The sequence below is a fragment of the Chiroxiphia lanceolata genome, chromosome 24 (genome assembly GCF_009829145.1).
Source record: "Chiroxiphia lanceolata isolate bChiLan1 chromosome 24, bChiLan1.pri, whole genome shotgun sequence".
In the NCBI taxonomy this organism is placed as follows: Eukaryota; Metazoa; Chordata; class Aves; order Passeriformes; family Pipridae; genus Chiroxiphia; species Chiroxiphia lanceolata.
Window position 1 is genome coordinate 5,502,859 of NC_045660.1, and position 68,033 is coordinate 5,570,891.

General features: G+C 57.1%; 4 protein-coding genes across 7 annotated transcripts in view; all 4 read right to left on the reverse strand.

The window, feature by feature from the left end:
* The window catches only part of TINAGL1 (tubulointerstitial nephritis antigen like 1), a 6,963-nt gene extending 3,300 nt beyond the window's left edge, over positions 1 to 3,663 (reverse strand). Inside the window, exons 1-4 of the mRNA XM_032710265.1 lie at positions 3,335 to 3,663; positions 2,533 to 2,596; positions 636 to 728; positions 427 to 541 (exon numbers count right to left, since the gene is read on the reverse strand). Coding sequence (XP_032566156.1) covers positions 427 to 541; positions 636 to 728; positions 2,533 to 2,596; positions 3,335 to 3,647 — 585 coding nt within the window. The 5' untranslated portion in view covers positions 3,648 to 3,663. The remainder of the gene's footprint in view (positions 1 to 426; positions 542 to 635; positions 729 to 2,532; positions 2,597 to 3,334) is intronic.
* A 4,629-nt stretch (positions 3,664 to 8,292) lies between these two features.
* Positions 8,293 to 25,597, reverse strand: KCNQ4 (potassium voltage-gated channel subfamily Q member 4). Its single transcript, XM_032710316.1, has 16 exons — positions 25,419 to 25,597; positions 24,993 to 25,265; positions 16,678 to 16,768; positions 15,921 to 16,047; positions 14,945 to 15,120; positions 14,740 to 14,865; positions 14,515 to 14,652; positions 14,281 to 14,376; positions 13,960 to 14,048; positions 12,649 to 12,798; positions 11,675 to 11,719; positions 9,914 to 10,131; positions 9,703 to 9,805; positions 9,490 to 9,621; positions 9,191 to 9,326; positions 8,293 to 9,062 (listed from the first exon to the last, which is right to left on the reverse strand). The coding sequence occupies exons 1-16, from the start codon at positions 25,595 to 25,597 to the stop codon at positions 8,844 to 8,846; spliced, it is 2,298 nt and encodes a 765-aa protein (XP_032566207.1). The 3' UTR covers positions 8,293 to 8,843.
* Positions 25,598 to 30,606: 5,009 nt separating this feature from the next.
* Positions 30,607 to 57,329, reverse strand: NFYC (nuclear transcription factor Y subunit gamma). 4 transcript variants are annotated; one of them, XM_032710001.1, is made up of 11 exons: positions 57,241 to 57,329; positions 51,537 to 51,698; positions 46,445 to 46,557; positions 42,851 to 42,922; positions 41,532 to 41,645; positions 40,783 to 40,878; positions 37,511 to 37,684; positions 36,409 to 36,567; positions 32,937 to 33,044; positions 32,185 to 32,244; positions 30,607 to 31,514 (listed from the first exon to the last, which is right to left on the reverse strand). In XM_032710001.1, the coding sequence occupies exons 3-11, from the start codon at positions 46,547 to 46,549 to the stop codon at positions 31,395 to 31,397; spliced, it is 1,008 nt and encodes a 335-aa protein (XP_032565892.1). In that variant the 5' UTR covers positions 46,550 to 46,557; positions 51,537 to 51,698; positions 57,241 to 57,329; the 3' UTR covers positions 30,607 to 31,394. The 4 variants fall into 4 exon arrangements, with proteins under 4 accessions (XP_032565892.1, XP_032565894.1, XP_032565893.1 ...); XM_032710003.1 differs by lacking the exon at positions 51,537 to 51,698 and having other exon boundaries at positions 57,241 to 57,323; XM_032710002.1 differs by lacking the exon at positions 57,241 to 57,329 and having other exon boundaries at positions 51,537 to 51,702.
* A 5,586-nt stretch (positions 57,330 to 62,915) lies between these two features.
* Positions 62,916 to 68,033, reverse strand: part of LOC116798121 — a 9,224-nt gene continuing 4,106 nt past the window's right edge. Inside the window, exons 4-7 of the mRNA XM_032710266.1 lie at positions 66,870 to 66,965; positions 66,403 to 66,479; positions 65,559 to 65,618; positions 62,916 to 63,037 (exon numbers count right to left, since the gene is read on the reverse strand). Of these exons, the coding sequence (XP_032566157.1) occupies positions 62,943 to 63,037; positions 65,559 to 65,618; positions 66,403 to 66,479; positions 66,870 to 66,965 (328 nt within the window). The 3' untranslated portion in view covers positions 62,916 to 62,942. The remainder of the gene's footprint in view (positions 63,038 to 65,558; positions 65,619 to 66,402; positions 66,480 to 66,869; positions 66,966 to 68,033) is intronic.

The window sequence follows — 68,033 nt, forward strand, 5'->3', positions numbered from 1 at the left end:
GCGGTGCTGGGTGTGCACCATGCGTGATGCTCGCTCCTCCAGCACCCCCGGGTGATGCCCACCCCGAGTTCTGGGTGCAGGCAGAGGCACCCCACTGGCAAAGTGCTGGCGCAGCCGGCTCTGCCGACTCAGCAGCTCCAGGGCCGGCTTTCCGATGGGAAACCGGCACGGAGGAGAGGGGTTAAAAACAACACTGGCAGCCCGGGGATTGTCCCGGGGAATTTGCTGAGCTGCTGTCTCCAAACACGAGGGCTGCCCGGGGCACCCACCCGCCACGGCCCCTTCCCTGCCACCCCCCCGGGCGCACAGCCCCTGCCCAGGGGTGGGGATGCTGCGGGGACATCACCAGCCAAGGGGATGGGGAATCACGGGGCCCAGCCGTGGGATGGGCAGGGCTGTGCCTCAGTTTCCCACCCGAGGACTCACGTGCATCTCGTTCATGTTCATGACGGTGGCAGAGGGACGGAAGGTGCCCAGGCGGTGCCGGATCCCGTCCTCCAGGGTCATGCCCCAGAACTGGCTGTAGTTGGTGGCTCTCCAGCTGCGTGGGAGGAGGGGGCACAGGTCAAGGCTATCCCAAAAAGCACCGAGGGGTGGAGCATCCCTTCCCCATCCTCCCGGGGCCGGGTCCTTACCCATAATTGCCCCTGTTGACGGCGTCGATCAGCTCCCCATCCATCAGGCAGGCGTGGTCCTCACACTGCCACTGCCCACCAGGGCCGCAGGTGCTGCAAAGGGACAGCCAGCACGTGAGGGACAGTGTCCCCAGGGTGACCAGGGGGACCCCGGGTGGGTGCTGCCCCTGCCAAGCTGGGGACCCCCTGCCATCGTGGGCAGCCAGCGAGGGGCCAGGGCTAATTCTGCACCAAGGGCTGGGGTCAGCACAGCTTGGCACCTCAGAGCAGGGTGAGACTGGGCCAGGAGGTGTGGGCAGCTCTCTGGGTGACCCTGAGGGCTGTTCTCCACCGCCCCAGCCCCCACTGGAGCCCAGAGGGCAGACAGGGCATGGGACAGAAAATCAGCTGAAAAGCTGCCAGGGCTCCAGACATCAGAGAGGGGCTTGGACGCCAGCCCGGGGAGGGGAGTCAGGGCTGGATGCCCCCCTGAGTGAGACACTGTGGCCAGGTTTGCCCTGTGGCACCCACGGGGAGCCCCGGGATGGGCGGGCTGGGGGGTGTGCCGGGTCCCCTGGGGAGCCCCGGGCTGTGCTCCCCCCGTGCAGTGAGCAATGCTTGGCATGCTCCCTCCTGCCCAGATCCCGGCTCACTCTTCCCTTTTATGGAGCTGTGCGAGGCCGGAGCCCTGTCCCGTCAGACACCCCAATCCCAATCCCGCCTGCAGCACCTGTACCCCAGCTCTGCCTCCATCCCCATCCCCGAGCGCTCCTGGTGCTGGGTGGTGACCCTTGGGAATTCCCACGGGAGCACCTCAAGGTGCCACCAGCTGGGTGCCCACTGCAGCCCCCTCTGCTTCACCCTGGCACGGGGTTTGCCCCCTGCCAGCACCTCCAGACCCCGAGGCAGGGACAGGGGCTGGGGTGAAGTGCTGTAGAAATTCCTGCTCTCCAGGCACCAGCTGCGGGGGAAGAGGGTTTGGAAGAAGATCCTCATTCCCCCTGAGCACTGTTGGGTCAGAGATGCCCCCCCAGCAGCCGGGACCATCCATCCAAGTGCATGGATTGGGGACCACCTTGGCCTTCCCCTGGGGCTCAGGAGGCCCCTCCAGCCCCACGTCCCGCCACGCCACGATCCCAAAGAAACACCAGGCAGCACCGGAGCTTCGGGGAGGGTCGGGCTGGCTTTTCACCTGCAGCCCAGCACACGCCTGCACACACATGCTCACACACGTGCTCCTGCCCTGCACACGCCCCAGACGCAGCCTTTGATTGCCCTTATCTGCCGCATCGCCCCGCCGGGCTCGGGCTCGCTCCCTGTCTCCGGCAGCAGCTCTGCGCCTGCAGGTTCCCCTATCCCCCACCTCCGGATGCCAGTAATTCCAGCGTTCCCAGATAAACCCCCCGCTGCTCAAGCAGCGAGTTCCTGGGGCTCCCGAGAAGGCGGCAGAGACGGACTCTGGCCGCTGGCACGGCAGGGCCGCGGCTGCCGGCGCGTCCCGTCAGGCTTGGGCAAGCCGGGCTCGGACCAGCGTGGCCAAAATCCCCCCCGGCGGCGCGTCAGGAGCCCGCAGCCGGCCCGGCCGTGCGTTATCCCACCGGAGCGGAGCGAGGGCTCCCACGCAGGCATGCGCTGGAACTTGGGAGCGGCTCAAGGCCCTGGGCTCTTGGCTCCGAAAATGCCAGAACAAAGGCATTTGGCACCAGCTCCCACCACCCAGCTCGGGCCCCGCGCTCCGCCGAGCCCCGCTGATTGCAGGACCCCACGGGACCCCAGCGCCTTCCTCCGAGCAGGGAGAGTGCCCATGCCGTGCCAGCGGTACCCACGGGATCCTGGCACCTTCCTCCAGGCAGGTGACACGCCAGTGGCACGCCACAGGTGCCCGCATGGCACGGGGAGCACAGAGCTGCTCACTCACCACAGGTTGCAGTTCTCCCGGTACGTAGCTCCGGTGGGATAGTTGAGTCCGGCACGGGCACAGCCTGGGTGGGAGAGGAGAGAGCCCCAGTGAGTGCCTGGCTGTGCCAGGGGTCGTGCCAGCACCCCCATGTTCCAGGGGGTACGTACCCAGGGGAAAATAAGCGTGGTTCTTGAAGCCAGGTGGGTGCCAGGCAACACCTTGGCACCCCCAAACCTGTGGTAGGGGTCAGCTCGTGCCCCACAGTGCAGGGTGGGAGCAGGGCTGGCTCAGTGCCCGGAGGGTTAACTGTGCACAGCCTGGTGGGACAGGGATAAAGGGGCTGGTTGTACCCGGGAGCTGGCTCTGCTCTGCAGGGACTTCTGAGAGAGCCTTGTGCTGTGTGTGGGGGGGCTGCCTGTGCCCCCTTCTCGCCCCCGGCTGCCCTGCCTGCCCCAGCTGCAGGGAGGGTTAAATCAAGGCCAGCATCCGCCTGCCCCAGACATGACCGGGCAAGCTGGGATAGAGTCCCCCTCACCTCCACGCTCTGCCCCACGGGCACGTCCTGCTGTGGGAACAGGCTGCGGGGTCACAGCCTGCTCCCCGCCCTGTTTTTCTCGGAGCCCATCCCCATCCCGGACACTTTGTGTCAGTTCCTGCAGCTCCGAGGGGTCCGGAGCAGCTTCGCAGCAAGAGCAGGACCATGAGGTGCCGCTTCCATCACTCCACGGAGCACCGGCAGCATCACACAGCACATGGGGCACCCCAGGGCCGCCCCCCGCCCCCCAGAGACCCCTGCCCGGCTGGGCTGGGCGCGCCTCACCTTGAGCTTTGGGGAAGGGGGCTGGGATGCCCAGGCAGTATTCCCAGAAGTCGGGGCAGCAGTCGGAGACGGTGCGGTTGCAGAAGAGGTCGCAGTAGCAGAGGGTGTCGTGGTAGGGCACTGTGCAGCCGTCGTCGCGGCCGCGGCAGCAGACGTCCCCCCGCTGGCAGTAGGACCCCCCGGCGTCGTAGACCCCGTTCTGGTACAAGCCGGGGCCCAGCTCCCGGCGGGTGCGGACCCGGGAGCCCAGGGCTGCCCGGGCCACCAGCCAGAGGCACAGCAGGGCCCGCAGCGGGCGCATGTCCCCGGGCATGTCCCCACGCCGGCACCGCTGCGGAGGGAGGGCACTGAGGGCACGGGGGTCCTGCGCTCTGCGCCCACCCGTCCCGCTGGGTCATACTCCCCCCCCCGAGTCCTCGCCCTGCCCTCCCCCAGGACGCTCAAAACATTCAAGTTTTGTAACTCCCCTTGAGACCACACAGCTCAGGGTTCCCACAACCCCCAAAACACCATCTGCCCTCAGGTGCCCACTCCTGGGCATCTGAGGGGCCCCGTGCACACCCACACCTTAACCACCTGCTCCAAGAGCAAAAATCCCACGGGATGGGGCTCCTCAGGACACCCGGGCGGGGGGGTGCCCGGGTCCCGTTCCCAACCCCAATCCCAGTTCCCATCGCGGGCAGTGCGATGAGCTCCCAGGTCTCAGCGCGCGGGGCCGGGGGGTGGGGGGCGACGAGGACCCTGAAAGTGGAGGGAGGAGGGCAATCTGGCACTGGGAAGGACCCCCCTCCCGCCCGGGCCCGTCCCGTTCCGTCCCCGGGCCGTACCTGCCGCGCCCGACGCGGGGGGTCCCGCGAGAGGGGTGGGGGATCCGATCCGAGGGTCTCGCGCGGATCTTACGGGGCAGGACCCCCCCTCTCCTCTCCCCACCCCTCGCACCCGGGTCCCCAGCGTCCCCTCCCGGTCCGTACCTGCCGCGCCCGCCGCTCCGCTCCGCCGCCGCCGCGGCCCCGCCGCTCCTTATAACCGCGCCCCGGCCGGGGGGGCGCCGGGGGAGGCGCCGGGGCAGCCGCGACCGACCGGGGCGGAGCGCAGCGGGGCGGGGGTCGGGCCCGGGGCTCCCGGCGGGACGGGCGACAGAGACCCGGACTGGTCGCCACCCCGCCCGCGGTCCCCGACGACACCTCTCTGCCCGCGGGGTCGGGGTCTCCCCGGATCCTGATCCTGATCCCCTCCCCGTGCCACCCACTCCCCGCCGGTGCCCTCGCAAATGGGGCGTCCCGGCTGCCCTTCCAGCGCTCCCTGCTCCGTCCAGGGGGTTCCCGGGGATCCATCGTGGGGGATTTCCCCATTCCGGGGCAAGGTGTATGGAGAGAACGGGAAGAGAGAGGAAAGGGTTGCGTGCCTCCCCCTTCCAGCGGGAAGCTGGATACGAGCAAGACAGGGACGCCCCGCCACAGCCCAGGGCACGGAGTCGGTGTCGCTCGGAGCCATCCCCCTGTCCCCGCTGCCAGCACCCAGCCCTGTGCTCGGGGGACCGGGGACGGGGCGTCTTGGCCACTCCCCAGGCTTCGGTTCCCTCTGCAGCACCAGCACCTGCTGCGGGGCTCCAGCCGCCCACGCCGGGGCTCCTGCTGTCCCTGCCCCGCCGGGAGCACCTCCCGGCGCTGCCAAGGGATTCCTCGAAGATGCCTCATGGCAGCCAGGACGGGAGCACCGCGGGGGGAGCGGGGTTCCCTGCGTGGCCGTGGCTGGAGGGCTCCTGGCTGAGCCCTGGGGCGGGTGCTGTGCTCAGGGTGTGCTTCACCTCATGTATCCATGCACGGGGAGCACCAAATCCCACTGGGAACGAGGGCTGCCTGATCCCCGGGACCCCAGGGAGCGCTGGGTGCCCGAACGAGGGTCCTGCGGGAGCCCCATCCACAGGGACATCCCCCCCTCCTCCCTGGCTGCGCGGCCAGAGCTCCTGGAAGGGCCTTTTCCTGTAAATGTGTCCTTGGGCAGCGCTGGGGCTGGAGCGCCGCAGGAAGGAACTGCGTCCAGCCCAGAGTCCGGCTGTCTCCAAGCACACTTGCTCCATGACTGGACAGAGAGGAATCTGCAGTGACTCACAAATTCCCCAAGACCCTCGGGAACAAAGCAGAGCCACTGGCACAAAGGACATCCCAGACCGCCGCTGCCCGTCCTTGTTCCCCCGCCAGCCCCCTGGCACAGCCCGCAGGACGCCGTGGGGTGCTGCGGGAACAGCTGGCCCCTTCCCATCCCCGTGACAGTGCTGCCCCCCCGCCAGCTGATAAGAGCTGGTGTGCGGAGGCGGGAGCGGCGACAAGTCCAAGTGTTTGGAGCACCCCCTCACCCCCTTCCCGGGGCTTTGCTCCGCCTGCCAAGCGTCGCTCCGGCGGGATGCGGCCAGCTGGCACCGCGGGGTCACGGCTCCCCGTGTCCCTCTGACGCTGGCGTCCTCCCTCACGTGTGTCCCCTCTCCGGGGAGTGGCAGCCTCTGGCACACGCGGGGCAGACCCAGTGGAGGGGGACAAAGTCCTGCCGGGGCACCTTGGGCCCATGTGATTGCGGGAGGCAGAGCCGAGTGCCACGGGCTGGCACGCCTGCCTGCCCTGCCTTTGCCACCACCTCCAGCCACGCTGGGGGAGGGAGCAGGTCCCAGGACCCCATCCCCACCCCACAGAGCCGTGGAAAAGCCCCACGCCCAGGTGGGGAGCAGCACAGACACACACAGGCTCTGCTGAGCTGCACCCACTGCCACCCCCGTGGGGTGCAGGGGGAGCACCCAGCGATGCACAGCCCACGGCAGGGTGTTGATCCCACTGTTGGAGGGATGCCTCCCTCCAAACCCACCCGGGAAAGCCACTCAGCTGGCTGGGAATGACGGGAGAGGCCGGTGAAGTGCCACCGTGGTTTTCAGGGTGCTGTCGCATCCTGGATCCCCCTCAAAAGCAAACCCCAAGGACTGTGCCCCACACACGGGGCAGTCCATGGAATCCAGGTATCGGGGTCACCCTGAGACCCCCGTCCCAGCAGGCTGGGGCAGCTCTGGGGGCAGTGGGGCCAGCCTGGTTGGGGCAGGGAGGTGCTTGCCTCTGCAGTGCTCGGCCCACTGCCGTGCTCCAAGACGATCCAGGAGCAAATTTCTTGGCAAGAAGCAGCCAGGAAAGGCTGGGACTGACCTGCAGCCAGCCCCAGCTTCCTCCCCAGCCAGAGGCACGGGAAGGGGCCTCCCCAGCCCCCTGACATTGCAGGCTGGGGGACTTGTTTTCTGTAGGGTGCCAGCACGCAGGGATGGGGCCAAGGCTTCGCTGTCCCCGGATTACTGGGGTCTCCTGGGGAAGGGGGCTCGCACCCTCACCTCCCTGGAATGGCTCTGGGGACATCACAGAGCCCTGTGGTGGGAGGATGCCCTTTGAGGAGGGGGCACACTGTGATACTTCCAAAGAGGCAGATGAGGCACAGCGACTCCACGAGGTGCCAAAAGCAGGGCACGGGCCCCCTCTGCGGTGGCATCAGGCCCGCATCCCCCAGGCACGCGGTGTGACAGAGCTGGATCTGGGCTGATCGAGTGATCGAGCTGGAGTTGGGGCCCCGATCCCAGTGCGGGGGGGCTGCTGCAGCTCACGGGGAGCCCCAGGAGGTCAGGGAGGCGGCCGGATGCCTCTGTTCCCTGGCCGGGCGCCCGTGTCCCCTGGCAGGACGCTCCTGTCCCCTGGCAGGACGCTCCTGTCCCCCGGCCACGGCTCGGCGGCGGGGCTGGAGTGCCACCTCTCGGGAGAGCCGGGAGAGAGTCGGCAGCAGGCAAGGCAGCCTCTACTCCAAATTTTAATGAAACAAATAAGTTAATAAGTTAATCAAGTGAGGTAACTACCGCTGGCTCGGGAGGTCTGCGGGGACCAGCCAGCCCCGGGGGAGGGTCCTACGAGTTAATTCCTGCGTGCGGCTGCGGGCAAAGCTGTCACATGCACCCTCGCCCCGCGGCCGGGCACCCCCCCGGCACCCACCCCCGGCACCCCACCCTCCCCTCGTGTCCCACCCCCGGGGCGAGGGGAGGGGGCCAGGGCGGTGCAGGAGCAAGGTGGGGGGGCTGCAAGCAGCTCTGGCACGGCCCGTGCTGGCCACATGCACTAAGGAGGCCGGAAAACGAGCAGGGTCGGGGGTCCCCACTCTCAGGAGCAGAGGCACAGCCGGGCAAGGATGCAAATCCCACGGTCCGAAGCCCAGGGAGGGGCTGCACCGGCAGCGAGGGGATGGGTGGGATCCTGCCAGCCCAGGGCAGATCCCTCACTGCGGGTGTCACCCCCCAGGACCCCCGGCTGGGCAGGAGCTGCCGTCAGCTCCAGCCTGGCAAACTTTGGCACGACCACAATCGCTTCCAGCCCAGCCAGACTGGAAACCAGCCCCGGGACTGGGACTGGAGCAGCACAGGAGCTGCCGTGGCTCTGCTGCAGGTGACATGCAAGGAGATCCCCCTGTCCCCACCAGGCAGTCACCCCCCCAGGCCCAGCCCATGCTCCCCGGACCACGGAGGGGACAGGGACACGGGGAGGGACAAACTGAGCACCGCAGGACCCTGCAGGGAGGGAATCCCCTAAGCGAGAGCAGGAGAGGGAGGGATGCTCCTTGGGGACAGCGCCTGTGCCTGCATCCCTGCCTCCTCCACAGCCCCTGCCCAGCTTCACAGCTCCAGGGCCACCCTTGGGGGAAGGTTTTTCACCTGGCCCCAAGCCCCCAGGACCTCCAGGGCCCCCACAGGCAGCAGGATCCAGCCCTGTGAGCTGGCAGGGGGGTTGCTTATTGCCTATGTCCCCTCAGGTTGCTCTTCCTGGGGGTGTTGCATATTAAGACATTATTGCATAAATATATATATATATATATCTTCTATATATATATTGCCCTGGGAGCATGCACGGGCAGGCAGAAGGCTCTGCTGTGCTTCTAGAGAAGTGCAGCCCAGTGAGGGGGGGGCAGACCCCCACTCCCCAAACTGGGGGGGGCCCACTGCTGCCCTGACCCCGAGCGATGCAGGTCAAACCACACTGGGCTGTGCCCCCACAGCCCCGCTCGGCACCGGCAGCAGAAGGGAGGTGGGACCTTGCATAGCTGGTGCTGATCCCAGCTCGGTTCCGGGGGGGACCAGGCAGGACCCCACTGGGGAGCTGGACATGTCCTGAGAGCTGGGACTGGGGTACGAGCTAAACCCCAGGAGACTGGGCCAGCTTGGAGCATTCCCCGCCTTGGCTGGGGAGCACTCAGGGCCCCGGGAGCTGGGGGGGGGTGGGTGTCATGCCCCAGGAAGGGCAGGAGCATCCCAGAAGCGTGATCTGGCCATGCCATGGGCTCCCACTGCGCCCCCAGAGCGGGCACCCCACTGCAGCCGTGCCCCCACAGAGGAAGACTTGGCTCAAGTGACACAAGAGACAGGGCTGGGTGGTGCCAGTGGTGCCACAGCATTCCCAGCACCCCATCCCATGTGGGCAGGATCCATCCCGCTGCCTCCCGCTCAGTCCATGTTGGCACTGGCCGACCTGGAGATGTTGAGGGTCTGGGCGGAGGCCGAGATGTCCTCGTGGTCCACGGGGCTGTGGTAGTCGGAGGTGATGTCGGGCTCGCAGGGCGGCACCCGCACGGCTGCCAGGCTGAAGGAGTTCGTGGAGCCCTTGCGGAGGCACTGGGAGTAGAGGCCGAGCAGCAGGTCCAGCTTGTGCTCGATGGATTGCACCTGCAGGGTGGGCAGGGCAGGGCTGAGCCGGTCCCCCCCCGCGGGAGGGGACACGGGAATCCCGGTTCCCCCATCCCGCGGGTGCCAAAGGGACGGGGGCACATTCCCTGGGGGTGTCCCCTCCTGACCTGCCGCTCCACTTTGACCACGCGCCCCATCATGCTGAGCTCGTCCACCAGCTCCATCTCCAGCGCCGGCTTCTCCCCCTTCTCCCTCACCTTCTTGTCCACAGCCAGGGCTCCCCTGCCCATGATCTGGTCCACGCTGGCAGGGAAGGAAGGGACAGAGCCCATCACTCCCCAGGGCGTGCGAGTCCACAGGGGGTGGGAAGAGGGCTCTGGGAACGTGTCCCACCCACAGCGATGGGCCAGCACCTCATCTCGTGGTGGGAGACCCAGGGAACCCCACCAGCTCCAGGGCACCTCACCGTGTCTGCAGGCTCTTGATCCTGCCCAGCATGTCCAGGTGCCCGGCCGAGTACTGCTCGATGACGTCCTTGACGTCGTAGGGACGCAGCGTCTCCTTGAACTTCCTCTTGGCCACCAGGAACTTCAGGATCCTGCAGGGACACCCGGGCTGGCTGCGGAGCACTGGGGAGGGACGGGGGGTGCCCGGAGGGCATGGGAGGGGATGGTCTCACCTGACAGCCCGGATGAGGGTCTTCACCGCTGGCATGATGTCCTCGAAGGTCAGGTCGCAGTGGGAGCCCTTCTCCTCGCCGCTGTCCTCCGGAGGGCAGTCGGCTGCGGGTGCCAAGAGTAGGTGGATGGCAGAGACCCCCCTCTGCCCCCCCAAAACTCCTGCAGCCCCCCCAGCATGTCCCAGACCGTGCCAGCAGTCCCAGGGCTCACCCTCAACTGGGGTCCGTGGTTTGAGCCTCAGGGAGGCGCGGAAGCGGGTGCGGTCGTTGAAGCTCCAGCTCTTCTGCACCTTGGTGGGGCTGGTGGCCTCGGGCACGTCCTCGGTGCTGGGGGAGCGGTGCAGGGGGGGCCCCAGCTGCTGGCGGCCGCGGCTGCCCTGTCGCTGGGAGCTGCTCAGCCAGATCCGCTCCTTGAGCCCCATCTTGTTGCTGTGGGGGGGACAGCGAGGAGGGGGGGGGAGGCAGCGTCACCAGGGGGGTGGGGAAGGGGACAGCGGGCACACGTGGTGCCCACCGTGGTGGGGGTGGCTGTGCTGAGCTCATGGAGAGGCCCCCAGCACGCGACAGGCACGAGCCAGGCCAGGAGCGGGCAGTACCACGGTGGGGGCAGCTCTGGGGTTTAACTCCTCTGAACACCTTTTTTTTTCTTTGTGCCAAGAGCAGAGAAAGGAGGTGACAGACAGACAGGGAGAGTGGGGACAGACAGGTGTGGCAGTGGGGGACGTGTGGCAGAGCCACTGACAGAGCCTGGTGGGAGCAGCCCTGCTCCTGCTCCATCCCCTCTGGCACGGGGCACCCCGGGCACCCTCCTCCTCCTCCAGGCTGCACCACCTAATCCAGGCTCTGCTCCTGCCCTAACATGAGCTCTGCTCCCAAAACCAGCCACTCCACTGGACTGGGGGGAAACACCAGGCATCATTTATGTAGGACCTACACAAAAACACCCCCTGAAGGCTGCCTTTTGCACGATCCGGGACCCCAAGCACAGCTTGAGCCTCGGGAGGCCAAGTGGATGCACGGGGGAGGACTCCAAAGCCAGGGAGGACAAGGAGCAAATCCCACCCACGCTGCAGAACAGGATCCATGGAACCCCAGCATCTGGGGAGACTCCTGGATTTCCTGGGCCAAGAGTCACAGGGCAAGGCAGGGGTACAGGCAGGGTGGAGGCAGGGGTAGAGCCCTTCCCCATGCAGGCTGCTGGGGGTGGGAATGGCTGTGTCCTGAGAGACCAGGCTGCAGGACAGGGGTGGGATGGGGTCAATCCGGGTGCATCAGTTGGTTGGATTTGGCATCCCCATCCATGATGCACGAGGGGGAAACTGAGGCAGGGCTGCTGTGGGAGCCGGTGGGGGACAGTGGGGAGAGACCGCTGGGCCCAGGCCATGCACAGAACCCCCTGCCCTGCAGAAGGACCCCCCCTTCGGCCTCCCCCTGCTCTGCCTCACTCCCCAGCCCTCCCCACGCTGCAGTCAGCAGGCATCCAGGCACGGAGCACCATGCATCCCACCCTTCCCGGTCCCACTCTCCGCCGGGACGGGCAGGCAGCCAGCGCGGGCAGGCAGCAAGGACACGGTACCTCCGTCTCCACGTGCCCCACGTCTGCAAGAGCCTCCTCTTACCACTAAAGATGGGGCTGGAGGGTCAGGGCAGAGACACAGGAGAAAAGAGAGTCAGCCGTGGCCGTGGGGGGGGAGCGCAGCATCCCGGGCCACATTCCCGACCCGCCGGACCCGTGGGCACGGGGTCCCGAAGTGCCACCGCTGAGCATCTCCCGCTGCTCCAGCCCCGCGGTACCGCCTCTGCCGGGGAGGCGGCGTTGTTTGTGTAGGTCCTGCATAAACGCGGCGCCTGTTCCGGTTCCGCGGCTCTGCCGGGAGGATTCGGTGACGGCCCGCGGTGCCGAGCGCTGGGACGGGGCGGTGGGTGACCCCGCGAACCCCGCTCCCCGCCCTCCGCCGGGGGCGAGCGTTACCTGAGCCGTAAACACCTGTGGGGCGGCACGTCCTCCTCCTTCCAGCTTGGGGGGGGGCACGGGAGGTTTGTGGGATGGAGAGGAGGGGGGTGAGCAGGAGAGGGGAGGAGAGAGAGAAGATGAGATGTTATGAGAGGTGATGCTCGCGGAGGAGGTGGGGGGGGCTCGGGTCCCCCGGAGGGGGGGTGCAGTCCTTCCCTTGGTCACTGGGACACGGAACCCAGGCTGGTGCTGCTGCAAGGGAGCCCCCCGAGCCCAAACTCACCCACACTGTGCCAATTCTGGCAGCACAGGGGGCACTGAGGCACGGTGCCTCCCCCCACCTCACCCTGCTGCTGGCCCAGGGCCCTGTGCCAATGTGCCAGTGCTCTGGGTGGTTGGCCAGCAGCCACCGTGGCACACCGGGGTCTCCAGGATGCTCTTTAGCCAAAGGGACCGGGGACACGGGGCAGAGCAGCTGCCACCAGCAGCATGGCAGCCCTGACCCCCTCCTGCCTCTTCTGGTGGGCACTGGGGCAGCTCAGCATCGCTGCTCATGCTGCCAGGGGCACGGGCAGCCCTTCTCACACCACAGGCTCTGGGTTTTGCTCCTTGCCTGGCTCTGCAGTGAGGCCACACGGCCCCATCCCCACAACATGGCAGCGGTGCCTCTGCCAGGGTGTTTTCTGCCACGGTTGGTTCCCCTGTGCCAGGTCCCCGTGCCACAGCCACATAAAAAAGGGGCTTCACAAAGATACAACAGCCCAGAGTCTGTCCCTGAGGACCAAACGTGCCCACTCTGGAGCAGGGAGCAGTGCTGGAAGCAGTGCCAGGAGCAGGATGGACTCCCAGCACGGTGCTGAGTGGGGAGCAGTGCCAGTTTGGGGTGGTGGACACCAGCAGTGATGGCACCATGGTGGCATCGCAGGAGGACACAGAGGAGCAGAGGAGACAGAGCAGAGAGGAGGGAGAACACGGGGGCTGCCCCCTCCTACCTTTCCCCTGAACACGTGGCCAGGCTTTTCTGGGCAGGGGTGAAGGAGAGGTAAGTTGGTGGGGCTCTGTCGGGCAATTTTTTCACCTCTGAGTTCCTAAATCCTCCGTTGCGAACTCGGTGCAAGTGCTCAAACATAAGTACCAGCTCTCTGAGGTCGGGGCGAAATAAAAACAAGGAGAAATTAAATTTTCCAAAGCAAACCAAGGCTGAGCAGCGCCGGGTCCTCCTGAGCACAAACCAAAGCAAAACCAGGGCAAAGCAAGAAGGAAAAAAAAAAAATCAACATTTTTGTTCAAAAGATAGTTTCTTAACAGCAGGATGAGGCATTTGGGGGGGATGGGGAGGGGGAGCTGGGATAGGGTCCCACAGAGAAGAGGGGTTGGACCTGTGCTGAGAGGGATGGGTCAGGCAGGGACAGGCAGGACACCCCTTGGATGGGGACATGGGAACCTGCCACCATCAGATCCAGGGACCTGGGCACAGCTGGAGTAGCCAGGAGGGAAAAGCTCAGATCCAACAGGGATTGAGTCTGGCTCTATCTCAGCTCCCCACTGCAGGGGAAGTGGCTCCTGGCCCAGCAGGTGAAGCCCCCCATGATCCCAGGCTCCGTGGTGATGCTCGGGAAGCTGCATCTCTTCGGTCAGGGACCAGAGGGACTCGCTGTTGGGGCTGTTAAGAGCCCTGTCTTTGGAAAAACAAAAAGTGGAACAGAAGAAGAATGAATTTGTCCCTGCAAAGGAGCACACGGGTGGAGCAGGGCAGGATGCACAGGCAGGGGTGAGGCACAGGGGTGGCAAACCCTGGTGAGCTCGGGGTGATGGGGACACACAGAGAGTCTGGAAAAGCTTTGGAGGTTCTTTGATCCGCCCAACTACATCCCAGGGGCCATGGGAGGGAGAACTCTGCAGGGATGGACCATGGGGCTCCCACTGGATCCCGCCATGTCCATCTGGGTCCACACTCGGAGCCGGCTCCCATCCGGCTGCAGCTCCATGTCCCCAGCCATGGGGGCTCCCTGTGGTGGGTGACACCGTCCTGTCCCCCACGGTGGTGCTGGAGGAAGGCTATGGATGGGGCGAGAGGATGGGATGAGTGCTGGGTGCTGTGAGGATGATGAGGGTGGAGGAGGGTGCTGGACACTCCAGCAGACGCTGTGCTCCAGCGATCCAGGGCTCAGGAAAGTGTCCGTGCTGCTTGACCCCACTGAGCCCTCGGCGGCTCCACATGGTCCCTCCTGGCCTCCCGGGCTGCTCATCCCCACAGAGACCCCCCCGGGAGCCCCCCAGCCCTTGCCCCCTGCCCTGCCTACCTGAAGGTGGGCAGCAGGCTGTCGTAGTAACACCACGTGGCCGTCAGGTACGCCCGGCTGACGTCGGTGGAGTACAGGCGCCAGGCAGCCTGCGGGGAGAGAGACCACGGGAATCGAGGTCAGTCAGGAGGTGAGACCCCCCTGCCCACCCCTCCACCCCCCCTGGCCACCACAGAGCCCAGCCCAAAGGAGCCAAGTGTTGGACATGGGGTCCGGTGTGTGGGTGCTCCCTGCAGCAGGCAGGGCAGGCAGAGGAGAGGAGGGGGCACAGCAGAGCATTCCTGGGAAGGGACGGGGCGGGACACTCCAGCCCTGCACCACCTGGATCAGGTTTGCTGCCGGAGTCCTCCTCTTCTCGAAGTGCTTCTGCCGGTGCTGCTCCTGCACTTTGAGGGCGAAGCCGGAGCCCAGGATGCCCTGGGGACGGGAGGGGACGGGGCTGTGGGTGCCGGCAGAGGCTGGCACCCGCACAGGGGTGGGTTTGCCCCTTTCCTCCGCGATTCCTGCGGGGCACGAGGCGCAGGGACTCCCCTCGCAGCCCCCAGCCCTACTCACGGCGGGCAGGGCGAAGAAGGAGATGCCGAGCAGGGCGAAGCAGGCAGCCAGCATCCGGCCCAGCCACGTCTGCGGCGCCTTGTCCCCGTAGCCGATGGTGGTGAGCGTGACCTGCCCGGGGGCGGAGCAGGGCGAGGCCTGGAGGGAGCTCTCCCCCCACGGCCCCATCCCACCCTCCTCGTGCCCCTCCCGGGGCCGGGGGGGGGCCGCGGGGGCCGAGCTTACCGTGCCCCACCACAGCGAGTCGGCGTAGGTGGCGAACTGCACGTTGGCGTCTTTCTCGGCCAGGTAGACGAGGAAGGAGGCGAAGATGAGCACGAGGAAGCCGATGTACCAGGCGGTGATGAGCTCCTGGGGGGAAGGGGCACAAGGGGTGAGGGGGGCACGGGTTGGGGGGCACAGGGGCCGTGCCGGGATGGAGCCACCTCACCTTGCTGTGGGCGTAGACGACGGAGCCGAGCAGCTTCCAGGTGCCGCCGCGGCGGTCCATGCGCACCATGCGCAGGATCTGCAGGAAGCGCATGCTCCGCAGCGCTGACGTGGCGAAGATGTTGCCCTGGGTGCCGGCGGCGATGATGGCCACCGAGGCCACGAAGACGATGAAATCTGGCAGGGGGAAACCAAGGTCGGGGACGTGGGGCTTTTCCCAAACGCTGCCATCCCCCAAGCCCCCATCCTAGGATCAGTTCATCGCTGTATGGGTGTAACCCAAAACTTTGCATTCCAGAGCCTTCCATGCCATTTCCCAGAAACAGCTCTCAACAGGCCATTTACACCCTCTGCCCAGAGCAGCCCTGACTCCTCAGGCTATAAACTGGGTGTTAAGAGGCCTATGAGATAGGAGGGTGCTCCTGTCCTCACACCCAGTGTGGAACTCCCCGCCCTGAGGGAGGCGCTGGGCATTCCTGCCTGAACTGAAGGATATATAAGCTTGGGGTCTTGGGACTTTTTTAACCACTTGTGGGATCCAGAGGAAGACTGCAGAGCACCACTCTCAACCAGACTGCAACCACCACTCTCAACCAGACTGAGACCACCACTCTCAACCAGACTGAGACCACCACTCTTGACTGGACTGCAACCACCACCTTTCAACCAGACTGTCACCACCACCCTCGACCGGGCTGCAATCACCACTCTCGACCAGACTGCAATCACCACTCTCACCAACAGGTTTTCCCCTCTCCTTTTCCTTTGGACTCAGGGGGCCCAACGAACACCACTCTGTTCACGCCCCAGGCTGCTGGGTTATACATTTGGGTTTTGTGGGTTAAAACCGACTGTTTGCCTGCATAATCGTACTTATTGTATTATTTCATTAAATTGTTATTCTGACTTGTAATCTCTTTTTGAGCTGGGTTCTTTTTCCCCTGCCGGTTTACCTTTAAACCAGCACAACCCCATACCTATAACACAGAAGGGTTTCCTGGCGAAGCGGAACCGTCCCCGCCAGCCCCGGTAGCGGCAGCAGCAGCCGGCGGCCCAGACGCGGATGATGTACTCCATGCCGAACACCACGATCATGACGAACTCCTGAGGGGCAGAGGGGGGTGAGAGGGGTAGGGGGACTCAGCTCTGGGGGGGGCACAACCTGAAATGGTGCGTGGTGTCCCCCCAAGGCCACGGGAGCCGTCCCGGGGGAGCGGGGGCAGTGAGACGGGAGCCGCAGCCGTCGGGGCTGTCTGAGCGTCCCGGCTCTCCTGCCTCGCTCTGAGCTGGGTCCTTTTCCTCCACCGTCAGCATTGTCCTCCTACCTCTCGCACGAACAAGCCCCCGTTCTGCTTACTCGCAGGAAAGTCACAAGGACCTTCCCAATTTAGTCTCCATCACTCGGGAGAAGTCCCGCGTCAGCTCTTTCTGACAGTTTGGGGGAAAGTTGCCTTTTTTAGCCCCTCCTGCCCTGCCTTTTCCAGCGGCTGATGCCTCTCTGCAGCACAGAGGGACTGTGGTGTGATGGACCCCCCTGAGCCGTGGGGACACCCCCAGCAAGGCTGCCCCCAGCTCCACCCCAGCGTGCCAGAGAGGCTGCCATCGTTGGATCATCGGGGACGTCCGGGCTGGGAAAGGGTCGGAGGAGTTTTGCCTGTGATCTTGTCCGAGTCTTTCAGGGTGCAATGTGGGGAGGGGGAATTCAAGCCCCAGCCCTGCTCCTGCATCACTTACCAGGATGAAGAGGCACTCGTTGGCCAGTTTCTGGTGCTCCTGGATGGTGGAGAAGACCGACAGCACCAGGCAGCTGAAGACGAGGAGGAATCTGGAAGGGGAGAGGGTCAGTGAGGGCACCAGGGTGGTCGGGGGACCCGAGCACTGGGGCAGCCAGGGGAGCCCAGCCCACAGTGCTGCCCCCCACTCGCAGCCTGAGCCCCCCAGCCAAGACCTCCACGGCCGTGGCTGAGCCACCAGGGACACAGTTTGCCCCTAGATGGTGGCATGGAGCCACTGGGGAGCCCGGGAGCAGCCGTGGGGCTCGGTGCCAGGCTCCACCTCGGCCCTGCCGGCTCTTAATTAAAGGCAGGGAGGGAGATGAGGGGTCCCACACCGTGGAGAGTTCTGCTGCTGCAGAAAGGGGACCAGAGCTTCTCCGGACTGTCCCCAGCACCACTGCCACCGTGGGGACCTGCCAGGGGCACAGGGACCACCTGGGAACAGCCAACCCAGGGGAAGAGTCCCTAGGGAGCTGCTCCAGGGCTGTTCATCCCTGAGCGCTGGGCTCAGGAAACAGGGGCTTTGTCCCATTTAAAGTAAGGAGGAGGGGGGGGGGGAAAGAAGTAGACTCTGAAGCTGAAGCAAATGAAACTCCAAAAATACATTTTTTTCCCCTGATCCAGCTATTCTAAAAAAGGAAAGTGGAGGGCTTGTGCCACGGGCCCACGTGACGGCAAAGGGCCACTGTTCCGTCAGAGCCGGCTCCGGGAACCCATGTCCCACTGGGCAGCACTGGGATGGCTTGGCTGAGGCTGGCAGTGGCCCTGGCACCCTGTCCCCGAGCTGGTGGGCACCCATCTCTCCCCCCCAGCACCGTCACCCCACAGTGGGGCTGGGGAGTAGCACCCAAAACTCAATGCCCAGCCTGAAGGGGACGGGCGGGTTCCCCTTCCCCCAAAGTGCTGCTGGAGACGGGACAGACAGCAGAGAAACCACAGGGAATGGGAGAAGTGCTGGGTGCAGAGCATGGAGGAGGGAGAGCTGGAGCCACACACCAACAGGCACGAAGGGGCCCGGGGTGTCACAGCCTTGTCACCGCCCTGCCCTCGCTGCAGAGGACGATGCTCCTCTCCCGGGCACTCCCCACCCGCAAGGCAGAAGGTTGGAGCCAGTTCCTTCTCCCTCTGAATTATTAATTGGGGCTCTTTCCTCCGGCACAGCAGTTCTGGAATTAACCCCTGCGGGCACAGCGGTGCCCCCGTGCTGTGGGCAGGGAGCGCTGGGCACCGGGCTGAGGAGGAAAACATGGCCCAGGGTAGAGCTCTCAGCTTTGTGCATCATCAGCAATAAAGATTATCCAAGCAGGATTTCGCAGGCAATTACACGGGCAGCGAAGCACAAAGCAGAAGAGAAGGCAGAAATCTCCCAGCCTGCAAAGATTTGTGCCTCCCTCCTCATCCAGGGAGCGGTGCAGGGGGGGGTCTCCGGGGCCCGGGCACACGCTGATCCCACGGGGACCTGCTGTGGGTGGCCCTGGCTCTGGTACCGAGCCGGAGCCCCACACGTCACCCACCGTGTTGGAAACCTGCCCCACCGCGGTGGGGACACCTCCCACCCGGCCCCCTCGGCATCCCACGGGATTTGGGGAAGGATACAGGCAGGAGAGGCCCCACGGGGCCGGCTGGGAAAGAAAACTTCCTGGGAACGCATCACCTGCTAGGAATTAACTCGTAAAGCCTGGGCAAACGCCCCGTCCCGGCCGCCGGCAGCGCCTAAGCGGCTTAGGGAAGGGTCAGATGCCTGAAGGCGGCGCGGGGAACCGGGAACCAGCATTCCCTCCTTCCTCCGGGGCAGGAATGCTGCTCTCAGCAGCTCCACCCCACTACAAGAGGGGTATCCCACACCGACCCCTCCGTCAAAGACCACGGTGTGCCAGCAGCACCAGGCTCCCCACCCCAATTCACTGCTCTTCCCACCTACCAAGGGGGCTTAAAAAACAAGGAACGCCGCCAGGGAAATGAGGAGAGGGCAGAAATAGTGGGATAGCACCCGGCAGGAGCCTTGCTGTCTCCCCATTCCCCTGCTCCAGCATCCCGGGGAATGGAAGGAGCAGATGCTGGTGTAGCTGAGCCACTGTTTCACCTCTCCCCAATAAACTTCCCATCTCCAGCCCCCTCCCCACAGAGTCCCACACCCCTCCCTGCCAGCACAGGAGGGGATGTGCCACGGGATGTGCCACCAGCAGCCTGGGCACAGGGACGGGCTTCTCTGGCTGCTGCCACCCGGCAGGAGCAGAGCCCGTCTGCAGCAACACTCCTCCCCAAAATAATAATTAAAACGCGGCAGGGGCCCGGCTCGGAGCAGGTGAATCTCCTCCCATTAATCTTCATTAGGGTGGACTCTGCCATATGCTGCTTCCCGAGCCGGCGGAGGAACAGGTGAGCTGGGAAAGCTGCTGAGCTCAGGGGAAGCAGGGCCAAGTCGGCCCCGGATGGTGAAGAGCTGTGCTGGGCAGGGCAAGGGGGCACAGGTTGGCACCCAGTGCCCACCCAAACACCTCTGGGCAAACGAGCTGCACCCCGGTATAGCCGGGGACGAGCTGTGCCCTGGCACCTGCTGCCGACGGGCCGCGATCCTCGGAGCCTGTGAGGCGGGATGGGGCTGGAACAGCCCCCCCGGCTGTGTCCCCCAGCCCCCAGCACAGAGATGGGGGTGACACCGGGCGCCCCGTGCCCCGGCAGGGCTGGCCCGGCCCCCGCTTTGCCCTGCCCTGCAGGGAAGCCCCGAGCCGGGGGCACAGGCGGTGCCGGGTGATAACTCAGCGGAAGGAAAACACCACGCGCCGCAGGATAAACAGCCCAGCCAGGGGATGAGCGAGCAGGCAGGCTCCGGGAACGGCACGACTCCCTTCCCCGGCCAAGCCCGGCCCCATCACGGTGCCCCGGGCCGTACCCACAGCTGTGCCACCGCTGGAAACGCCTGTTTAGAGCAAAACCACCCAAGCCCGGCTTCGGTGGGGAGATGAGGATGGGGATAGTGCTTCACCCTCCAGGCTCCCCATCCCGCGAGGTCCAGCTCCCCGAGCACCCTCTGCAGCTGTATAAACAGCGTGTCCCATAAATCCCCATCCCTCGCCCCAGCAGCCCTCTAGGAGAGGTGGAGCAGGAGGCCTGTCTGCTCCAGGGGATATAAATAACCGGGGTGTAGCGGCCCTGTTTGCGCCCGTAACCATGGCAGGGTCCGTCCCACGCCGCGAAGAAGAGAAGCAGAAAAGCTCCGAGTGTTTCCCCACGGTCAGGGAAACCAGAGCTGGAGTCGGGAGCCGTCCAGCCCCGCTGCAGCTCTGACACCACAAACCCCAGCACACGCTCAGAGCCCGGCCCCGGCCCCGTTAGCAGCAGCAGCAGAGGAAGGGCACTGCTCCCAGAGCCCTCCTCGCCCCCACAGCCAGGGGTGAGCCAGGATGGGGTGTTCCCAGTGCCCTGACAGAGGCTGGAAGCAGAGCTGGGATGCAGAGCCTGTCTTCAGGCTGCGTCCCATGGCAGGGACCCGGCGGCACCCACGGCAGCAGGGTGACGTCCAGATGACGTCCCACAGCACACACGGGCCCGTGGCCCCACCACACCTTTGTTCTTTGGGAGCCAAATCCCGCTGATGGCATTGTCCATCACGCTGCTATGGCACGTGTCTGCACCCCAGTGCCACCCCCCAGCCCCCCGGGCCCGCGGTCCCCACGGGGAGCACGGTCACAAGGCTCCTGTGGATGGTGCCAAGACACTCACACAGAGCAGCCGAGATAGTTTTGCTCTTGAATCATCTGGCAAAGAGCTGGGCTGGAGGGGGGGAGAAAGAAACCAGAGTGTTTTCCAGTGCACCTCCTGTGCCCGCTAGGCCTTGCACCCTGGCAGAGGGATCAGGGCTGGCACCCTCCTCCAGCACCCGGGGAGGGATGGGATGGGGACATTTGGGGTGCAGCGACATGAGCGGCCCCAAGAAGTCCAGGCAGGCTGGGACCCCCAAAACAGGGAGGGCAGCAGCACCCACAGGCAGAGGGGGCAGGTTTGGGGCCTCATCCTGGAGGTCGCTGTTGGGGGGGGGAACAAAGATCCAAAAGCTCTCCAGGGTGACCCAGCACCACCCCTGCACCCCCTGGCAGTGAAGCACCCCCTGGCAATGGGGTTCAATCCCATCCTCAAAACTGGCACCTCCCGTGCTGGGCTGGGGGGGTCCGACAGGAGCAGCAAAACGGGAAAAGGGAAAAAGCCAGGAGGGAAAATCAATGCACAGTTTCATGTTGCGCCGAAGCCGCTTAATTTTATGCCCCGGTGACACCGCGCCGGGCCCGGGGAAAGTGCTGTGCCTGCTCCTCTTCCCGCTGGCATTGCCCCCAAACCAGCTCCCGTTTCAAACCCAGGAAAGGCGAGCGGGGCCAGCCCTCAGAGGGCACAGGGGGCACAGCCTCCAGCCCCTCTGGCTGTGGCCGTGGCACCCCCGCAGCCCTGGGGGGGACAAGGTAAAAGCCTGGAGTTTGAAATGAGGTTTTTCCGAGCAGGGATGGAGCAGCTTCCCTGCAAACCAGCCAGGGCTCCAGCCCTCTGAACAATCCTGGGTGGGATTTGGGGCTGCTGCAGGCAGTGACCACAGTGGCATCCCCAGCATGGTAGGGAAGGGCTTTCCTACTCTGCAAGCAGTGGTGGAGGGGTGTGACGAGGCAGGGGACACAAAAGTGGGGGTGACAGACCCTCTGCCCACCTCAGCCCTCTGCCATAACAGGATCCGAGCACAGGGATGCTCTGGGACAGACAAGCTGCCAGCACCCTGGTCCCTGCCCACAGCACAGGGGACACATCCCACCCCCTCTGTCCTGCTGCCCTGAGCCAGCTGGGATTTCCCACAGCCCCAAGGTGCCTGGCCAGCCCTGAGCCGAGGAGAGCCCTGCCTGGCATCACCCAGCCAGTGCCAGGATTGCACCGGGGCTCTGACAGGACCTGCCACCCTTCTGTACCCACGACGTCCATGGGGATCCAACGGCACCAAACACGCAGCAAGGACAAGGATGGAGCTCTGTGCTCCTGTTCCCTCCTGCCCCAGGCACAGGGTGACACTTCCACGAGGCAAATAAAACCCAGGCAAGGTGCCACCAACAGCACAGGCAGGGGACCAGGCCTGGCAGGGGGGACACTGCTCCAGGCAGGGGATTGCGGTTGTTACTGGTGCTGCTGGCTCAGTCTTCCCTAATTTGCTCCAGGTTAAACTGTTCTGTATGGAAGCATTCCTCTAGGAACGGGAAAAGTGCTGAGCTGAGCTCCTGGTGCACCCAGGAGCAGTTTCATAACCACCAACACAAGCTCCCAGACCCCGGATGGCACCGAGAGCCGCCGTGGGGGGGCCTGGTGGGTGAGGAGGGGTTGCTGCAGGGACAAGCCACAGTGGGCAGCAGGAACAGCTGGAACTGGACACCTGGACAGCTGGGTGGTGCAGCTCCAGGCTGCAGGAGACCCCCTGGCAGGGCAGCCCCTGCTGACAGGACACACAGCCGTGCCCGTGCCAAGGGCAGGAGCCCACGGCAGCTCTGCCGGGAGCAGGGAACAGCCTTCCCGCTTGCTGAAGAGGAGGAGATTGGAAAAGGAAGTTGATATTTTGCCTTCTGGCTCTAAAGCCTTTCGGTTAATGCTCTGGGCTCGCTCCTGGATTTCCTCCATAAGCTCCGGGGCTAGAAAGTCTCATTCCAAGCAAAACGCGGCTTTGTGAGCCCGGCGAGCGCGGCTGTGCCATGGTCAGCGCGGGGCTGGAGGGGCTGGAGGTGGTCAGCCAACTCCACACACCTCAGAACCTTGGCTTTCCACCTGCACGGGCACCCCTGCCCAACCACACCACCCCCAGGCAGAGCTGGCAGCAGGCTCAGGGGCTGCAGAGATGGTGCAGCCACCAAACCACCCAGCCCGGAGCAGGCGCTGGTTCAAGGAGTCGTTTGGGATCAATTTGCCGACAGAAAGAGGCTGAAGTCGGTCAATAAACGGGACGGGCTCAGCCCGGCTCCTGCTCCCAGCCCTGAGCTGCTCTGGGGAGGGAAACGCGTCACTTCTCAGCGGGTATTTCCATTTTAGCAGTTCCCAGCCCTGCCGCGGAGCCAAGGCTGCCCGGGGGAGGCAGCGCAGTCGCCACTCAGGGACAGCTCTGCCCCCAGCACTGCCCCGACCTCGGGCCGGGGGCTCCATCCTCCCCCTGCCTCAGTTACCCCCGGGTGGGGGTAACACCTCCTTCCTCTTTTGTAGGAAAGAAAAAAGACAAAGGTATCGAGGCACACAAATCATCCCTGAGAACTTCAACACCACTGCAACAGCTTAGCAGCTCCCATCTGCTGCGGGAGAGAAAAAAAAAAACCCCACAACACAACTTGGAAGGAGCCAGAAATGAGCAGCAGTTACAGGGAAGGCTTTCACAGAACAGATGTCCACACCTTGCACCCACTGCGGCGTCTTCCCACAGGCTTCGGGGGGTCCCTGGCAGGACTCTGCCCTGCAGCTGCCTCGGCCCTAAAATGAAGTGAGCAAGTGAACACAAACCCTCCCCAGCGAAGGCTGAAGGTGCTTTGCTCCTGCTCTCGATGGCTGCACTGTCTTGTGGGACAAAGCCCCTCACCCAAGAGCTGGGGCCAGGCCCAGCAGGGTCTGGAGGGGCTTGGTGGGCCCTGCAAGAGGAGCTGCTGGGTTGTTTCTGGGGCAAAACACGCTCAAATCACGAGGACGAACCGGTGAAGGACACGCGCGGCCCCGCTGTGAGACGAGCGGGAGCATCTCTGTTCCACAGCCCGTGAGCACCTACGCCATAAAGTCTGATTCCCTCCCCTGGCAGGGGCTTTGGCTGCCATCTCTAAGTCCTTGCAGGAGAAGCTCTTCCAAGGGTGGTATTTTCCACGCAGGAATTCTGGCGGGCGCCCACTGCGGAGGTGTCGCAGGCGTTACAAATGGGCCCCGGGCTCCTCTCGCGGCTCCCCGGGGAGCTCAGGTGCCCTTTTATCCAGTGACAAATTCATCCTGCCAGCTCGATGTGCTAACTTAGGCAAGACCCATTTTCCTGCCTCTTAACGAGCTCCAGCTCACGCGCACCCCGGGAACGACGCAGCGCCGGGGGGAGAGGGAAGGAGGCAACACTTGGGCTCACGTTCTCAGAGAGGGTCCGTGCCCACGGCACCACGAACACACCTGGTACACACCAGGCAAAGAGGGAAAACGCCTCCTTCCCCATGGCTGGGGCAGTGATGTCCTGGCAGTGTCCCCGCGGTGTCCCAGCGCTGCCACCAGAGCAGAGTGAGGGGTCAGAGGTTGGGAAATCCAAAATAAACCCCCAGCACGGAGCCTCCCTCTCTCCCCACTGCCTCCCAGTGGGTTATGGACACCCCAACTCTGCAGCCCCGGTACAGCCCCCTGAGGAAACGACCCCGAGGGGCTGAAGCTGTTCCCCAGCCCTGAGCTGAGCCTGCTTGTCTTGGAGAAGCTTCTGCTTGGCAAGAGCCTTTGGATGCTCAAATCCAGCAGGGAAAGCTGGAGCAGCACCACAGTGCCTGGGAAAACACACTGAGCAGGGCAGGGAGCAGGTGTGCTGCTGGGAGCATCCCGGGCTCCAGCTCTGGAGAGGGATGTTCCAGTGCTGGGGACCCAGGAACGGGCACAGCTCCCGGGGTACAGCAGGGACAAGAACACCCCCCACTGTCCCCCATCCCACCTGGACTCGGGTCTGGGGGTGCTGGGCTGGCACTTCTGCCTTGTCCCAGCGCATGACAGAAGAGGGTCCCTGCTCCCACCCAGACCTGCTGGTCACCCCTCGGGGGGCTCCTGCCTTTGAGGGTCTTCCCAGGCTCAGAGACCCCGGCCTGGGACAGCGGCAGAGCGGGACGGTGACCCGGTTCCCTGCGGTGCCACCGGGAAGGGCTCCGGGTCACCGAGGGGACCGAGTCCCGTCCCCGGGGACCGAGTCCCGTCCCCGGGGACAAGCTCAGCTCCTCGCACCGGACCCGCCGCAGGACTCGCCCCGCCCGGGATCCCCCCGGGTCCCCCCGGATCGCGGATCCCCCCATCGCGCTGCTCCCATCGCACCGGCACCGGGAGCGGCACCGGGAGCGGCGGCAGGAGCGGGAACCGGCGCGTCCCCCCCGCCGGACGCTCCCGGTGGAGAAACTTCTCCGGTGGAGCCCGGGGGGGCTCGCAGGGAGCGGCGGCTGCCCCGCGGTGCTCCCGCTGCTCCGGGCGCTCCTTCCCCCGGCAGCGCCCGCTCCCCGCCGCCCCACCGGCACCGGGGACCCCCCGGACCCCCCCTCCAGCCCCGGTACTCACATGAAGACGTGGTAGATGAAAGCCCACCCTCGGGGCCGCTCCAGCACGTTGTAGAGGCAGTTCTGGAGGCGGCGGCGGCAGCAGCGCGGGGCCCCGGCGGGGCGGGGGGCGGCTCCGGGGCGCGGCCCCGCCAGCAGCCCCCGGCGGCGGGGCGGGGGCGGCGGCGGGGGGGGGGTCTCACCGGCGGGGCCGGGGCCGCCCGCGGGGGTCCCCGCGCCCTCGGTCCGCACCGCCGTCAGCGCCGACCGCCGCTCCCCGGCCATGGCCGCCCCGCTCAGGCCGCCGCCCGCCGCATGGCCCCGGCCAGCGCGGGACCCCCGAGCCAGCCCGGGGCCGCTCCCGGGGCCACCTGCCTTTAGCTGCCCGCCGCCGCCGCCGGGCCCTCCCCCGCCGCCTCCCCCGCCCGCCCGGCCCGCCCCGCCGTACCTGGCCCCCGCCCCCGGGGCTCCGCGGGACGGGGCGGGCGCCGAGAGGGGGATGCGGGGATGCGGGAGGGGCGGCGGCAACCCCCGGGGGTGGGTGAGCCGCGGGCACCCCCCGGTCCGGTGATGGGACCCCGCGGGGTCTCTGGGGACTGGGGATGTCCTGCTGTGGGTGTGGAGCATCCCAGAAGTGAGCAGCGCACACCACATCCCAGCTGCATCCCAAACCACATCCCAAACCGCATCCCAAACCGAATCGCATCCCAAACCACATCCCAAACTGCATCCCACATCACATCCTAAACCACATCCCAAAACGAAGCACATCCCAAACCACATCCCACACCGCATCCCACACCCCACACCGCATCCCAAACACATCCCAGAGTGAGAGTGAGCCACCCAACCCACACGGGTTGGAGCATCTCTGGAGGAGATGGAGCACCTCTGGAGGTGATGGAGCATCCCACATCCACACCCACCCACCCTCCACGGACTCAGCCTTGAGTCAGGCTCCGTGTTCTCCCAGCCAACACCCACAGCCCTTGGCTCTCCCACCTCATTCCCCTCGGCTCCACACAACCTCCCACCAACAGCAGGGGCGCTGAGACAGGCTGCTGGGAACCCCCTTTCCAAGCAAGCCAGAGGCAAACACCCCATCCTGGCAGCGTCCACGTGCTCTCACACCTTTGGAGAACCCACGTCTCCTCTGTACTCCCGTCCAACCCTGTGGCACCCCCAAAACGTGCTCCCCAAGGGGACACAGCCCCCTGAGCATCATCTCACCCCCCAGCAGATGCTCCTGACCTTCATCCTGCTGTGTTCTGTTCAGTGTATTCCCCTCGGGAGGAGGTTTAGGTTTCACCTGGGATTGATTAAAGCCTCGGGGCTGTGGAGGGTTAAGGTGACCTGGGAAGGACTCTGGACCAAGGTGGGCACTCGCTGGAGGTGACCCAGGGCAGATGGGAGGTGGTTCATTCCCGGGGCTGTGGGGCTCTGCACGCAGTGGGCAGGTCCCATCCACACCTCCCCACCTGCCCAAACGCTGGGAACTTCCATGGAGCCTGGAGCTGGGAGGTTTTGGAGGGGAGCCAGGGAGTCTGAATCAACACAGCACCAGCTGTCAGAACCGGCGGAGGTTTTGGGAAGCCATCCCAGGATTTGCCAGCTTTGCCCCCCGCTTGCCCCCAGCTGTGGGGGTCCCACAGAGTCACTGGTGTTCCCCACTCCGGGGAGACTTTAAGGAGGATTCCCGAGGCCGGGGGATGGCGAGGGGGAGGCCCGAGCGCCCGGAGCCTGCTGCCCTCTCGGGATTGCAGCTCAAGTTCCTGGCACGGATTGGAGGCCAGGATTTGCATCTACAGGATTTCCAGTAAGTTTTGCAGGCCTGGAATGCAGCTGCAGGGCTGCGGGGTGGGGAGAGGGGCTGGTGGGACCGGGGCAGTTGGGACCCCTCACGGGGGGGACAGGGATGGGAGAAAAGCCCCACCTGGCCCCCCAGATTGGGGAGTGCTGGGGGGTCCTGGGGGGGGCACTGTGGAGGGGAGGATGCACCCAGCCCTTGTGTGTGAGGGAGCCTGGCTTGGGTGAGCAGGATGGGCAGAGCTGGGGGCCCCAGGGGTCCCAGGGATGGCACTGTCCAGGGACAGTGGTGGGGGACTGGGAAAGGCTGCAGAGCACCTGCTTCCCAGGAGGCTTGGCCTCATCCCAGGGCAGTGAGCTCCTGGCATCGGTGCTCACACGCTCTGACAAAGCGTCTGGGACACCCAGGCCTCCTTCTGCTCCCTCCTTCCTACTGCCCACTGTGGGATGGGGGACTTGCTGGGCCGGGGGCTGCTCTGCCCCAAAACCAGGGGGAGCCCCCAGTCCCGGTCCTGGCGCTGCTGTGGGGCCATCCCAGAGCTCACTGCCCTGGCCCCGAGCTGGGAGCAGTGCCAGTGTCACTGGGAGCTGGGGCACATCCCAGAGCAGCCCCACAGGAGGACAGGGATGATCCCACCCCACTGTGCTGCAATGGGGGGGGGGGGGGGGGGACAGGGCAGGGACTCGGCTCCTCTTCCCATCTCCAAAGGTGAGGGAGGAAAAACGGATGGGGACTCCAAGAGAGCTCTGCACCCCTGGGCTCTCCAGTTCACACAGTCAGTTCCCTCCAGTGGCAGCAGGTCCCTGGGAAGATGGATTCGAGTCTCACGGGGGAGAAGAGCCAGAGCTGATCCCCGAGGGAACAGTTTTCCAGTGCTGGCTGCAGGTGGTGACCCCGGAGCCCATGACAGGACGGTGCCTTTCCCTGCCTCTCACACCTGGTGGCCCTCTGGGACCTGGTCCCCAGGGTGGCAGTGTGACCTTCACCACGGGGAGTTTTTCTTGGAATGGGGTTGCTGGGGGTGGGAAGGGCAGCTGCCAGCAGCCAACCCTGCAGGACACCGAGGGTGGCAGTGCCCGAGTGCCACCACTGTCCCACACAGGGCAGTGCTGAGCTCATCACCCCCAGGAGGAACGGGATCTTGGGAGAGAAGTGCTGCCTCCTCCTCCTCCTCAGCCTTCATCCCCCGGGGTCTCTGGAGGTGTGACCAGCTCTGCGAAACAAAATCATAGGACTGGAACCTTGAAGGCCAGAAAATAACTTTTGCCCAACAAGGGTGATCTCAATAGCAAAACACACCCCCCAATCAGCTTAATGAGGTACCTGCTGCCACATACACGATTCCACTGCTCAGCTCTCCCCCCAGACTGTGCTATATGTAAAGGAGGAGGAGGAGGAGGAGGAGAGGATTGGGCCATTCTGAATCTCTGTTTTTGTTCCTTCAGCAAACCCCATGTTTGCAAATCTGTGATCGAGAAGGTTCTTATGGAACACGACCAGACCTCTTGTGCCTAATTAGATACAACCAGGGATTCAGCCCAGCCACCCCCAGCCCCTCTGATCCCTTGGGACACAACAGGGTTTGTTTTCAGCCAAATTTCATTCACTTAATGCAACAGCTGGAAACTCCTTTCGGGAGCAGCGTCTGCCTCCCGGTTTCTGTCCTTTAAGCAATTTATTCCCATTCAAATTTAACCTATTTCAAGCAAACCCAACTGCTTTGGGTAAAGAGCTTTCCTTCAGCAGAGCCTCGCCGGCCACCTCTGCCTGGGGCTGATAAGGCAGTGCCGGTTCCAGCTGTCCTGCTCTTCCTTCCAGGTCTCTCTCCATCCTGAGGAGCGGATTCCCGGCTCTGCTCCCCGGTGGAAGCCAAAGGGACGCTTTGCCAGAGATGTTTGGGAGGCGGTGGAGGGAGGTGGGGCAGCACCAGCCCGGCCCCTTCCCTCGGGTGGGATGAGCTGTTGGGATCGGTGGCAGCTGGAGAGGAGACAGAGGATGTCGCTGCTGGGAGAAGCGACCTCTGAGCCCCCAGGTTCGGGAGAAGGGACCCCCCCAAGCCCCCAGCTCCGGGGAAAGGGACCCACAAGTTCCCTACTCGAGAAGAATTGATCTCTGAGTCCCGAGGAGAGACTCAGAGCCCCCAGCCCTGTTCTCCCAGCCCTGCTCCAGCCCTTCCCGCGGCAGCTTGGAGAGGAGAGAGAGGATGCGGCTGCCGGAGGAAGGGACCTGGGAGTCCCCAGTTCCGAGGAAAGGGATCTGCGAGCCCCCAACTCCGGGGGAAGGGACCTCCGAGCCCCCACCCCAGCTCCCCCATCCCGGCAGCCCCATCCCGCTCCAGCCCTTCCCACGGGGGCCCTCTCGTGGCCGATCCCACTCACGGACCTTTCCCTCGAGGTCCTTTTTCCCCTCCGATTTCACCTCTTCCGCGCTCAGGGGATGCTCCTCCGCCCGGGCGCATCCCGGCTCTGCCCGCACATCCCTCCCTCCGCCGCTGCCCCGCGCCGCCGGCTCCCGGGGACCGGGAAAACTTCAACCATCGGGGAATTGAGGTTTTACAGAGCCCGGGAGGCGCAGGGAATGCTGTGCCGGGCTGGCACAACCCGGCCCAGATCGTGCAGTTGGCAGCAGCCAAATGCTGAGGCGGAGTTTTCCTTCCCCAGCAGCTGCTGCCTCCCCCCCGCAGCTCTTGGCAAGGGGGGCACCCGAGCCAGGGTGAGCTGCTCTCCCTGCACTTTTGGGCTTGGCAGTGCCAGGGAAGCACCCACGGGGGTCAGAGCTGCCCTCACCTGGGCACAGGTGACACCCCACGTGTCACAGCCTCTTCTCCTCACTGTGAAACCACGGCCAACGGGGCGCTTGTGCCAGTGGGCACCAGTGCCAGGGCTGGGGCTGCCCCTCAGCCCTCCCACCCCATCCCCTGGGGGCTCACCCTCCCCAGCACACCTGAGTTACCTCTGGGGGATGGAGACCTGCGGAGGTGACACCAGGAAAGGCTGAGTTGGCCCAAGGAGGGTCCCGTGGATGGAGGATGGCCCTGGTTTGGTGCTGAAGAATGAAACGAAGGTGCAGAACCCGAAATTTGAGGGACGTCATGACCAAAAAGTTCACTTTTGGCCCGATTAAGGGTGATTTTGGCATCAAAAACACAGCCTGCATATGCTAATGAGGTTAATGAAGCACATGCTGTCACATACATGACTCTGCTGCTCAACTCTGCACCCTGATCATGCCACACATGAAGGAGGAGGAGGAGGTGGAGTAGCCAGGTGGGGGTTGGTCTTTTCTCCCAGGGAACAAGGGACAGGAGGAGAGGGAGCAGCCTCAGGTTGTGCCAGGGGAGGCTCAGGTTGGCTGCCCAGGGAGGTTTGGAGCACCCAGCCCTGGAGGTGTCCCAGGAAGGGCTGGATGTGGCACTGAGTGCTCTGGGCTGGGGGACAAGGTGGGGATGGGGCACAGGGGGGATCCATGGGCTGGGAGGGCTCTTCCAGGGCAGAAATTCCACCTGGTTGGGAGGAAGATCCAAAAGGACCTTGGAGACAGTGGGCAGGTGACTCTCCTGTCTGTCCTCCCAAGGGGGGACACCCCCTTGGCAAAGTTTTGAGCCTCCCAAGCCCTCTGATCTCAGGACCAGCTGGAACAGAAGGGGGGGATTTTCTGCCAAATTCCACACACAATCCAATCCCACTCCCATCACCTGAGCCCTCATCAAACCCCTTGTCCAGGGAACCCTTAAGCCCTGGGGCTTCTTTCACCACTCCAGGTGAAATATTTCCAGGGGTTCAGGATGCTCCTTGCTGGGCTCTGGATCCCACAGACAGCACACACAGGATCTGACAAAAGCAATTTAATTCCTTTTCTGAAGCTTATTTTACATGCATTGACCAAAGCCAGTACAACAGGTAACAGCAGGGCTGGGGTTTGTCCACATTCCATCAGTTTTTCTGGAATAAAGAAGCCAAATTCAAGAATCTTTTGCCCTTAGAAAATACAATCATAATACAAGGAATGTTTTTTTTTTTGTTGTTTTCACACTTTTTTTGTTGTTAATCACTCCTCCCCTACTCCCTGTATACAGACAATGCTCCAAAAGAGGAGGCAGGAGAGGAAAATCTAACACACACACACACACACACACACACACACACTCCCCCCAAACACCCCTAAAGCCCACTGAGATGGGAGGACCAAATCTAGCTCTATCCAGAGTAAAAAAAAAAAAAAATACAAACAGAACAGCAGGAATAGAGCTCTGACACAAACCAGGAGCAGTACCCTCAAATCTTACTAGAAATAAAAAACATTTTACAGGTTGTTTGACGAGATGCTACAAATTCCTTTTGATCAGTTCTGTCTTAGTTCTCTGGGTTTGAACAAGCAGCTGCATACACTGAAATACTGGTTTAAAAATAAAAATATTGCATTCTTGTCAAGAGTCTGTTGGATATTCTCATACCCACCAGAGGAAGGTGTAAGAGTGCACTGGAGATGGCAGCCTACTATAGGCTTACTACCAGGTGCAGGTAACACAGAGCAGGTGTGTTCAGCAGACCAGGCTGGTTTGGCAAATGTTGAGGTGGTTTGTGCTGGTTCCCACAGGGAGAGGACTCGTGGCCCTGCTCAGTCCCCTGTCACCTGCGTGGCCTGGGCGTCCGAGCTCTGGTTGGTGGACTGGATGAACATGGGCTGGGTGATGTCCTGGCCTGCTGGCATTGTCACCTGCTGGATCTGGTACAGCTGCTGCAGAGACAGCATTTGGGGAAAGGAACGACTGTCAGTGCCCATCACACCCACACCACCTTTGGAGGGCTCTCAAAGCACCTCTCAGGTGGCCCAAAAAAACCCAGACCCACACCAGGAGTTGCCACCAGACATTTGCTGCTCAATCATTACAGAGGAATTCTGTGAATTCTGATGCCCAGACTGAGATCAGGCCAATCCTCCCCTGGGAGGGTGGGGAGGCCCTGGCACAGGGTGCCCAGAGAAGCTGTGGCTGCCCCATCCCTGGAAGTGTCCAGGTTGGAGCAACCTGGGCTAGTGGGAGGTGTCCCTGCCCATGGCAGGGGGTGGCACTGGATGGTCTTCAAGGTCCCTCCCAACCCAAACCATTCCATGATACTTATGCAACAGGCAACAGCTTGATGTTAGACATCCTAAACTGGTTAAGACTAAAATGGGTCCCACACAGAGTGGGAAGGATTAATTAACTGGGAGCAAAGGCAGCAGGACACAGAGAATCCACATGAATTAAGACTGGCACAACATTCCCTTATCCTGTTCCAGCTCAGGTTTTGGGAGCAGCAGCAGTGCTTTCTGGGGAGGAGCTGATTTGCTGGAACATGCAGGTTTAGGACAGTGTTCCTGCCCCTTGGCCTCTGAGCTGCAGCACCAAGGAACCCCGAGCTCTTACCTGTCCATCTGTGAACTGGCTGAACTGCTGCTGCCCTTGCTGGACTTCTGTCTGCGTTATCTACAGGGACAAGAGCAGTTTGATCACTGACAGCCCCTCCCAGAGGGTCACAACCCCACTAACAACATTCTGCTGCTGCCTTTCGAGAGCTTTTTTAGGCTCTTCCAAACTCCATCACCCCACCACTGCCTGGCACGACACAGCTCGTGCCGCCGACCACGGCCAGGCTGGTGCTCAAGAACAGAGGACACGGGGGTTCAGTCCTTCCAAACCAAACACAACCACGTCCTCTCTGACTCTCCCGAGGAGAATGTGGCCTCCAGGATCCCGAAAAGCAGCAGGAAGGCAGAGAGAAGAAACCCCTCAGCCTCAACAAGAACAGGAGAGACAACCCGCTGGCAGCAGCGCCGGTCCTCGTGTTCCACCTCTCCTGAGAGGCTGCACAGCTCCTCCCTCGCCCAGGCAGAAGGAGCAGAAGTGAAGAGAAGGTTGATGAACCCAAAGTGTTACCTGCCAGCAGCTCAGAAGCAGCGTGAGCTTTGTCCAGAGACACACACACACACAGTTTGCATGCACCTTGCACGGGGCGGCCTCCTCGCTTTTGGTTTGGTTTGTTTTTTTTTAAACTCTGACAGAAGGAACAGGAAGGAAAGAAAAAGGCAGGAATCCTAGCCCAAGAGTGGCTCAAATTCCCCTGGAGCTAGGGAACAACACTTTCAGCAGTTAGGTGAGCCCTGCTGTGGAGTGCATACCTGCTGTGCATTGGTTGCAAGCGTCTGGATCTGCCCCTGGACTACCTGGGTGCCTGACACGGGTTGGGCTAAGCGGATATACTGCAGCTGGCCAGCATTCAACTGAACCTGGAGACAAGTGGAGGGGGCAGGGAAAGAAAATTAAACAGATAACTGGGTAACCTCGACACACAACAAACTTGCCTTGCTCGTTTCCACAACAGAAGTTGGAGCAATGGATGAACCCCCCCCCGGGAGCCTCAGGTGATTTACAGTTCCCAGGAGGGACCGGCACAGAGCCCTGCCAAGGCAGGGACAGAGGGCACAGAGCTCCTGCACGTCCCTGAAGCACCACATTCCTCCTTCCTCCAGGATGGGAGTGGTCACTTAGGAGCTAAAACATGCTAATTGTTCCATTTCTCAGAGCTTTGAGGACACTTGTTTTTCGTTTTGGTTACGAGAGAGTCGAGTTACTCCTTTGATGTCTCGTTTCACACAAAGAAAACTGTTACTGCACATGACACTCCTGTCATATCCTGCCAAAAATATTAAAGAATATAAGGGAATTTTTTTTTTTTTCACATAAATAAAGCAAGCAGAGATGACAAAACCCTTTGGAAGCTTTCAGTGCAAGTCTCTGCCAACATGTGTCAACCCCCAGCTGGCAAAGGCTGAGCCTTTCTGGGTCAGTGTTCCACGTGTAAGATTCAACCCCAGATTTATTCCCTACAACCCTGATCTCACAAGGCTGGCTGTTTGGGGGGGGTGGGATATGAAGATAATGTTATCACAAGTGGTGATACAAACAGGTAACACTGTTAATTCACACCTGAGAGCAATAAAAAGGTCCCAGTATGACTGTTACTCCTGCTGGATTTTTCATCCTGTGTTAATTTATCTCCACATTTAGATTCACTGTCTTAAGGTTAATTATATACAAAAAAATGTTTTGAGTTTCCTTCTCTTTAAGAAAGGGAAAATGAGCATAGAGAACACTTTAAAAACTGCTGACTGATAAAGGCTCAAGTGCCTGGAACGTGGTCTTGGCATTCCCACAAATGCCACTGACTCCACCAGCTGTGTCTAAAAGCTCCAATATTATTTCCAGAGCAAATAAACTCCCCATGAGCGACATTTCAATAAAGAATTTGTTTCTGCACTGAGGTCTTCTGGGAGATCACGTTTTCCATGCTGGGGGCTTGGATTTTAACCCCATAGCTGGATGGGTGAAAGAGATTTGGGAAGAGTTCTTCCAGAAATGAGAGGAAGCTCCAAGGAACCTGCACAAAGAGATCTGGCCAAGACAGAGATTGAATTAAACACAAAATTAACGTGGACAAACAAGTGATTATCATTTAATGGATGGACAAACTGAGAAAAGCTGGAAGGAAGTGTATTGGAAAATAGAAGTCACCTTTCCACAGGTAAGTTGTGGTCCTGGAGTAAATGGTACCAGGAGCATGTGGAAAACCAGCAGAGTCCATGAGGAAAATTCTTCCCAACACTCCAGAGGCACTTCCAGTTTTATGAGAGAGTTTCAAATTTGGGTGATGAAAGATTCTTTGCTGAACCCTCACAGACACCAGAGTGAAGAGGAACTATCAGAAGATGGCACTAACTATGCCAAGAGAGAAAGGAAATAAGGGGAAAATAAGAAAAGCACAGCAGGAAGAGCAGAACAGACTGGAGAGCAAGGACTGGAATTGTGTGAACCAAAGTGATTTCCAGGCTGGGGAAAAAAAGCTCTCACATGTGGCTCCATGTTTGATTTTATTTCACTTGCTGGAAGCTCCTTCAGCACCAGCTGTGGTTCTTTGGTCATGGTTAAGAAGAATCCTCTTAATTACAGTTAAAACAGGATCTCTGCTGGCCAGAGAACTGTGAGTTGTGACTGTTTCATCCAACGTTGCTCCAGTGTTGCTGTTCTGCAGCCTGACAGTTGTCAGAGCTCCAAGTGTTCCCAAAGATGCCACACTCTGGGCCTTGGAAGCTTCTGTCTCTCATCTGCAGCACAAGAAGCTTCTGAGGACCATTCACAGCTCCCTGTTCTTTTGTACTTCCAGGAAAGAGGGAGGTAGAAGCATGTTCTTGCTCCAAATCACACCCTAATTACTGAACCTCCAGCCTCAGCCTGAAAACACGGGAGCACTTCCCACAGGATCCACCTCAAGAAGGTTTTGGCTTCCTCAGAACTATTTCATAAAGAATTCTTTCTCCCAACAGAGGTCCAAGCCCCTTTTTGTAGTTACAGCACCCACTGGAGACAACTGGGAACAAGTCTGAACTGTTCCACTGCTGCTGATCCAACGCTCAGGGCTGGTGTAATAATGGATTCACTCAAGCTGGAGATCTCCTTCCACAGTGCTTCGAGGAACAAGTCTCTGGGAGAGACTTTCAAAAGCAAATGAAGAAGAAAAGAGTGTCCAAGAGAGTAATGGAGAATGCAGAGGAGAAAAAAGGCTTCTTGTAGTCAAACAGACTTTTTGGCAACTCCTTTCTGACCAACACCTTAGGGCAGCAGGGACCAGCTGAAGACTTAAAAAAGATGAAAAGAACTTTTAAGCTGGAAAAATCTGGCAAGTGCTCCGATGCAGCCCCTTTTCCAGATGCTCTGGCACAGCCCCAGCGTTTGCCAGACGTGCAGAGGCAAGTTCAGCCAACCTTGAAAGGCAAAACCTGTGTGAAAAGCTCAGTTTTGCCACAGCTGTGGGGACACTTCACAACAGAAATCCAAGTGAAACGCTTGCCTCTGTCACTGGGGTGACCTCTGGGTTCTGTAAACACTGCTCTGCTTTTTTTCTGTAAGAGGTGTGAAATTTTCCAGATGGGAAGCAAAAAGACCCAGCTTTGTTGTGATTGTAAGTTACAGAGAGGGGGGGGAAAAGGACTTTTTTTTGATCCCTGTGTTTCCCTAGGACAGGTCAGGATGTTACTGCTGATGCTGGGTACCCAAAATCCCATTTTTAAGCCACGGCAGGTCTGTGCTGACGTGAAAGCCAGAAGATTTCTTCTGGTTCTGCAAAGCCAACCAGCTCTAAGCACTTGTAGAAATATTTCTTAGAACATCAAAGTTTATTAATAACTCCCAGATGGCACCTTTCCCACTGAGCCTGCCAGGTCATGACTTCAGATTGCAGAAGCAGAACCAAGTAAAGGCAAAAGAAGCGAATTCTGGTTTATTGAAACCAGGCTGTGGTAAAGAACTAAGGTTTGGCCAGGAAATATCGTATTTATTGCTTCCTAATCATGACTATTTCCCTCAGGGGAAGGTGTTTGGGGTGGGCAGCGAGTCCACACTGGATGGGTTGGATTTATATCCCCCTTCATGTCACACCTGGTTAGTTTTCCTCTCTTAAGTGCAGGAAAAACACACCACTCAATCCAAACTTCCTCTCCCAGTTAAAAAAGCAAACATATCCAGCCTCATGCCAGAACACCAGTTCACAGTTTGCTCACAGGGCTCTCCCAACGTTCCCTGCTGGCAAAATCTTACCGGGATCTGCTGGATCTCCCCCGTGTTGGTGATGATCTGCTGCATGACCTGCATGGTCTGCCCCGTCCCGCTCTGAGCCTGCTGGGTCTGGCCCTGGGGCTGGGCCTGCACTATCTGCACCTGCTGCCCCTCTCCCACCTGCATCGTCACTGGGGTGCTCTGCAAAAAAACAGGGATGAGGAGCCAGAAACGGGGCTGGAACAGCGGGGCTGGGACAGACACAGCGTCCCCTGCCCCCACTGAGGCCTGGGGAGGCTGGAACCACACGGGGGGAACTCAGGACATGAGGATCTGAACTCCTGGGCACCACCAGAAACCACCTTTGGCCCACAGAAGCTGTGGCTGCCCCACTGAAGTGTCCAAGGCCGGGCTGGAGCAACCTGGGCTAGTGGAAGGTGTCCCTGCCCATGGAACAAGATGAGCTTTAAGGTCCCTCCCAGGCAAACCCATTCATAGAATCACAGAATCAGCTGGGTTGGAAGGGACCTCTGAGATCATCCAGTCCAACCCTTGATCCAACCCTGCTGTGGTTCCCAGCCCATGGCACTGATGCCACATCCAGTCTCATCTTAAAAACCTCCAGGGATGGAGAATCCACCCCTTCCCTGGGCAGCCCATTCCAATGGCTGAGCACCCTCTCTGCAAAGAAATTCTTCCTAATCTCCAACCTAAACCTCCCCTGGCACAGCTGAAGCCCGAGCCCTCTTGTCTTGCTGATGGTTGCCTGGGAAAAGAGACCAACCCCCCCTGGCTCCCCCCTCCTGTCAGGGAGTTGCAGAGAGTGAGGAGGTCTCCCCTGAGCCTCCTCTTCTCCAGGCTGAACAGCCCCAGCTCCCTCAGCCTCTCCTCACAGCACTTGTGCTCCAGTCCCTTCTCCAGCCTCGTTGCTCTTCCCTGGACCTGCTCCAGCCCCTCAATGTCCTTCCTGAGCTGAGGGCCCAGAACTGGACACAGCACTCCAGGGGTGGCCTCACCAGTGCTGAGTCCAGGGGCAGAATCACTTCCTTGGACCTGCTGGCCACACTGTTCCATGATTTCCACGCTGTTATGACTGTTCTGGGCACTCCATCACACCCAGGGTTTCCCAGAGCTCCTGGCTCACCTGGCCTTGCTGAGGCTGGGCGATGATGATCTGTCCTGGCTGGATGGTGGTGGTGGACGTGGTGGTCTGCTGGCCCTGCTGCTGCCCCTGCACCTGCACTGCTGCAGGCTGCTGGGCCAGGGTGAAATAATACTGCACGGGCTCAGCTGGGGTCACTGCCTGGCGAACCTCCTCCTGCAGCACAGGGAAAACACCGGGAAGTGGGAACACAGCAGCATCCAACCCCTCCCACCCCACAGCCCAGACATCCCCCCGAACACAAAGGCCATTTAACACCTCGCCTGGAACAGTTTAACTCAGTAAATCTGAAGTGATAAAGCCAAGCAGGACCCTCATTTATTCAGCTGCATGGAAATCAAAGCCATTCCCAGTGAACTGTGGCTAATCATGGAGTCACCAGTGAGACGACGTGAGAAGGAAACGAATAAAATCACCACAGCTGAAATCTGTGCAATTCCTCACCAGGAAATTCCATCATCACCTGTTATCTCAATACAGGAAGAACTGCAAATGCACCAGGGACTGCAACCAGGAAGATTTACAGAGCCTCCTGTGCCACCAACCCCCCTCCTTAGCTCCATGCCCCAGCACACACCTCAATCCAGCTCTGCTGTCAAACCCCTGGGAATAAAAGTCATGGATTTGATGTCAACTGCCTTGCCTTTAGTTAGTTATTTAAATCCAGCTTTTCCAGGCTGAGAACAGTTTCCTGCTGTGGGTTCCCACCTGATTTCTGCTGGAGTGAAGAACCAAAGGCTGTGCTCTAACTCACTGCTGCTTTGTTTTATCTCAGGAGACAAAAATTGCCGGTGATTCACGATATTTCAGGCAAAGAAGTGGATTTTCAGAGATGATGGTAAGTGGTGAGTTGTTAACCCTCAGGAATCAGAATTCCTAAGCTCCCCAGAGCAGCTGGATGTGGCCCCCAGGGGAAGATGCAGCTCCCAGACGTTCACTCCATGGCAGAAGGCGTAAACAATCCTCTCCCAGCCACCTCGAGTTCACAGCTGAGAGTGTAGGATGTTTACACGTGCTACAACATGGCACAGTCCCACTTCCACCAGCCTGCTGGACAACCCTGCTTTAGCTGAGCCTCGCTCCTGGATTCCCTTCAGCAGATCCAACTGGGCAGGAAAAGGAAAATTCCCATTAAACGAGAGCAGTGGATGATGTCCGGGTGAGCATCGGGCTTCAGTGGAGAGACTGTTCACTCAGATGCTGGTTTTTCAGAGGGAGAGCAACTCAAGGTTTATTCCTGGGAGGTTTCTCACCAGAAAATCACCCCCCAAAAGATTCAACTGATCCCAGCTGGCTGGGAACAGGAACAACTCCTCAGCCTGGCTCTCAGCAGCGTGATCCCACCACGACCAAACACAACACTTCCTGCTCCTGCAGTTCCCTCCTCCTCACTCCATTAATCCCTCTGAGGGAGGGATTAATACCAAACTCAAATACATTTTCACCAGGGCATGTCTCCAGTGAACCACAAAACCACATGCACTCAGGAGCTGGGGTGGTTCTAAGCCCAAGTCCTTAGGCAGGTTATTTCTGGAGTGCTCCAATCCCCAATTCCTGGCTGAATCCTGAAATAGTTATGGTAACTGAGTACTTCTCTAAGTATCTACTCCAGGTTCAGTTGCATTTGCCACAGGCAGGAATGGTTTTAAATCCAAACCTGCTTGAACTACGCTCTGTCCCACCGTTTTCCATCCTTTATTTTCCAGCCACAGCTGGAGTTCCCAGACCAACACAACATCAGGGTTCCCCTCCCAGCTCTTCCACAGAACCAACACTGACTTGTCAAACAGCCTTTTCTGTGGCAGAGATAAAATATAGGTTGTACCCCCAGCCAGAAGAAAGCACAGGAAGATTTCTTCTTTAGAAGGAATCTAAAAACTTCTAAAACCAGCAAAGTGAGTGGGGCACCTCAAGGAGCAAGAAGTGAATTTATAATGCCAGGATGAACCTGTCAATTATTTCAGCTTAAAAAGCACCTTCAGGTTGCCTTCCCCCCACTAAGCAAAGCATCAAGAGCAGCTGTACAGGCTGCTTTGTCTTTTATTTCATAGCAAACTGAGGAGTTTTGGATAAATCAGCAGAATGCACTTCCCAGCACACCTGGAATGAAGCCTTGGGGTGCTGCTGATTTTAACCTGAAGCAGCAGGATGGGCTCTCCTGCACATTTGTGACGTGGAAAGGTGGTTTTCCTTATTTACCAGACACTCATCCTGCTTCTGGAAAGTAGAAAGTGAGGTTAAACTCAACTTTTCAGGGCCCCATCCCAAAGGGTGAGGTGTGAATTCCCTTCCTCTGCCCATCACTTCAGCAGCAGCACAAGGACTTCAAGGGGGAAGAGAAAAGAGCAGCCTCCAAAATCCAGGTGCACAGTGGAAATGCTGCTCTCTACACTCAGAACAGACACAATTCTGCACGTTTTCCAAGATTTATGTTGGAATACAAAAAAAACCAAACATGCCAAAGACAAACTTCCAAGTCAAACCCTCGCCAGAAGATGTTTCACGTCACACCAAACTCCCCAGGGAGGCTCTTTTAAGGACCACCTTGGATTTTTTCAAAGCACAACACACTGCAAACCTTCAGAACCATCAGAAAAGCAGCTGAGGGGAGTTGTTATAACTTTTTTTGTTACATTTTTTTAATTGCTGGACGATGCTTCCAGGAGCTGCTGACCCAGGAGCAGCACCAGCCAAGGTGGAGTTCCCTGGAGCTGTTCCCTGCAAGAGGTGCCCTGATGGTATTCCCAGACTTTTTAATCAGGAACAGGGATGAGCCCTCACTGAAGTGGCCCCCCAGCCCTCGTGCTGAGCTGAGAGCAGCAGCCTGCTGCTGTAAACATCCGACTGAAAGCTCCTTCCAGCACCTTCCAGCTTCCAGTCAAGGATGTTTACAGGAGCACTGGCTGCCCCAAAGGATGCAGGAGGGGCATTTCCAAGCCAGCAAACCTGTTTCTCCCTTTACAAGCCAAAGGATGCAACTCCAAATATTAATTTTTTTCACATCTGGTATCAGAACTATTCAGTGGTTTGTTTGTTTTGTTGGTTTTAAGTAACCCCCTCAAAGTCAGGCTTCTGTAAATCTCCACTCAAGCTCAATTTCCATAAAAAAAACAACTTAAGAACCTGAAAACTACAGGAAATAAACAGGTAAAAAAGACAGGCATAAACCTCTTGATTCTGTACTGCTCTGTTTTAACCAGAGACTGAAATCACAGCAGGGAAAGGACAAGAAGTGGCTCAGTTTTCTGTCTCACCTGTCGCTTCGGAGGCTTCAGCTCATCCCTTGGAACGATGTCGATCAGGAAATCAAACTGATCAAACTTTGTGATTGCCATGGCAATGTCATTCCTCTGCAACAACAAGGAGAAAACATTCCTCTCAGCTTCAGGAGTCTGTTCTGTCACTGGACAAATGAAGTTAGAGCTGTTAATACCTGAGTCAAGGGGGAAATGTCCTCTCCAGGTCCCAGGTTTTGGTAGCAACACCATTTTCTTGTGCTGAGCAAAGCCTCCAAAATGTGAAATAAGGGGCTCTTGCAGTCATTTATTCACCCACCAGATCAGGCTTCCCATCACAGAGGGCTCATGGCAACCACCACAAGCCTTTCTGGGGAATTCTTCTAAAAATGACTTAAAAATCCCAAATATATCTGCAAAACAGCTTTGCAAGAAAGATGACTATCCCTGTATTCCTAATCAATATAGACACAATCTGCAAAACAGCTTTGCAGAAAGATGACTATCCCTGCATTCCCTGTATTCCTAATCAATATAGGCACAATCTGACCGCTGTAGATTAGTATTTTGGTTTGGTTTTTTTTCTAAATTAAATGAAATAAAAAAGCCTTTCATCTGCCCAGTTACACAGCACACAGTGCTTTGTAGTGGCAAACATAAGTACTCAAGTTTTTATGTCCAAAACATGCCTCCTGTTGTGGAAACATTTCCAAAGGGGTTCTGGGGAGCAGATTTTGGAGCAGCTGGAGCAGGAGCAGCTCCTTTACCTGCAGAGTCCTGCGTTTGTTGTCCTCGGTGTGGATCCAGGCTCGGAGGGTGAGCTCTGTTATAAAGATCTGAGCAGCCTTGGCAAACAGCACAGGGGCCTCTGCACTGATCATCTGCAAGGAAAATACAGTTTATTTAAGGTTTTAACACTGCAAAGAGGAACTTCAGCATGCTGGTAAAAATCGAAAAAATCCGAGTGTTCGACGTGGATTTGGGGGAGTTTTCCCCTCCGTGGGTCTGACAGGGCAGAGTTCCCAGAATTCCCAGGGTTTGGCATCTCAAACTGGGCTGGAAAAGCTGCTTCCTCCGGGCCCAGTCAGATGGCAGGTCCAGTTTAAAAACCTGGCCCTTATTTGACACCGATAATTGTAAATTAGCAGTGATAATTTATAATTAACGTATCGATTATAGTTGATACACTGAAATCATTTGAAATGGCAAAGCAGGTTTGGGGGCCCTGAGGAAAGGCTTGGCCTCCCCAAATTCCTTTTCCTTAAAGAGCATTTGGGTCGAGTTTTACTCCAGTTAAGCAGTTTCATTATTAAGCTACAGCTTTTTAATGTTATTAAATAACATTCTGGGCAGGCCAGAGACTTTCCCTGCCCTAAAAATCTCACCCTCCCCTTTTATCATCAAAAATTTGGCACTTGTTTAGTTCAGACACTGAACTGGGCCCTGGGATCATCCTTTTCCAGGGATTATGAGAAGCTCCCTTGCACAGGAACACAACACACACTCTTCAGGATCTCACTGAAGTGTTAAAGGTTCTCCTGACAGTTTAACACTGAGAAAATCAAGAAGAAAGCACAATCCATTCTTTTTTTTTTTCCTCTTAGGAATTAAGTGATAGTTTTCCAGCTCAAAAAAAACCAGGGAAGGCTGGGGCAGCACAAGGTGCAGGTGACTCCTTTTTCCTCCCTTCTGTGTCAGGGAGTTTTCATTCAGCCAATTCCTGTGTCATGTCCAGGGCTCAGCACAAACACTGGTATCAAACCCAGCTTATCCACCTCAATTATTGCTGATTTTTCCATAAAAACTGACACAGGCAGTCCACTGAACACCCAAAAGCTTTGTGAAATTTGTGTTATTTGCCACAAGAAAACAAAACTGCAAAAAGCCTCCATCAAAACCCCAGATGGGTTTTGCTTTCCCAGCTTTAATTATCCAAGGCCAGGTAACTTTGCATTCAGGACAGCTGCTAAAAAACCCTTTAAAAATCATAATAATGCTGGTAAGAACAATGAAGTTCAAGGAATTACAGACAGAATATCCATCAAAAGGGTCAGGAATTTTTTAGGGAAAAACCCCCTGAGTGTACCTTCACATCTTCATCCAGTTTCATGATCTTCTTGATGCGAGCCAAGGGCAGCTCCTGAACCCTGAAGTCTTTCTGCAGAGAGAGATTCACATTTGAGAGACTCTTAACTGACATTTCACTGAAACATAAAGGTAAAAAAAAATAAATGGTAAAACCAGTCTGCAGTGCCTAGAATTACACTGGGTAAAATCAATTTGGTTTTCTTTCAGGTGTGGCAGCTTCTCCTCGGGGCTGAGAATTCTCCTGTCTGTGTTTTACACTGATTTAATTCCACTCCAACCTTCTGGCAGACGCTTGGATTTCCTATTTCACCCCCAAGCTGAAGTGGTTCTGCACAACAGAATGTTTCTAATATAACATCACCCCCTTCCTCCACCTATTTAGACTTGAAGCAACAAATCCAATGAAGTTTCCTGGGCCCCACAAAACCCTGGAATTCCCAAAAAGTCACGAGAAGAAAATGAAACCAAACGAGAGCTGGATGAAAACTTTGCATTGTTTGTACTTCCCTGCTGCCCAGTCCTAATTTTGGGGTTAAAAACCTTGCAAGAACCTTGTTCAAAATGATCTCTTATGTTTCTTTAGGTGGATTTCTCTCTATTTTCCAGGAAATAATGGTGGTTTAGGAGCCAAACTTTGCATGAGAGGAGGCACCAACGTGTTCCTTGGGTCAGGCAAACCACCAAGCTTCTCCCATTCCTGAAGGATAAAAAGTGGAATTAAAATAAATCAATCAATCCCATGTGTTGCTGCCAGGAAGCTCTTAAAAAGGGAGAAAGGCCGAGGTTACATCCCACTGCATCAGGAATGCAGAATTCCTGCTCACAAAGGGCTTCTAAAAAAAAAAAAAATAAAAAAAATCATCTTCCCTTCTTCTTCTCTAACAAAAATGTCACAGAAAAATAATAGGAAAGTCATTTCTCCAGGGAAAAAAGCACTGCAGGACGTGTTAGGGAAACAAAAGGGGGGAAAAAATGCTGAAAATGCTGTTTTCCAGTCTAAATTTCTCTTCTAAATTTCTTTCTGGTGAAGAAAAATATGGATGTTGTGCCTGGCCCAGGCAGGACTCCAGCAGGGGCATTTTATTTAATTCATATATAACATTTTTATGTATATTTAGATATATTATTTTCTATGTGTACATATATTAAAAAAGCTTTCTGTGCCTCATTCTGCAGAGAAAGCTGAATGTGGTGCTCCTGCAACTTGCTGAAAATCAGGATTAATTTGGGGTGGGGGGTGTCCTTGCAAGGAGTGCTCAGGGCTGTCCCATCTTGGTGAGGAAAAGTGGCATTTTGGAAGGATTTTGGAAAGATTTTGGTGCAATAAGAAGGTTGGGACCTGCTCTTGGAACACACAACACACTCAGGGGTGGCCTTTGCAACCAGCACACAAACAAGTTAGGGGGTTGCTAAGACATGGAAAAACATCTCAAAGGGTTTTTCTGAGGGGGGTTTTTATTGTTTTGGGGGTTTTTTTCTGGTTGGTTTTTTTTTTTTCCTTAAGCTCTTTCCTTTTTAAAGGGCCTCGTGAGCTTTGACTGATGAGGAGAAAACTTCTGATTTGTGACACTTGTAACAGTTTTAATATCAACTCCTGTGAACGGGCAAACCTCTGAATTTTTCCTTCACTAGAAGGAAATTTAGGACAGAAATTTGGAGCAGAAAACACCATTTTCAGCATTTTTTCCCCCCCTCTTTTGTTTCCCTAACACATCCTGCTGGGGAGACATGACTGTGCCCAGGTACAACACCATTAAAATCTTTACAGATTTTGAGAGAGAGAGGGAGAAATTGTAAAAACTAAAGCTCTTTTATTCCTTTAAGGCCACGACACATAAATCAAAAGGAGCAGGAGGGGAAGGGAAGCCCGAGCAGGACTGGCCCCCACCCAGCAGGACAAGCCTCAGACACCAATTCCTCCTCTTTTCTTTTCTCCAAATTAGGGCTGGATGTTTCCACAGCCCTCCTGGAACTCCCTGTGCAGCTGAAAAGTTAAGCTCAGCCTAAGCCTGGTTTTTATTTCCCCAAGGCTGGGCTCCACTCCTTCCCATTCCCTCCAAACTCCCTTTGGGATTTCCCCTGAATTTCAGCTCAAAAGCACAAAAACCAGCCCCAAAAAGCAGGTGCAGTTCCCTGGCACCCACATCCACTCAATAATACTCACAATAAATTCCAGGATTTCATTAGAGGGACTGGCACTGGAATGTTTTCCTGTGATCCCTTTTTTTTCCCCCAACTCCACTGCCCTCAGTTAACATTCCCAATGAATTCCTAACTTGCAGTGCAATAAATAGATCCTAGGACAGTTAAAAATTAAGCTGCCCATGCTTGATAAGCTGCATAATAAACCCCTTTCATGTGGAGATGAAGCCAAACTCCAGCTCCTGAACACAAGAATTCACTGTGCTGAAAGAGGAAAGTAATTAATTCTGGTTATGCATACAAATTTCTACATCTGTTTCTTTAATCAACTATCTGCACACAGGCTGAAAAAAAGCAGCTTATCTTCAGACTACTGGACTGGGGAGGGGGTTTTACTTTGAAGAGCCTGTCTTGGACTGGAGTTCTTTTGTTTTCAGGCCCAGGAGAGTGATTTCAGGCCCACTGGATCACAGGAATGTATCAATCTCCCCTGAAAAGTCATTTTTATTATATGCCCTTGTTCCCACATCTCTTCTGGGGATGGAAAAAAATAGAAGCTACTTAGTCCAGTTCTTATTCTCAGCCTATACAGGAGGTTTTTTTTTTTTTCTTAATCGAGCATCTTTAAATTAATAAAGCACCTGATAACGACACACTTGGCATTCAAGATTCTCAGCATTTCAAGCTTATCAAAGGAGATGGTTCTGGAAGAGGGCAGAGAAGTCTAAAGCCAAAAATCCATTCACAAAATTGGAATTCAAAGGTAAATTATGGAGGGGGGGAAGTTGGATTTTGAACAGTGACTCCCCAGGGCCTGTCCTTTGGTGTGGCCAAGGGATGCTTGACATGCTGCTCACACATTTATAGTTCAGAATGTGAACAGGAACATCATGGGAGGTGTATCCTCAAATCCCTCCTGCCAGCTAAAACAGCCTCTGGCAGCTCCACTTCTACCTGTGGCTGTTTTAGAATCCCTTCTCTTTTCCCTCACAAGCAGAATTCCCCCTGGGATTCTCCAGGGCACAGCCACAGCCATCACTGAGCCTGTTCAAACAACCTTTCAATCCCTTTGTCCTCTCGTTCAGCCCAGAAGGAGCTGAAGGTTTGACTGTTGATGCCCAGAGAGGTTGTGACTCCCCAGCCCTGCAAGTGTCCAAGGCCATGTTGGACTTGGTTTGGAGCAACCTGGGCTGGTGGAAGGTGTCCCTTTAAGGTCCCTTCCAACCCAAACCATCCCATGATGCTGTTGGTATCTCCATTTTGGGGGGATTTGGAGCCCACAGCCCCTCCTGGGTGATGATTTATCAGCTCCTAAGGCCTCCTTGTGCAGTGTAAACAGCTTTACAGGATCCCAGAGCAGCAGGAATTATGTCCAAGCTGAGGTTTGCTTTGCTCCCAGGCCCTTTTCCCTGTCAGCTGTCCAGGAATGCCCAGTCCTGGGGCCACTCACCACGGTGAGGTTCCTGATCTCCTCCATCACCCGAGGCCAGAAGGACTGCAGGCTCTGCTGGGCATCGCTGTTCCCAGCTGTGCCAAACCCGCCATCCGTGGACATCCTGGGAGCTGGGAGAGACAAAACCAGGAGTGAGCAACGAGGGAGGGCAGGAGGCAAAGGATCCCACCCACAGGACAAGGGGGAAGGGCTTCACACTGCCAGGGAGCAGGGTCAGACGGGATATTGGGAAGCAATTCCTCCCTGGGAGGGTGGGGAGGCCCTGGCACAGGTTGCCCAGGGAAGCTGTGGCTGGTCCATCCCTGGAAGTGCCCAAGGATGGAGCTCTGAGCAAGATGGTCTAGCAGAAGGTGTCCCTGCCCATGGAAGGGGTTGGAACAAGATGATCTTCAAAGGTCTTTGGGCTCCAACTCAAAGCGTTCTGCGATTCGGTGATTCCAAGCCCCAGGAATTCAGGAAAGGGCCAGCCCGGCTAATCCCTCTGGAAAACTGTCAAAATAAGCTATGACAGGACCAATGATTTGGGTTTTTTTTCAATTTTAATTTATTTTTCCAGAGATTGAAAAAGAACATTTAAGAAGTGTAACAGACGGTCGTTTCCGTGCCTGTCTGAAAGTGTCACCTTTTGGGGCTTTACACCAGCTCTAAAATCCCCTCTTTTCCTCAGGTATAACCAACAGGAGAAATGAACACTCTGCACAACGTGGAATAATATCCAAAGCACAAAGATTTTAACATTCAAATCTTTTAATTGGAACCGTTTTCCAAAGCCAAGGCACGGGGCTTCCTGCAACTGCAGGGTGTTCCGAGCGTGCTCATTATTCCATTTATCCCCGAGGAAGTCTGGGCATTCCTCAAGATTTGCATCCCTGCAAACAGCTTTATTTACAGGGTGCACCAGCAGTGAAGGAGGAGAAAACAAAGGGATAACAACTGGGATCAGACTCTCCCTCCATCCAGGGTGGGATGGTTGGTGCTGGGGACATCGGGACACGCAGCGTTGATCCACCTCATGCTCAGGTGACCCAGTGACACTCTCCAGGGGTGGGTCAAGTTCCAGCTGACACAATTCCTTCCTCCCCAGGAATTCCTAGATCAAGCTGTGCCTTTCTGACGAGGAACTCTCAAACCAGCTCCAGTTAACACCAACAGCAAGGCAGACACACACCACGGGAATCCCTCGGAACACCAAGGCCAGCGCTGCTGGCTGTGTCTGTGTGACAGGAGCACGTGGCTCCGGCAGCATTCCCAGTGGGATGGCAGCCTGGAAGGACAGGGGACAGGTGCCAAAAGCACAGGGCCTGCTGAGACACATCCCAAGAGGATGGGACTCGGTGATTCCCAGGCACTGAGAGCAGCTTGGGAACGCCAGGAGAGCCCCCAGGGTCACCCTGGACAGACAACAAATCCCTGTGTCTCCCACAGCAGAGAGGAAGGTGCCACAGTTCCCACAGGGAAAGATCTCCAGCTACACCTGGATATTTGTTGTGTGTCTTTTTCCACTGAGCAGCTTCAGCCCCAACAAAGGCACAACCCTCTGCTCCTGATCCCATTCCACGACAAGGTTTATTCCAGCCCTCCCTGGATCCACAGGGAATCACCACCCAATCCCCCAATCCACAGGGAATCACCACCAATCCACAGGGAATCACCACCAATGCACCAATCCACAGGGACACCAGGACTCCCCAAATCTGCTGTTCCAAAGCAATGAGCACCTCTAACACGTTCCTAAGGGATCAAAGGCACGGATGGCAGACAATCAGCTCGGCACCTCCTGCAGCCTCCACTTCCCAAGGCAGAGAATGAACTGTTGTATTTTAATTCCAGGGTGTGGGAATCTGACAGGGAATGACAAGGAGGACGTCAGGAGGTTGTATTTTCAGTCTCAAAGCAAGACAGGAAGAATTCCAGGTAAGGAAACTATGGAAATAAGTGACTGACAAGTTACCTGCTGACTCTTCAACAACTATTTGCATTATAATACAACCTGCCTACAAAGTGAGGTATTTCAAGTATTTATAAGAAGATACAGAGATATAAATATTCCAATGAGTGTTAAATTGGCTCTCCCTCACCTTGATCTTTGTCAAATGCAGACAAAAAATAGTTTAGGCACATAAATAAAAGCTAATCCTTGAAAACCTGCTCTGGCCTGGCAATATTTCAACACCAGACAGGCTCTTGGGTGCCTGTGGAGATGCAATTCATCTTGGGGACAGGGCAGATCACTTCTCAAGGCTTTCAAAATATAAATTACCATTGCATTTAACCCACTTAAGTGCTGCACTGGAAAATAATGCTGCACACAACCCAATGAAACAACAGGTTAAAACAAAAGGAAAAATTGTAAAGGAGGAAAGAGAAAGAAAATTTCAGCACTAAATATCTGTGTGTTCAGCCAGGTTTCAGGAAGAGCCAGAAAATAGTTTGCTCGGGTCACCTATAATTTAAAAAGTCCTCTTGATGAACACAAAAGAATTCCTATGTTCAAATTAAACACAGGACTGATTTCAGAAGGATTCTCAGCTACTTTATGTGACTGCTTAGGATCATTTCATGATAAATTGAGTGAGAGTAGAAACAAGAGTCACCAACAAGCTGATTTTCCTAAAAACTTCCAGAAAAAAAAATCACTATATAAAAGCCTAAGCAGGTTAAAACTGCTCAGAACACGAGTGCAGGAATTTCTCCTCATTAAAACAGAAATGGTTTGAAGGTGCCTGAAAGCATCAGAGGAGGATTGTCAAGGTAAAAACCCAAAGTTGTCACACAAACCTCCAGCTCTGCCAGACAAAGCTCAGCAGTGAAACCATTCCTGGGTAATTAGGTAATTCCTTCAGCCAGGGAGAAGCCTGAGCTCTCTCCTCTTGCAGAAATCCTCCCAACAGGATTAGTGGCAGCAAAAAGCTCCCCAAGCACACCCTGGATAAGCTCAGCTCAGCCAAGGGAGCAGGATCCTTGGATTTCACACACCTGTGTCTAAACCTGTTTGGTTTTTTGCTAAAGAGCCCGCAGGGAAATGCTACAGCTTCATTCTGCTCCATCCATCCCTGATTTCCTTCCTGCTGGAGCATCCCTGAGCTCAGCCAAGGCAGGCTCCAGGCTCTCAAGGGCTTTAGGAGCAAACTGGCTCCTCCAACACCAAGGGCTGGAGAACAGAAGCTGGAGTCCAGCTTTGGGTGCCACCAAGAGTAACCAGAGCCAGAGAGGAGGTGCTGATCCCAGAGCCAGAGAGGAGGTGCTGATCCCAGAACCAGAGGGGAGGTGCTGATCCCAGAGCCAGAGAGGAGGTGCTGATCCCACACACACACACTGGGAAAGTCCCTTGGGAGCTGGACATGGCCCTGCTCCCCCCAGCACTCACTGCACAGGAGCTGTCACCTCTCCAGAGCTCCTGCTGGCCTGGGGACCAAGGGACAAGGGCTGGGGAGGTGCTGGAGGGTCTGCAGGGGCCACTTGAGGAGCACTGAGGGCACTTGGTGTGTCCAGCTGGAGCAGAGGGGACTGAGAGCAGAGCCCAGCGGGGGCTACAGCTCCTCAGAGGGGCAGCTCCGACCTCTGGGGGAGCAGGGACAGAACCCAGGGAATGGCTGGAGCTGTGCCAGGGAGGGCTGGGATGGATCTCAGGGAAACGTTTTTCCCCCAGAGGGTGGATGGGCACTGCCCAGGCTCCCCAGGGCAGTGGGCACAGCCCCAAGGCTGCCAGAGCTCCAGGAGGGTTTGGATGATCCTCTGAGGGACAGGGTGGGATTGTTGGGGTGTCTGGGCAGGGCCAGGGGTGGGACTTGATGGTCCTTGTGAGTCCCTTCCAGCTCAGGATATTCCAGGTGTGCTATGGTGACCTTGGATGAGCTGAACTCCCAGCCTGAGCCCCAGGAGCTGCAACCCAAAAACCAGGCTGTGAGATGCTCCTGCAGGAGAATCTCAGGGAGGAGGTTCACACACACCCAGACTGAGAGCAGGGACACCTCACCGAGGGAAAGAGCAGCAAGAAAACAACACTCCCCCCAAAAAAACCAACCCACACAGAGCAAGAAACGAGTTGCCCAGAGAGGCTGTGGATATCCCATCCCTGGAAGTGTCCAAGGCCAGGCTGGAGCAACCTGGGCTAGTGGAAAGTGTCCCTGCCCATGGCAGAGGGGTGGGAAATAGAGAAATCTTTAAGGCTCCTCCCAGCCCAAACCATCCTGTGATTCTGTAACAACAGGGAAGGCTGGGATACACCTGCTTCCCACCAGCCAACCCACCCACACAGCCTGGAATATGCTCCATCAACACAAACATCTTGTTTCCAGACTCAGGGAAAGAGAAACTAAAGGCCAAAAAAAAGCTGAGGCCTGGGCAGAGAGTGCCCAGGGGTGATTACAGAGCACATTAACAGGCACATCCCAACAGCTCCAGCAGCAGCACTCAGCAATTAGAGCTGTTCTGCTCACCCGAGCACGACACCTTGGACAAACACTGAACTTCCCAAATCCTGGGGCAGCTGACAAATGTGGAACAGCTTCACTTCACAGGAGGGCAAAGGAAGCATGAGCACACCTCTGGTGTCTGTGGCTGGGGTTTTGTTGTGACTATTTTTATAACCAGCTGCTGGTTTGTGCTCTTTCCTGGGTGCCCTGGGAAGGGGGAAGCAGCCAAACGGAGCCGCCTCCCCCCGGACAATCCGCCACTTCAGCAGGAACTGAGCTGGAAAACACAACCCACAGGAAAATCACTAACAAACCCAACATCTCTGAGCCTGCAATTCCACCCAGAGCAGGTATTTGCCTGGAAAAACACCAGCCAGGAGCAGCCCACCAGAGCCAGCCACAGCCATTCCAGGCCTCACCACCCGAGTTCGGGAATGGGAACAGAAGGACAACATCCCCATCCAGGGAGGGATGTTGTCCCAGCTTGTCACAGCTTCTGACAAGCTTCTCCCAAGCTGGGCCTGACTAAGGAATCAACCAAACAGGGTGGGGAGCAGATCTAAGTGAAATTTATCCAAATATCCCAAGGGATATGCAAACAGCCAGAGGAAGTAATTCAGAGCCTCGGGGCTCTCCCTGAAAGGAGGGAAGGGCTCAGCAGCAGCATCACGTACCACAGGTCCTGGTGCTGTCAGAAATGGCAGGTTCTTTGCATACAAAACAGCCACATTCCCAGGATTTAGGTTATGGGAAAGAGCCCCTTGTGTTCCGTGGCAAAAGCAGCACATTCCATCCAAGGGTCTCAAAAAATGGCTGAAACCGAAGCACAAGAGAAGCTAAAAAGAAATGAGACACAAGCTCAAGTGTTTTGCCTTAAAGTCCTTAAATTACAGCTACAAAGAAGGAGAACACACAAATATTTCTGGAAACGAATCCCCTCCACCAGATCCTACCCTGAGACAAACACACATTTACCACCTCCACGCTGACGGTGTTTAAAGGCTCCCACCCCTCCAAAAAAACCCTCCCCAAACTCTTCTGAAGTGGTTTCACAACCACCACTGGCCCCCAAAGTCACAAGTTAATCATTAAGAAGCAGCATTACAGAAAAAGAGGAAATTCATGGCTTGTTCTCTCCGTTTCTGTGTTTTAAATATACCGTTTTTACCAGGAAAAAACCAAACCCCAACACCACAGCACCCAAAAAAACCCACCCTGGAAGCCTGAAGAATAAAAAATAGAGGCCAAAACTGAGTGTTTAGATTCAATACCAATCCCAGCATTCAGTGATCCTCCCAGTGTGCTGCAGGAACTCCCCACACTGAGTGTTTTGGGAGCCTGTCCTCGATTTAAAAGTAAAATGCACTTGAATGTCTGAAGAATGAGCTCTGGGGAGCACCAAGTGCCAGACACCTGATCCTGCCAGGAGCAGGAGGAACAATCCAGCAACCCACAACTGCTTCCCTGAGAAGAATAAATGTAGTCTGATATGGATTTAGTAACACATCCCTTTAAATGGGAGCAAAGGCTTTGATGTAGGAGAAAGCACCTCCACGAGCTGCTGCTCCTCCTGAAATCAGAGCAATTTGCAGCATCAAAGTATCAAATGGAGAACAAACCCAGAGTTTGAAGTGGACTGTGAGAGCAATCTCGAGCACTGGAGGAATTCTAAAAGGCTGCAGCCCCACAGCACCTGTTCTGCACAAGGTTCTGCCCCTGTTTGGTTTTAAACCAAACCTTGGAGAGGTCGTGGTTAAACGGGCTGAAATTGCTCCCACGGAGATCTCGTGCCTCCCATCATAAAATTCACTGTGAATTCTCTCTGCTTTGAGATCTACTCAAGTCAACAGAGACAATTCCTTTCAGGAAATACCATCAGATTTATTTTCATTCCACTTCCAGGGGCACGTTCACTCCACGGAGGCCGAGCAGCACCAGTGCCCAGCGTGGCTGGAAACTCAAAGGTGCCACAAAACCCACCCTAAATTACTTTTAGTTGCTTTGGGAGGTGGCAACAGCAGTGTAACAACAATTAATTGGGTTGGTTATCAATGGTTTCTCCTTCCACCTCAACATTCAGGCCTTGCCTGCTCAATGATACAGAATTATTAAACCAATAATGCAGTGCAGCTCCTTGAGCCATGTTGGCACCATAAACTGATATTTGCTGACACCTTCCACTATCCCAGGTTGCTCCAAACTGGCCTTGGACACTTCCAGGGATCCAGGGGCAGCCACAGCTTCTCTGGGAAATCCTTTCCAGCCCCTCCCCACCCTCACAGGGAAGACTTTCTCCCAATATCCCATCTGACTCTGCCCTCTGGAAGTGAGAAGCCATTCCCCCTTTTCCTGTCACTCCAGGCTCTCATCCAAAGTCCCTCTCCAGCTTCCAAAGTTATCCTAATAAAAAAAGGAAGCAGGAACACTTGTAAAATGAGACATAATTGGCTCTACAATCCACAGCAGCACATTCCCAACCCAATTATTTCAGCACATCGCTGCACTAACGACCCCGGGGTTATTAAAGCATGAAAACTTCCATCATTATGGACAGGCAACAAATTAAGAATAAAATTACAGCTAAAAGACAGGCCAAAATCAGATTTAACACTGGATTTATTTATCCAAATGATACAGGGGCTCCCTTCCAGTTCTATAAAGTCTAAGTCAGCCTTTCAGGGGATGAACACGAACTCTGGGAAGTCTGAAGTTCTGTTCTCCATGAAAACATCAAACCCCAAACTTTTAGACATTTTAAACCAAGTTTTTAAGTAGTTAAAAGGTTATTTCAGGAGTGAAATGCTGCAGTAAACTACCCACAGAGGATACTGAGCACTTCTTGCTAAAGGCTCTCGAGAGCAGGTTGAAAAACTGTGTTTAAGTTGGGCTGATCTTGCCTTAGGGCAGGAAAAATAAACCAGTGACCACTTCAGGTGCCTTCCAGCCGTTTTTCCTTGGAATACTTAGCAGGTTATTCCACTTCAAAGCACTGTGGAACATCAGCTCCCTAAAACCTCTGTTCATTCCCTCTGCTTCCACTCCTCCCAGGCACAGCCTTTGATTTAAGCCTGGATCAGTCACAAAGTCAGCGAGGGGCATCTGGATTCCCAAATCCAAGAGACAACTCCTTAAAGAAGGGAAGTTTGGTGCCAGCAGCTGCTCCAGGGCCAGCTCTGCACCACTCCCAGGGCTCACCTGCCATGGATGCTGGGCTGGATCCCAGCCTTGCCCCTCTCCACCCTGCAGGAATTCTGCTCCTCCCTTCTCCCAGGACACTCAGGAGCTGCATTTGGGATAAGAGCTGCCTCCTCACTTCCCACTGACAGCAGGAGGGAGCTGATCCCTCTCCCCTGGCCAGGAAAACCACCTCACCCTTCAGCTGTGCCAAGCAGGATTTGGCTGGATAAACTTCCCTGTTCCCACTTCGTTAAGGAACTGCAGCCCTGAGACACCCTGAATGACATAAAATATGAGCTGAATGCCACAAAACACGAATTCAATGCCATAAAATACGAGTTATTCCCAAGAATTTGGGATTTTAAGGCAGAGGGAAAGGCTGCACCAGGCTGTGCTTCCCGTGAGCTTTGTTATTTTGGGTGGAAAAGTCGAATAAATGGGATGATTTTAAGGGCTGCAGGGTTACTGTTCTGTACTTACATATAGTTCTATTTATTTTTTTTCCCTGTATAAAAATATCTCTCTGGTTCTATTTTCTACAGAGCAGCCAGTGTTCCTATTACTTGGGCAAGTAACATTACCAAATGGCATCTTGCAAAAGTTCAAATTAATTATTTTTCAAGTCTTTCACCTCCCTGAGATCAGCAGATCTCCCTTAACTCCAGCACGACCCGAGCTGCTGAACAGGCAGCCAGGATGGTTCAATCAGGGGATTGTACCTCTTTTATTTTAGTTTTTAAAGTTATTAGGAAAAAAAAAAGCCACCTTGGGTGCAGGAACAGCCCCAGCTCCAAGTGACCTGCTCTGATTTAGCAGGAAGTGACCAAATCAAGAGCCAAGGGGAGAAAATCCCCTCAGTGAGATCTCAGCACTGAAGTTTTTGAGAACAAACAACAACAAAAAAATCCCTTTTTTTTAAAAAAAAAAACTCCTGGGAAGCTTTGGCAGGTGTCCTGAAGTTTGTTCTTGCTGTCAGTGCCCCTTTGTAACAGCTGCTGAATTTTTCTGCCCTTCTGAAGGAGAAGATAAACTGAATTTAATCGCTCTGAAAAACGAGATAAACTTGTCTCCTTTAGCAAAATGTAACAATTCAAGAGTTTAGGGCCACAAACCTCCACATTTTAATTCACTTACAACATGGGCAGAGCAATGAAGAAAGCACTTCATGTGCCAACTCTATTAAAATACAGATGTCACCCCCATTATATAAATGCAAGATATTAGTCTGATTAAATAAAATAAACCCCAAATAGACTGGCTGGAAAGGTGACCTCCTGAGGGCACCCAGCACCTCACATGAACCCTCTTCCTCCTCCTCACTGAGGTGCCCAACTTGGGACCTTCTAAAATGTCCTTTACACCTTCACTGCCTCGGCTGGGACAAAAAACCAAGTGTGGAAAAGTCATTAAGATAAAAAAAATGAGGCTGTTTCCTCTTCCAGGTTAAAACCTTAAGAAGAAAACTAAAAATAAAAACAAACCTCTTAGAAAATAAAGCTAAAAAATAAAACCTCCTAGGAAAAAAAAAAAAACACAACAGCTAGAAAACTTTTAGACAAAGGAAATAAAAAACACCTCCCAGGAAAGCCCAGGGGACACACAAACTTCACTGGTTGAAATGGGACCTCAAGGACCTTCCTGCCCTTTATGGGGCTGGGAAAAAAAAAAAGTCAGGAACTGGTGTAATTTGTTAATAAATCCATTTACAGAGTTCCCAGGTTCTTCCTGCTGCTCTTGACCTAGAAAGATCAAGCAGCACCTCTTCTTCCCCAGCCTCCTGCGAGCTGGGGCCACGAAATATGTGACAAATATTGGGTGTAACCAAGACTTCTGCAGGGGTTTTATTCTAATTTATGGTGGCTGCAGGTTCCCTCGTGTTCTGCCAACACCTGAAAGCACATTGCAGCTGAACATACCCCACTTTGGAGGCAAATACATTAAAGCAACTCATTTGTGCTTCAAGATGCTCACAGTGACCTTCATGCTCAGGGTGAAACCCCCCAGTTCTGGCTCAGTTCTGCTCCAGGAGTTCCTTTAACATCCCTCCTTGTTGAGGTGACTCGTGGTGACATTTCTCCTTCTCACACTCAAAACTGTGACAGCCCAAGAAGTTCAATAACCAGAGATGAGAGGCACTGCCTTAATTTCAATGAAAATGACAGATTTAAATTAAAACAACCCCCAAATAACACTTTGGGGCTGGGGACGACTCGGGGTGAAGCCCGTGGGAATCCTGAGAGGAGGCACCAGAGCAGGTTCCTGGGCCTGGACCCACTTCCTAAAAGCCTGACAAAAATAAGCTTCACAGAGAAATTTTGCCAAAACACCACTTTTAAGGACAACAGCGAGCAAGGAGGGCGGGGGGAGAAGGGCGAGGGCACAGGGAGCTGTGTCACCCCGAGAGGACAGGACAGAGCAGCAGCTCCGAGCATCTCCCCCCAGGAATGCCTGCGACGTGATTCACCTCCCCGGCCGAAAACTAACTTTAATCGGGATCTCCCGGCTCTCCCCCGGTGTCCGGCGGGACCGGATCCGGTTTTTTTTTCCCCTCGCCCCGTGGGGTTTTTTTTGTTGTTTCGTTGGGGTTTTCCCCCCCCCCCCCCCGGTCCAAAGTGCCGCGAACAAACTTTGTCCTTCACCGCGGCGGCTCCGAGCTCCGGCATTTCAAGGTCACTCGTGCAGGCCCCGCTCCAAGTTGTGCTGCGGCGGCGGAGGCGGCCGGGGGGTCCCCGGGAGGGGTCCCGGGGGGGGGTCCTGGGGGTGGTCCCGGAGCCCCTTTGGGCTGCGAAACCCCCCCGTTAATCGCTGCTCCCCCCGCTGTCAGCGCCGCCCGTGACCTTCGGGGGGGTGAGGGGGGGGGTGTCGGCGATCAGAACGATAACAAAGGGTTGTTCGGGCCCGCCGGGGGTTTGGGGGCGCGGGGGTCCCGCTGCCCCCCCCACCCCTCCCCGGGTCAAGGGCAGCGGGGGGGCCCCGCCGCGCTGGGGGCACGGCGAGGAGGGCAACCCGCCGCTTTTACCCCCCTTCCCGCACCCCCACGCGCCCCGGGGACCACCGGGGGGGGGGGGGTCACCCCGCGGTTCTACGCGCCCCTCACCCCCCCACCCCCCGGAGGACACGCAACACCGGGGCGAGCATCCCCCGCAGCACCCGCGGCCTGTCCGCCCCCGCAGCGCCGCGCGGCGCCCCCCGGGCACTCACCGGCGGGCGGGGGGCGGCGGCCATGCCCCCTGCGTGCGGCGGAGCCCCCGCGGGGCCGGGGCCGGGGGTTCCCCCTCCCCAAAAGGGCCGGGCCGGGCCGTGCCCGCGGCCCCTTTAACGGCGGCGGCCCCGCGCGCCCCGCTGCGCGCGCCCGGCCCGCCCCGCGCCCGCGCCCATTGGCTGCGCGCCCCGCGGCCCCCCCCGCGCCCATTGGCTGATCTCTCGGCCCTCCCCTACCAAAACCCGCTCCCATTGGCCGCCGCCGCGGCGCAGCCTCGCCGGCCGCTTCCTGCTTTTAAAGTTACCTTGAGCGGCGGCCGCAGGGGTCAGCGTTGGCCCCGCCCCCTCGCCGCCGCGCTCCCATTGGCTGCTCCCCCGCCCCCTGCCGTTCAAAAGCGCTCAAAAGGCCGCTGATTGGCCCGCGCGCCCGTCACTCTCTCGGAGGGTTCCGCCCACCCGCCCCGCCCACCAGCGGGTCACGGGGGCGGCGAGCGCGCGAGGGCGGCGGGAGCGCGCGCGGGGCCGGGAATCAGGGAATCCCGGAGGATTTGGGGCTGGGAGGGGTCTCTGGAGATCACCCAGTCCAACCCCCCTGCCCAGGCAGGGTCACCTGGAGCAGGTGACACAGGGACGTGTCCAGGTGGGTCTGGGATGTCTCCAGACACTCCAAGCCCTCCCTGGGCAGCTGTTCCAGGCTCTGCCACCTCCATGGAAAGGAAGGAGTTCTGCCTCAGGTTGAGGTGGAACTTGGCTGGGTTTTAGTTTATGGCCATTGCTCCTCCTTGTCCTGTCACTGGGCACCGCTGAACAGAGCCTGGGACCATCCTCTGACACCCCTTGGAGATATTGTATGGATTGGTGGGACATTTATATGGATTGATGGATCCCTTCTCAGCCTTCCCCTCTCCAGACTGACCAGGCCCAGCTTCCCCAGTCTCTGCTCATCCCAGAGATGCTCCAGACCCCAAATCATCTCTGTGGCCTCCGCTGGACCCTCCCCAGCAGCTCCTGGTCTTTCTCATCCTGAGGAGCCCAGACCTGGACACAGCTCTGGATGTGCCTCCCCAGGGTGGAGCAGAGGGGCAGGATCCCTCCCTGACCCGCTGAGACCTCCCGGTGGGAACAGGCACATATTCCCTGGCCGTTATCCCCACGGGAAGGACTCCCCCATGGAAACCACCCCGGATCACACACTGACACTCCCACGTGTCTCCAGAGACCAACAAACAACTCACAGGATAAGAAAAACCCCACAGGTTTCTTCCCCAATTCCCTGGTTTGGCAGGTGCTGCCCCGGCACAGCCCCGGATCCCTCCGACATTCCCGGCATTCCCACCCACAAACACCAACAATTCCCCTGCACAGCCTTAACCACACTCCAGCCTCACCCTCCCCGAGGCTCCAACACCCCTTTGGATCGGATGGAAAGCTGGGAATGTCGTGCTCTCAAAGGACAGGGGGGTGTTTTATCCCACGGACACGCAATTCCCAGCAGGTTACCAACAACACCCCAAGGGATTTCCAGCATTCCAATACACAATTCACTGCTTGGAAACAACGTGCTGACGGGATTATCCAGAGGAAAAAAATATTGGGAAGCACAGCCAAGGCTCGGCTAGTCCTGCAGATTAAATCAGTTTGAATCTGATAGCAAGGGGAGATTAATTTAAAAATAGACCTTCCCGGTGGTTTGGTCAATACATGTGGTTAAAACACGACTTTAAAATAAATAAATACACTCTGTTCTCTTCCTGTGTCATTCCTCAGATAAAAGGCCGGGCCTGGAAGCTGCGGAATTCTGACTATTGGAGGTATGTGAGGTACTTTTGGTGGTATGAAAAACAAACCCCAGCAGCCCCAGCACCCTTCCTGCGGAGCACAGGAATGCCTGGTTGGAATTCCGACTGCCCAAACACATTCCCGTCTGCTCTGTCACATCCCAAGGGACCCCCCTGTCACTCTTCTGCTCACAGGAATTTCGGGAACAGCCCCGGGAACAACCCAGCACAGCCACCAAGCTGCTGCTCACAGAGTATTTCATAATTCTACATGACAGTGAAAACTCATCAATTTTGGGATTAGTAAATTAATTCTGGGAAGTCCCAAAGTAAAGGGTTTATTTGTGGGGAAGACCCCACTAAAATAATTTTTGGGAAGCCCTACTGTGAAGGGTTTATTTCAATCATTGCAGCTGTTCTTGCTCTGGAACCACAGAGGGTTGAGGTGACACCTGGGAATTGCTGAAATCCTGCTGGGAAGATTTAACCAGGATCTGAAGGGAATGGACAAAGAGGATGGAGAGGCCTGGAGTGACAGGACAAGGGGGAATGGCTTCCCACTGCCAGAGGGCAGGGTTAGATGGGATATTGGGAAGGAATCCTTCCCTGGGAGGGTGGGGAGGGGCTGGAATGGATTTCCCAGAGAAGCTGTGGCTGCCCCAGCCCTGTCCAAGGCCAGCTTGGAGCAACCTGGGACAGTGGAAGGTGTCCCTGCCCAGGGCAGGGGGTGGAACTGGAGATCTTTAAGGTCCCTTCCAACCCAAACCATTCTGGGATTCTGTGAACTAGAGTTACTGGGAAAACAAGGAGAAAGGAACGTCCTGAACTCCCTCACCTGCCCCTGCCCTGTGCAGGCTGTGCCTTTCCAAGGAACGTGTCCCTGCACATTATCCCCGTGGGGCAGGAGAACGGGCAGGGACAAACACGGCTTATCTTGGGAAAGGACAAAATAAGGAGGCCCAGAGCAGCCAGGCAGGAGGAATGACCCAGCCCAAGGTCCCCAGGCAACCACAGCTCCCGGGGAACCGGCGGGATCTCATCCTATTCCCATCCAGAACCAGGGGCTCCAAGGGTTTTGCCTTGACCAAAAACCCCGTGTTCACCCCAAAACGTAGAATCACAGAATATCCTGAGTTGAAGGGACCCCCAAGGACCACCCAGTCCAACTCCTGGCCCTGCCCAGACACCCCAACAATCCCACCCTGTCCCTCAGAGGATCATCCAAACCCTCCTGGAGCTCTGGCAGCCTTGGGGCTGTGCCCAAACCCTGGGGAGCCTGGGCAGTGCCCAACCACCCTGTGGGGGAAGAACCTTTCCCTGAGATCCATCCTAACACAGCTCCAGGCATTCCCTGGGTCCTGTCCCTGGTTGTGACAGAGCCTGGTGTGACATCCCCCACCAGGGTGTCACCACAACACCCCAGGGACGGGACCTGGGCCCAGGTAAAGTGGAGGCTGGAACAGAGCCCAGATCACCTGAGGACAAACAGACCCAGCAGGAATAGCCCAGTCCAAAAACAGCACCTAATTTAAGGAGGGCAGGGATAAACCTAAGAAAAGACAAGGGATGTTGTCAAGGGCAACAGCAGCCAGGGATGTGGGATGGCCCAGGAGGGAAGTTTTGTAGAATTGGAGGGAAAGGGAATCACAAGTTCATGGGCTGTTTGCTGCAGCCAGATGAGGTTTTTAATCACCCATGCTCAGCCTGCAATGGAGACAATTTCTTCCTAAAAATCCGATTTCTTCCTAAATACATGGAGAATATGTCAGTCCACAAGACAAGGGTCTCAAAGGGTGCTATAAAGAGTCACATTCCAAAAGAAGGCACTGTCGTTTCTTCTGTGAAAACCCAAAATCTGCCAGAGCTCCAGGTCCTGGAGCTGGCCCTGGGACACAGCTCAGCCACCACAAAAGCCAACACTGTCACCCCCATTGTCCTGCACCCCCACCAGCCCTGACCCCCCAAACACCTGCCCAGGGAATGCTGCAGCTGGAGAAGGAACGGACCTGAGTGAAATCCCACCAGGCCAAAAGAATTCCCTTTGATCCAGGCCACACCCGCACTGCTTACAGTGTATGGGGCATTTCTTTTATTCCCTCAGCTCAGGAAAAAGCAGGATTTAGGGAGACCATATTTATGTGCAAGTGTCTTCACAGCTCTCAGCGCTTTTAGGTTTTAAACACAGATTAAACAACCCCTCGGGTGTTACCAGAGACACCACAGCTGCCTCTCCCCCTCTTTCTGCCAAGCACTGTGGCAGAGTCTGGAGCAGCTCCTTAAAGGCTTGTGGGGCAAAAAACCCCCAAAGTTTGGTAAAATAGAATCAGAGAATCATGGAATGGTTTGGGTTGGAAGGGAATTTGAAGATCACCCAGCTTCACCCCCTGCCATGGGCAGGGACACCTCGCACCGTCCCAGGTTGCTCCAAGCTGGCCTTGGACACTTCCAGGGATGGGGCAGCCACAGTTTCTTTGGGTAATCTGTGCCAGGGCCTCCTGTCCCTCACAGGGAAGGATTTCTTCCCAATCTCTAATTTAAACCTAAACACACGAGTTCTTCTCTACCCCTTCCCACCCTCTTCTCAAGACAGGTCAGGATCACAACCGGCCTTGGAATCACAGAATCCCAGAATGGTTTGGGTTGGGAAGGGCCTTAAAGCCCACCCAGTTCCACCCCCTGCCACGGGCAGGGACACCTTCAGCCACCCCAGATCGCTCAAGGCCGAATCCAACCTGGCCTTGGACACTTCCCGGGATGGGGCAGCCACAGCTTCTCTGAGCAACCCGTGCCGGTCCCTCCCCATCCCCATCCCCATCCCGGGGTCCCGATCCGGCCCTGGTTCGGCCCAGTCCGACCCCCCCCCCCCCCCCCGGGCCGGGCGCGCGCGGGACAACGGTCCGTTCCCAGTCTTCTCCCCGGTCCGCACCGCACGGCCCAATCAGAGCCCGGCCCTCCCCCCCCGCCTCCCCCCGCGCGGGCCAATCAGCGCGCGCGCCGCGCCCCGGCCAATCGCCGCGCGCGGCCGTTGGGGTGGAGGCGATGGGGGGGGGGGGGGAAGAGCCCGCAACGACCCCTCTCACGGGCCGCCCCCGCCCCGCGCCCCCTCACGGGCTTCCCCGCGCCGCCCTCCCCGCGCACTCACCGGGGCGGCCCGCGCCGCGACCTCCCGCTGCTCCGCGCGGCGCCCGCGCTGCCTCCGGCGCGGCTCGGCGGCGGGAGGCGGGAGGGGAAAGAGGCAGGGGGTGAAGGGGGGGCGACCGGAGCGGAGTGAGCGCCCGGCGGCCGAGAAACAAGATGGCGGCGGGGCCGTGAGGCGGCGGGGCGGAGGCTCCGCCCTCTTCCCCCCCCCCGCCTCCACGGGCCGCGGCGGGCGCGTGACCCGGCGGAGATCTCGCGAGAGCGGCGGGGGCGGGAGGGGCAATGGCGGGTGAGGGGAAGGACCGGGTCCGGTGTGAGGGGAACGGGGGGCGGCCGAGCCTCGAGGGGCGGCCAGACCCTCCCTCTAGGATCAGTCTGTCCTGTCCTACACCCCTGCGGGCCGCGGCTCCGAGGCGTTAGGCCTCTCCCAAGGCCAGCTTCCAGGTTTTCCCTTTGTGAAACGAGCAGGAAGCTTGTGGTGTTTCGCTGTGAAGTGTGATTGTAATAAATTGGTTGGTGGATAAATCCATTAAAGATGTTGGATAAAGAGAGTGATGACCCTCAATGAACTTTCTCCAGGCCAGAATTTGGCATATTCTGGGGAATTTTAAAGGGCTTTTTGGAATGGTACAATAATAATACAATAATAATAATATAATAATAATAATAATAATAATAATAATAATGTTTGCATTTTATTAAAATAATAATTTGGAATAGTATATTAATAATAACACCATTAAATAGGTAGTAAGTGGATTGACTCAGTGAATCCTGTTATATAGTTTAACTATAAATGCACACAAAGGGAAAATAACTCGTTGTACATATCTGGTGCACCACGGAGTTCTGGTTGTTCACGTCCTTGGGGGGAAATGTTACTGAAATAAATAGAGAAAGTAATTAGAGATCCTCTCCCTCTCTTTTGAGCAGAGAGTCAAGGCAGCTGCTCTTCAGAAATAGAAACCCAAAGAGAAACAGAACCAAAAAGGGAGAAGGAGCAGGAAGTCCCAGAAATCACTTGAATTCTCCATACCTCTAACAGATTAGTTGTTTTAATAAATATAGCAGTAAAATAGCAGTTTCCTGGTAGTTTTTTCCCACTTCCATAGGTTTTTTGCCTCACTGTACAGCCGTGTAACAGCAGCTCTGCTTAACCAGCATGTCCCTGGCAGCAAAGCTCCTCAGCCCTGCCCTCCCTGAGCCTTTTGGGCTCATCCAGGGACATTTCCAGCCCTGCTGTCCCAGCCCTGGGAGCTGGCCAAGTTCAACCTGGCCGAGCTGTCCAAGGGCTCGGATCCATCAGCACAGGATGACTTTCTCCTGCCACCCTGGAGCCGGTTCAAGCAAAAGTCTGTGCTCTGCTCCAGCCAGCTCTCCCATTCCCAGGGACAGGCAGCTCTCCCATTCCCAGGGATGGCTTTGCTGGCTCCAGGACGTGGCACACTGAGGGGTGACTCATCCTGCTTCGGGATTTTTCCCATGAAAAAAAAAAAATCACTTTTCCTTAGAAGCGACTCCATCTTTGCCTCCTCGTTGTCTTTCCTGTGCCCAAATTGGCATCTAGAAAGGTTTGCTTTTTTATGTAATCCTTAAATCCAGTTTTTCATTAAATAAAATCATCATTTATCACTTCAAACATCTTTTGAGATGGGAAAGGAAAGTCGGGTCCCACGTGGCTGCTGCACTTCCAGTCACCCTTCCCAAAACTGCTGGGGGCAGTTTCTGGCACAGTGGTTTGCTCTGCTCCCTGTGCAAGAGGATGAAATCCCTCCTGCATCCTTGCAATCCCTGCATCCCACGGACACAGGGAGTTGGGATCTGTGGTTCTTGTCCCGTGACTTTTGCCCAAATGTAGGAAATGGGACCAAGTTCTGTGGCCGCTGCGCTCTCGGAGCTCGGCTGCTCCGGAGGCTCCGTGCTGGCACTGGAGGGGGAAATGTCTTGCAGCAAATTCCTGCAGTTTTATTGGAAGTCTTGCAACTCAGGGCACTTGCAAGGCAGCCAAGAGAAATAAAAGTTGTAGAATCATGGAGTGCTTTGGGTTGGAAGGGACATTAAGGATCATCCCGTTCCACCCCCTGCCTCGGGCAGGGACACCTTCCACCAGCCCAGGTTGCTCCAAGCCCCATCCAGCCTGGCCTTGGACAATTCCAGGGACGGGGCAGCCTCAGCTTCTCTGGGAAATTCATTCCAGCCCCTCAACACTCTAAATGGCTGCTACAATTTGTTGTTGTTTTTTTAATTTCCTAATTTCTGAGCCACCCTCCTATTTCAGCATCGAGAGTGACAATCCCCAGCACCTCCCTTCAAAATACCTCGTTTATAGATCAATTAACCAGCCCTGCTGCTGCCAGTGCTGCCAGGCCCAGCTGCCAAACCACCCAGCTGTTCCTCCTGCCAGGATCCAGCCCCACTCCAGGGAATTCTGGACAATCCTCCTCCTCCTCCCACTGGATCCTTTCGTGCCTGTAGCGCTCCGTTTCCTCCCCACCTGCTCCCTCAGCAGCAACGGATCCATTGTCTGGAGCTGCTCAGCTTCCCCAGAAGGATCCCAGCAAACACAGAGCTCCCTGTCAGCCTGCCCAGAACGTGGAGGAGCCAAGGAAAACAAGAAAGAGGAGAAAAAAGAAAAAAAAAAAAGGAAAGAAGAAAGTGCTTTTCCACTCGGCTTTATCGGCGCTCGCATAAATCTGGTGGTGGTTCATTGAGTTTGTGCTTCTCCAGCACCTGCCACCTGCTCAGCTGATCCCTCCCACGCTCCCCGAGGGGCTGTGCTGCTCCAACTGCACCCCAGGGCCGGATTTGGGAGGGCTGGATTTGTTTGACGCCGAGGAAAACCGTCTCTCAGAGCAGCAGGGACTGGCCTGGCCCTTCCCAGCTCAGCCCCCGCCGTCCCCCGGGACTCCCGTTCCAGCAGGGCCCTGGACTCATCCCAAACAGGCTGTTGCTCTGGGGCAATAATCCACAGGCAAAGGAAAACCTGGATTTAAATTATTTATGGATATGGACGCGCTGCCTTGTAGATTTTTAGGGAAAAGGAGGCTATTTAGGGCCAGATTTTGGGGCCCATTTTTCCTGACCCTTTGTGCCACATCCCACCTGGTACCTCTTCTGGTTGGGGAACATCCCTATGATAAATTTCAGGATATTTAATAAGAGTATTTATCTACCTGGACACAGATTTTTGAAGCCCCTGTAGAAACCTTGTCTCTGAAATTAAACCCCAGAAAGATAATTTGACTCGGGAGAGATGATGGTTTGGCTGTTGCCGGAGGATTCCCTGGGAAACCAAAAGGCCTGAGGGATGACAGGGATGATCCAGTGCCAGCCCTGGGGCTGTGGGTCACCTTTTGCACTCAGGTAGTTTGAGATTTGAACCCAGAACAGAGGTGCTTTTACCTTTTCTGATCCAGAGGGGAGCTCCCAGACGAATCCTGCTCTCCCAGCCCTCCATCCCTGGGGAAGAGACGACAGAAATCAGCAAAACCCCTGAGAGTCAGGAAATCTCTGAACTTCCAGAGCTGCAGATGAGCCACTCTGAGCTGAGATGCTCAGCCCAGCACTAACTGGGAAGCCCCATTCCCAGTATTCCCAGTTCAGCACCGGCAGTGGGGAGAGGATGCAGCTCCCAGCTCGGAGCTGGGGTTGGATCCCAGTGACTTTCCTGGTGCCTGCAGCATCCCAGGGAGAAGCAGATGGTGCCCGGGTGCCTCTTGCCTGGCCCAGCACTCTGGCTCTCCCAGTATCCCACTGGTGAGCACACGTGACCCCCCCACTCCTGCAGGAGGGCGAGAGGAGGTTTTCCAGCCTCTCCACACGGCTCCTTCTCCTGCGGGAAGTGGGACGAGCTGCAGAGCTGACACAGCACCGGCAGCTCATCCCAGTGGGAATGCCCAGCAGGGCCAAGGGGAGGAGCCCCTGTGCCCACCCGGGCTCATCCCACAGCCTGGCACCTTCCCAGGGCACGGTTATTCCCGGGAATACACACTGGGTTTGCCCAGTCCTGGCCTAAACCATCCTCTCCCCATAACCTGTCACGAGGTGCAGCTTCTCCCTCCCCAAATGCCCGGCCCTGGGGCAGCTCCAGGACCTCCTGGGCAACCTCAGAGTCCCCTGGGAAGCTCCAGGATGCCCTGGAGCAGCCCCAGGACCCCTCTGGGAAGACAAGAGAGTCCCCTGGGAAGCTCCAGGATGCCCCAGGGCAGCTCCAAGACCCTCCAGACAGCCCCAGGACCCCCGAAATTCCTCTGTGTTTCTGCTGCCCATTCTATCCACCTCTCTCCAGGATGAACAGGATCCACACCAGGGGAAATGTCCATCCTGTCCCAGGGAAAGGCAGCACGTGGCACCCCCGGGGGCTGCAGGTCCCGAGGTCACCCTCACAGGGACACCACGGTTTGGCTCAGCTTACAAAGCCTCTCCCGGGCTTCCCACTATCCCACATCCAGCTCATCCCCATCCACATGCTGCCCATAACCCCTGCAGAGCTGTGAAGCCAAGCCCTGGGAATCCTCTTACGGGGGTTTTACCGGAATAATCGCATTAAACCACCCCCTTTTCACCGGCACAAACCCAAAAGGTAAAGGAGAAGGTGGTGAGGAGCCGGCAAAGAGGGCGAAGAGCTGAGCTCCTTAAGGAATTAAGAGACATGAGAGATGGGAGAGCTCTGATGGGATCCCAGCACGAGGCCAAACCTGAGGTTTTGCCCACCCTGCTCCAGGAAGGCACTTCCCAAGGGATTGGTGCCACAGTCTTGAATCTTCAGGAACAAACCACCCCGTGTGAGGCTGGTGATCCCGGAGCAACCTGCCAAGGGAAGCAGAAAACCCGGGTCAGACAAAAAACTTCCAGTGGAACAGAAAACTTTGTCATTATTATTTTATCATTGCCGCGAAACTTCCTGTTTTATCATGGAAATGTAGCAGCTGGAAAAAAAACATAAGGAGAATCTTTTGGCTGGCTGAGGCAGGTGTTTTCACTATCTCTTCCCCCCAGACAATATGTTCCCAGGGCTGACACTTTCTCCACAAAGCTGGAAGTTTGCTTTGATGGAACACGCTCCCCTACCGAGAGATTTTCGGCTGGTTTTCCTGACTATTCCTCACAAAGGCCCCTCTGGACAACCTCTCTCCTCCCTGAGTTTGTTTATACGCTTTGAACCCTGTTAGGAAACCATCTCCCTACTTCAGCGCTGTTTTATCCAAGTTTCCATATTTAGTTCTTTCAGCTATTCCTGTTCCTCACCAGCTTTCCCGTGCACAACCCTCCACATCCCAGTTTTCCCTGTCCTTCCCCTCCAGCAGCTGCCACAGGGGGAATTTCCCCCCCATCCTCCCTGCACGGATGGATTGAGCCCTGTACTCACCTCGGGGACAAGATCCCAAATCACTCCCCACACCCCGATCCCAATATCAGGATCTCAGTGAGGGCCGGGTGGTTTCCCACAGCCCCAGGTGCTGGAGGTGGTCCCAGGACCCCCGGCAGGGTGGAGATGGGAAGCCTTTCCCCCCGGGAAACCCAAGCCTGGCAGTGTTTGAGGATTTGAGGGAGGGACAGAGTTAAAGGCGGTGAAGGAGGGTTTCCTCCCGGCACGTGGCTCCATGTCAGCCGCGGTGCGCAGCCGGCAGAGGCAACGCAGGGAAAAGCACTGGAGGAATTTACCAGGAGTAGAGAGAGACGCTGCTCAGAGGGAAATTAGTGTTTGCATCCAGCGAAGCCAAGGTGAGTCCAAGGGCAGCGCGGGAATCGCTGCCTCCCCGCTCCAAACCCCTCCTTCAGAGGGAACCCGGGCACCGGCAGTGCCCCCTCGGTCCCTGTCCCCCTGGCAGGGCCACGCTCGTGCTCCAGCGGCAGCCGAGGCATCGGAGCCGGGAG

Excerpts from the sequence above, each read along its gene's own strand:
- KCNQ4 (XM_032710316.1), bottom strand. The coding sequence starts at position 25,597 with ATGCTCCACACCCACAGCAGGACATCCCCAGTCCCCAGAGACCCCGCG. Across the intron at positions 16,048-16,677 it reads ACGAGTGCCTCTTCATCCTG|GAGTTCGTCATGATCGTGGT; the intron begins GTAAGTGATGCA and ends TCTGCCCCTCAG. Across the intron at positions 9,622-9,702 it reads ACCCTCATCCGGGCTGTCAG|GATCCTGAAGTTCCTGGTGG; the intron begins GTGAGACCATCC and ends GTGTCCCTGCAG.
- NFYC (XM_032710001.1), bottom strand. The coding sequence starts at position 46,549 with ATGTCCACGGATGGCGGGTTTGGCACAGCTGGGAACAGCGATGCCCAG. Across the intron at positions 33,045-36,408 it reads GGGAGATCCAGCAGATCCCG|GTTCAGTTGAATGCTGGCCA; the intron begins GTAAGATTTTGC and ends ACTTGTCTCCAG. Across the intron at positions 31,515-32,184 it reads GCCAGTTCACAGATGGACAG|CAGCTGTACCAGATCCAGCA; the intron begins GTAAGAGCTCGG and ends CTGTCTCTGCAG.